Source organism: Ciconia boyciana, chromosome 1 (assembly GCF_034638445.1).
Source record: "Ciconia boyciana chromosome 1, ASM3463844v1, whole genome shotgun sequence".
NCBI classification, from domain to species: domain Eukaryota; kingdom Metazoa; phylum Chordata; class Aves; order Ciconiiformes; family Ciconiidae; genus Ciconia; species Ciconia boyciana.
The window spans coordinates 59446176-59500703 of record NC_132934.1 but is presented as its reverse complement, the minus strand read 5'-3'; the positions used below and the strand labels follow the sequence as shown (position 1 = coordinate 59500703).

The window sequence follows — 54528 nt, the reverse complement described above, 5'->3', positions numbered from 1 at the left end:
GGGACGATCACTTCCCTAGTCCTGCTGGCCACACTATTTTTGATACAAGCCAGGATGCCATTGGCTTTCTTGGCCACCTGGGCACACTGCTGGCTCATATTCAGCCAGCTATTGACCAGCACCCCCAGGTCCTTTTCCGCCAGGCAGCTTTCCAGCCACTCTGCCCCAAGCCTGTAGCGTTGTATGGGGTTGTTGTGACCGAAGTGCAGGACCTGGCACTTGGCCTTGTTGAACCTCATACAATTGGCCTCAGCCCATCGATCCAGCCTGTCCAGATCTCTCTGCAGAGCCTTCCTACCCTCAAGCAGATCAACACTCCCACACAACTTGGTGTCGTCTGCAAACTGACTGAAGGTGCACTCGATCCCCTCGTCCAGATCATTGATAAAGATATTAAACAGAACTGTCCCCAATACTGAGCCCTGGGGGACACCGCTTGTGACCGGCTGCCAACTGGATTTAACTCCATTCACCACCACTCTTTGGGCCCAGCCATCCAGCCAGTTTTTTACCCAGAGAAGTGTACGCCTGTCCAAGCCATGAGCCACCAGCTTCTCCATGAGAATGCTGTGGGAAACAGCGTCAAAGGCTTTACTAAAGTGTAGGTAGACAACATCCACAGCCTTTCCTTCATCCACTAGGCGGGTCACCTGGTCGTAGAAGGAGATCAGGTTGGTCAAGCAGGACCTGCCTTTCATGAACCCATGCTGGGTGGGCCTGATCCCCTGGTTGGCCTGCACATGCCTGTTGAGCGCACTCAAGATGAACTGCTCCATCATTTTCCCCAGTACTGAGCTCAGGCTGACAGGCCTGTAGTTCCCCGGATCTGGATCCTCCTTCCGGCCCTTCTTGTAGATGGGCATCACATTGGCAAGCCTCCAGTCGTCTGGGACCTCCTCTGTTAACCAGGACTGCTGATAAATGATGGAGAGTGGCTTGGCAAGCTCCTCCACCAGCTCCCTCAGTACTCTTGGGTGGATCCCATCCGGCCCCATAGACTTGTGAGTGTCCAGTGTCCAGATCAGACAACAATAAATGAGTTATGGGACATGGCTTGCTCGCCTGCACCTATGGAAAAGCTCACAGCAGAGGTGAGCTGCAGTAGGGACCTTATCACTTGTGACCAGCTCAGGAGAAGGTAAAGCCCCAAGATCCAGAAGGAGGTACCTTGGCTCCATGTCCTGCGGCAGTGTGGTTACAAGCCAGGACTTCTTCCCAGGAAGAAGTATCCTACCTGGAATGGCAGCAACATGACTAGACACCCTCTCTCTCTTCCCCCCAGTCTCATATCCACATCTGCCTCAACCCTGGATGAAAAGGAAGGAGGAGGACCTTTTGGATACATCCTGTATAGTGCCTCCAAGCATGCAGCCTCTTGGAAGAAGGCAGGCAGGCAGGGGACAAAAGCACTGGTCCGAAAGCAACCAGAAAGTCCTTGGGGAGGAACCAGGTGCATTACCAGAGCTGCAGAGCAGAGGTAAAAAGAGGGGCAGGGCTTGAGGGTTGGATTTTTTTCATATTATTTCATAAAATGAATAATATTATTCATTTTCTTATTCTCATCTATTTCCTACTTCCCTCCCCCAGAACTACAGGTTCAATCTGTGCTCCACCTTCCCATGTCAGAATAGGACTCACTGAAAAGGACAGAAAACGTGAGCTTTAAGGAGCGATGCCAGAGGGAAACGCTCATTTTGGGGCCATCCCTGTGGCAAAATGGCATCAATGTTTTCAGGAGGGACTGGCCACGCAGCCCTATGCTCCCATGGACTCCCCAGAGGAGCCCACTCTCAGGGGATGTCTGGGGCTTCGCTTCAAAGATTCACACATCCCAAGATACATTTATTTTACCTCACAGAAAAACAAGCAAGCCAGCAGCAAGCTGTCTGCAAGGGCATGGGGGTAAGAGGAGTGGAACGTGACAGCTTTTGCTAGCACGCACTGTTGCTTTAAAAGACAAAAGCAAGACAGGAAAAGTCTGGCTGAGTCAGGGTGGAAGCGCTGAGTAACCCTTCCTGAGCGCTGCACCACATGCCAGATGTCTGCCCGAATCAAAAAACAAGCGTGGAAGAGTATTTCCTCCAGGACAGCTTTCTAACCTACAACACCAAGCCCAGCTGTGGCCCGGTGTAGGTGCAGTGACAGGGAGACACATGAGGCACGTGGCTTGGATGGCAGCACCCGCCAGCAAAGCCACAGAGTGGACCTGCTGGAGGGGACAGACGGACAGAAGATGCCACAGTCCTTAGCTCTCCTCCCCAGGCTCTGTCTCCCTACCACCCCCCACACAACTGCAGCACGGGGCTTTCTCACCCCCACAGCAGCAGAGGAATGCTGGCTTTAAGTGCCCTGCTCTTTGGGTTGAAAGCAAAATTTGTGCTTTTCCAAAGTACAGCTGGCTAATGCACTGTCTGTCCTGGCTAGCTCTGCTTCCAGCACAGCTACAGTTGGAAAAGAAGGGCCCTGCTTCATCTGTTGGCTGCCTCACTGACCACTTCACCAGACGAAACAGCAGAGCAGCCAGCTACTGGCAGAAGCATCTTGTCCAACTCTCTTTTCCCAAAAAAGAGAAATTATTTGCCTTTGAAAGTCTCTGCAGACTTCCCCAGGTTCCCTCAAGTCTTGCATGACATCTTTTCAGTCCACCAGCTACCCCAGCCTTCTAGGTATCTAGGAGATGGAGTGCTGTTCTCCTAAATTGCCCTGCACACAGCTGTGGTAACAGCAGGGGCCAGTTGCCACACAAATCAGGCAGTAATTTTTCCATGCACAAGGGAGCATGAAAGGACTTCCCTGTGTGTAAGTACAGGCACACCTGTGCTGGCCCTGTGCAAAGTGACAGGGTTTATTCACCAGTGCCCAGCACTGTGCAAGGGCAGTTCTGGCATTTGCAGATCAGAGCTGGTGCATCCATGTGCCACAGCAGCTGGATTACCCCAGGTGCCCCCAGGGTCCCTGCTGCGCTCCCTGCTGTGAAGGGGGTATGCTCCCAACCTGTAGTGCTGAGTTCCCCATCCCATGGCCCACAAGTACCGTGTTACCTGAAAGACTCTCTGAAGATGTGCACAGTCATGGGAAATAAGATGTTTATACCTGAGTCGTGCTAGGGCAGATGAGGATGCGTGTTGCCTTAGCTCCCCAGGCAGGGTGCAGCCAGGACACAGGCTGGGGTGTAGGGAGAGGAGGCTGCCCACCCTGCCCCAGGCACCAGCCCTGTAAATCCACCCCTCCTTGTCCAACCCCGCTGCCCCCAGCACAATGGATACCTCTTGCAGCACCTGGGCTCTGCCTGCCATGGGCACTGCGCTGAAAGGGTTACGGAGCCAGGCACCCTTGAAGGAGAAGTTGCTGGACATCCTCTTGTTTGTGCTTAGTTATCAAGATGCATCAGCTGACTTCTTTCTGGCCCCTTGGGGCTGCAGGCAAGGAGAGGGCGACAGCCACGCCAGGAAGGGAAGTGCAGTTGTGTTGCAAGAAGTTTGCACTCACACTGAGGTCAGCGGTTTGGCTGCTCACGTGGCCTGGCAGTATAAAGCTGGATGTGAGAGCTGGGCTGCCCAGTTCAGAGCTTCACTGTGCTGGGAACAGAAGGGAAGGAGGAAAGCACGAGCAAGAAAAAACAACAGAGAAGCGGAGGAGTGAAACGAAGTGGAGAAACATGGAAACTTCCCAGACACACAGCTCCGAAAGGTGAGAGCGGGACGGGAACAAGAGGGAATTTTTTTGCCAGAAGAGTATTGTGTTTCTCCCCTTGCTTTTAGGCATGCTGTTCCTGTTTCTGCTCTGCAGGGAACGGCATGCTCCTGCTTTTATCTCCGGATGGAGTCTGTCAGTCTTCCTCGCTCAGGACAGCATTTGGGATGCTGGTAGTCCCTGGTTCCCATCTGTGGCTCTCAGGAATGCTCTGCTCCTTTTCCTGCTGTCCCAGTCTCCCCCTTTTTTCCTAGAGAGCTAAGATCCATTTTTCCAGAGGACAGCGACAGCACTGACATCTGTTTTGCTGCTCTTTCCCAGCATGTCCAAGGACTTGTCAGAACTGATGAAGGAAGCTACCAAGGAGGTGCACGAGCAAGCAGAGAACACACCGTTCATGAGCAATTTCCAGAAGGGGCAGGTGTCGCTCCACGAGTTTAAGGTACTCTGTAGCAGCACTGCCTGGGGATGGGATTTCCTTGCCAGGAAATACACTGTTAGATCAGGCAGGCTGCACGGGGACTAAACGGGGGAGGATGGAGACGGCACAAGGAAGGAGGTTCTTTGCATTACAGCTGTCTGGTATCAGCACCTCCCGTGCAAAACATGCTCTTCATCAAATCCCAGCACTCTTAAGATCTTACTGGCTTCTCTTGCCGAAGGCAGGGCAGGACTGTGCATATCAGGATGAGCAGCCAAGCTGAAACAGGATAAAAAGACAAAAGAGTTTGATGGGATTAATGCAATTGCTTTTTTCTTTCTTCATAAATGCCTGCATGTTAATTATTGGCAATTATAGTTAATGGAGTTACGACTATGTGCAGATACTTGAGTGGCTGAAATGCCAAAAAGAGGGAAAATACTAAATTTACAACACTCTAAGCAGCTACAGCTAGAAATAATGATGGAATAGTGAGAAAGTGAGGATGTGGGATCACCTCTGGCACTGAACTTTGCAATGTTTCAGTTGTCACTTGGGTTATACCAGAGCTGAGATCATGAACAATAATAACTCAAAGGCAGACTTGAGTTTGAGCAAGCCATGTCTGCCACTAAAAGGTAGAAGCCTGTTGCTTTTCTTAAGATGAAAGAGAAACATTTTCAGATATTAGTCTGCACCTAACCTGGCTAGATACGTGATTCCTGGGATCTGAGCGACATAACAAAGCCATGAGCAAAAACAAAGCACACACCTGGGCCAGAAATTTCTGGGAGGCTACAGGATGTGATGCATGGGCTTGCAAATAACAGCTAGCGATCCAACCTGTGGTTTAATTACTTTGTTGTTGAATTGTTCCTTGGCAAATAAATCCACAAGAGTAGGAAAAAGACTACTTATTTCTGACAGGTTGCATTCAGGATACTTAGTCAAGCATAAATTTAATCTCAGGTGCTGACTCCCTGCTGTTAGAAATGCAGCATTGGTTAGGCAGTGAACTTTGAGACAGGCTGGCAATAACATAAAAAGTCAGGCCTTCAGGAATACGGCTCAGTTTCTTAGAAGATATTTACATGCTGTCAGGGGGAGTGAGATGTGACGTGGGTTTTAAAAAATAATGACAGCTTTCAAAAGCCATGTTTCCCATTAAACCACTACCTGCCTCTGAAAACAACCAGTCAAGTTCTATTTTCTTAATGTTAAGCAATGTTCCTGTATTTTGTTTCTTTTCCAGTAAGCTGGATAATAGGTTATTGTTTAAAAAACTCTATTTTTGTTTACTCTCTTGGCAAACCTATATATCTGCCCTGATACGTGACTCCCCAGAATCTGAATATTTGTTTCCACAACGAAGCCACTGCCTGTGTGCTTATCAAAGTCCTATTTGCTGGCACAGTGGGGAAAAGTTGAAATGGCAACTCTTTTACTGCAGAACTGATTGCTTTCTGGGAGAGTAAACTGCTTTCTCTCCTGTCATCAGCGTAATCCCCCTGCCCCAAACCTGACTCACCTGTACTGTGATATCTTCATGTTTTACCCTTTGCTGCTGATAAGGCATTCCAGTATAAGGAAGGGGTGGTGTAGGTGTAAATATGTATACAGTCTCTGAAAACAGAATGCCCACGGGAGGAAAGAACACAGCTAGATTGTCTTACGTCACATGGAAAAGCTGGCAGATAGAAGAAAGTATCACGTAAGCTGGGAAAAACAACAATAACAATGGTTTCAAAATAGAGAGGAGAACACACAGCCTCACAGCGTTCCTTCACAAAGGCATCTTTCAGAGGCAGGCTGTGCTTCCCAGCCCCCTTTGATCTTGTCTCCTCCGGACAACTAAGGAGGCAACCCCACTTGCAAGTCTGAATGAGGAGAGCGGTGGTGCCTCAGTTCCCAGGACGGTAGGATGCCAACATGATGAATATGTTGAAAAATAAACAGGGTGTGTTGTTGTCTCACAAGGCCCCACAAAGGGAAGCCACATCTTGAAGCATTCAGATTTGAACAATGCACCAGAAAACAGACCTTTGGGAATACCCTCTCTATTGACCAAGGGAATGAGGAGAATAAACCAGGCATGATTTAACAGGGCTCCAATTTCCATTACATCAAGCTGCACGGCCTTTAACTTGAAGGTGAAGGCAGCGGCTTTTAAGGGCAGGTAAGACCAGTATCTGCTGGAAAGGGCTTAGGTCTTACCTGATGCTGCCTCAAGCAGAAGGAAAAGGGCTAAGCGGTGTCTCACTGCACCTTGCAACTCTGTTTTCCACATGGGAAACCTGCAATATCACAGATGTGCATGACTCATACTGGGTGTGCCCATGAGTAACTTTTTCCTTAGTAGGATTTGTCCCCAAAACCTGAAGACAGACAGATGCACCTGTAGCTCATCCTCTTCCTTCTCTTTCAGCTGGTTACGGCATCCTTGTACTTCATCTACTCTGCTCTGGAGGAAGAGATTGAACGTAACAAGGACAACCCAGTTTATGCCCCTGTGTATTTTCCGGCGGAGCTGCACCGGAAAGCTGCCCTGGAGGAAGACTTGGAGTACTTCTACGGCAGCAACTGGAGGGAAGAGATCCCATGTCCTGAGGCTACTCAGAAATATGTTGAGAGGCTCCACTACGTAGGCAAGAACCATCCAGAGCTCCTGGTGGCCCATGCCTACACTCGGTATTTGGGAGACCTGTCTGGGGGGCAGGTGCTGAAGAAAATTGCCCAAAAGGCCCTCCAGCTGCCCAGCACTGGAGAAGGGCTGGCTTTCTTCACCTTCGATGGAGTCTCCAACGCCACCAAGTTCAAGCAGCTCTATCGCTCCCGCATGAATGCCCTCGAGATGGATCTTGCCACTAAGAAAAGAGTCTTGGAGGAGGCCAAGAAAGCATTCCTGCTAAATATACGGGTGAGTAACTACCAGCCAGTCCTGCCTGCCCACACCCTCTCCAAAACAAGGTAATAGCTAAAGGCGAAAGGCAAAGCCAGTATTTCTGCTGTGGAGATTATGGGAAGTTGTGGATTAGGGCAAGCTAGTCAGAGTTGGATAGCTACACTTGTCCAACATGGGAGCCTAGTAAAAGGCTGGTCTCTGTAAAGCTCTTCTCCTTCCCCTAGGGTTTGAATTCAGTCTCTTCCATGTGCCATTATTCAGATATGAATGAGGGCTTATACTGGAATGGGGATCACCACCTATCTGTGCTACCTCTATAGTACAGCTCCACAGGCCCTCTGTGGATGCTGACTACATGTGCAGGTACCTTGCTTTCCTTCCCATCAGAAGATGGGCAATAGCCTTCTCCTGAGCTGGAAGCTTCAGGGAGAACCTGTAAAGTGACCAAGGAGTTTGAAAGACATGCTCTTGACCCCAGAGGCAGATTATGTTCCATGCAAAAAGTGCCAGGAGATTTGGACTGAAGGCTTGTGTCTTCCTCTAGTTCCTAAAGTGCCTGGGGCAGGGGGAAGGGGTCCAGTGAAAGAAGAGGAGGCCACATAATGAGACAGTGTTTCTTCTTCTCAGGTGTTTGAGGCACTGCAGGAGCTGGTGTCTAAGGGCCAGAATGGTCAGCCTGTGCAGTCAAAGGCAGAGCTTCGCACAAGGAGTGTTAACAAATCATATGAGCACGGTAAGACACTTCTAAGGGCAGGTGTTTAACATTGCCCCTTGCGGTTTTGTTCTCCTCCCTCCCTCTGTTCTTGCTTGTAAAAGCCACTGAGAAATGAGCATGAGGTGTTTGCCCTGTCTCTTCTCCAGCCATCAGTCAGTAGTGCAAGGAGAGGCACTGGTGTGTGCAAAGCTTCTTCTAGACATGACAGAGCAAGGATGACACATGGGCTCTCCAGAAATACCATCAATGAGGGAGCTTTACAAGAAGAGATTCCCCTTTCCTTCTCTTAGGTTTTAAGAAGTGTAAGGTTCATTAGGCCCATGAGTTTCCAACCACAAGGAAAACTGGCCTTGAGTTCACAGAAGCAAAGACTGCAATTTTGGGCACAGATCAGTTGTGATGCCAACAGAATTTTCTTCCAGACACACGGCCCCATCCAATGGACTGTCCTTTTGGACTAAATCTCCCACTGGTCATTTTCCTGCCTTCCAGAAGTATTTACTGAAAACACTTCTTGAAAGTGTACTGGGTTTATAATGAGCATTGTTCTGGATGGTGAAGTGTAACCAGCTGGGAAGTGGGGATGTACAGGCTGCCCATCAGTTTTGCAAAACTGAGAAATCTCCATCTACGGGCAAACACTGATCCTGAACTGGGCAAAGCCGGAGCAGCAGCTGCAAGCAAAGCAATCCCTTTTCAGGGAGTCAGGCTTGTGAGGAGTGGGCTCAGGAGAGTAGTTTCTCTGATAATGTGTGATTCAAATAAAAAACCCTTATGACCTACCCATTCTGAAACTAAATGGGAGATTTTTCAGTGCATACTGGATTGAACCACAGTTTTCCCATGGCAAAGAATGAAAAGCAAACCTCATCTTGCACATCTCTAGACAATGAAGCTTAAAGCAACTTCTTTGGGAAAGGCAGTAGAAGTTCTCTGTGAAACTTTGCCACTCCTTTCCCAATACACTCATAAGTAGGACTTTCAGAAAAGTTTGGTGTTGGATGAAGAATCCCATTCTGGAGTTGTACTGGGAAAATTATTTGTCTGGAGTGCTAAGGACTACCTGTTTAAGGTCATCAGATGCCTAACCAATTAAATCAATGAGAAGTAGGAGTCAAAATGCCTTTTAAAATTCTGGCTTAAGTATTTGGCTGTCTTCTGCACACATCAGGTGTTTGATGGAGCTGGGCAGTGCATTTATAAGCCTGTAAGGAGACAAGTACAGGCAGAGGGGTTGTAAGCCTTTGATTCCCAGGTCAAGTCTGCTGCTTTTCTTCACCTACCCCAGGAGAGCAGAAGCTGCTGCTGCAGTTTCCCCCAGCCCAGCTGGGCTCTGGGCTTCCTCCTTCTCTCCTTGAGAACTCCAGCAGGGTCTGTTCCTGCACTGGGAAGAGCGAGCATGGCATACCAGCAGCTTCTTGCCTCAACTTGTTCTCATCCACTTTTTTTTCTTTTCCTATTTGATCTAGGTCCAGCACCTGGGAAAGAAAGTGAGAGGACAAACAGGAGACACACAGACATGATGTCCACCACTCCCCTGGTGCGGTGGATCCTGGCGCTCAGCTTCCTAGCCACAACAGTCGCTGTGGGCTTATTTGCCATGTGAAGAAGCAGGACCTTCACCTTCTCTTTGTGCCTTCCCTCACCCTGAACTAATCCACCTTCCCCCGTCCTTGCGAGAAAAATTTCCCCTGACTGGGTACTGTGATCTTGGCTCTGCCACTAATATTAGGAGACTTTTCTCTGCAGAAATCAAAGAGAGGTCAGGCAAAGTCTCTCCCATGCTTGGTGTGAGCTCTTCTCAGAGACTAACTTTATCACAAAAAACTAAGGGTAGAAAAGGCTAAAAACAATGGCCAGGAATTGTCATTGCTTTACAGAGTGCCTGCAAAAATCCTACAGGATCAGAAACGCAGCTTTGACATCTGTCTCTCCTCAGAAATACGAAGCTCCCCAGAGCTCTGTTTGCTCAGTTTTTATACTGCTAGATAATACTGTGATCACATTTTCTGTGGAGCCACATGGCTCCTGTGGGTTATAGACTGTTTTATATGACACTAGTAGGTCTTTGTTAATTCTTTTTCCAATCATTTTTGGTTTTTTAAAAAGCAAAAGACGGTTGTTGAAGATACACTGTCATTCTCTTGTCTGGTTATATAATTTATACACATAATAAACTTCAATGTAAAGTCTTCAGGCCTGGTGTTTCCTATTATTAAAGCCTTACCTGGGGAGAAAGGAGGTGTCTTTCTTCCTCCAAGTTCTTTTGGAGCTGCTGCCTCCAGAGACACTACAACAGACGAAAGTGGGAGTTATCATCAGAGCTAGACTCTGCTCTCACTCAGTGCTAACAATAACCCGTTACAAGCTGGGGCAGGTTTCTTCAGCTCCTACATGCTGGTCTCTATTTCTAGAAATGGCACAAAATTCTGTGAGCATACAAAGTATATTTAATAGGTGGAAGCCATACTTAAGAGCTGGTTGCTATTCTATTAAAAGCAAAAGGTGACGGGACCCTCAGCTGGTCTAAACCAGGACAGCTCTCCATGACCACTACCAGCTAAGGGCTCTGTTACCAGACTGCCTTTGTGAGAACTTCAGCATGAATCAGAAAACCAAGTATGTTGTCACCATCCAGAAATTAAATGCACGCTATGTTTTCATCCTATGAGGCAGCTAAATGGGACACATCAAGCATGCAACTGCATGCCCTCACCTAGGTAACAAACCAACCCAACTTACTCCCAGGACTCAGCACTCACAAGGCATTGCTAAAGGCACTCAAAACACACGGCACTGCTGGAGCCGCCCATGCACACAGCTTGCTTTCCCCTCTTTTTGCTGAGGCAGATCTGGAGGTCTGGCTTTGCAGCCAGCCACTGTTATGGCCATAGGCCCTATCTGCTTCGGAGGGTCTTCTAACACAGGAGTCACTGCAGGAGAGGCTGCAGTTCAGGCATGCACAGCAGGTACCAACAAGGCCATTATCTCTCACCTCAGAGTCCTTTCCTCTCTTTCTACCAGAAAGCCTCTATGATCAACCTGTCTCCATGGTTCTGGCTGTGACCTTAGTCCCAAAGACATGCTTTCCTACTGATCTGTTTTAATGACCAGCACTGAATCTGCTCAAAGAGCAAGAATCAGAAGGCAGGTCCTGCTGAGAATAAGCAGTGGGAAAGAGGGACTGTCGTTATCCTCAGGCTCTTATCTACCCTATATGCCCTGAAATCCCCTTTAATACTTCTCTGTTTGGACCCATTTGCCAACCCCTGGTAGAAAAAATAGTTAATTCTTAAAAAAGATAGTCAGACTCTGAAAAGCAGGGATATGAGGCTTGATAGCTATTCAAATACAGTAACTTATTCATTCATTCAAATTTATGTAAGTTCTACCTATTCAGTCCCTCTAACCCACCCCAACTATATCATTATGTTCATTCAACCACACTGAATAACTAAACATCCCAAACATGCAAACAAATGCCCATGAGCTCAAAAATGCACTCTACCACACTCAGCCCCTCTCCGCTGCCCAAAGAGATCGTAACTGTGACCTCAAACTTAGGAAATCCAGATTCGGACTGACATCATCCCCTCCCTGCTCATGGCAGAAGAGGTATGGTGCTTTGAGTATCTCACAGCCGTTGTGCTGTCACACACTGAAGGACTCCAGACTGAGCCTAAAGAAGTCTTCAGGGGTGAAGACTAAAGCTTTGCTGGTACTCATCTATGATCATCATGATTATATCTGGTTTCTCTGCAACATGCAAGTTGGTTTCTCTGCAACAAGATGGTCTCTATTTTCCACCCATTGCAGTTAAAGCCTCCCTTGCAACACACTGTGCTTCCCAGCTTTGTTCTCATTTAGGACACATGCCACCACATTTTTGAAGGGCCAAAATGCTTACCCAACAACCTGCCAGCCTTCCCCCAAAATTCCCTACTGGTCAGGAGAAAAGCATCCCAGAGAACGCATCCCCTGAGGCAGCAGCAGCAGCCTGTTTGCAAGCCATCAGGCTTGCAGCACAGCCACTGCCATCCCTGTGAGGCCCCAGCCAAACCACCTGCCTACCACTTCTCCACAGTAGTCCCACCACATCCAGCGGGTTTCTCCTCTGCCTTGCCTGCTGTGGCCATGGGCCTGCTGCACCACAGCCAGCCGTCCTAGGACACCCCCACTCAGGCCCTGCCACCCCACCAAGCCCTGCAGTGACAGACTCCAGCCCTCCCCAAGGGGCCTACAGCAGTAATTTATGTTATTCTCGGTAATTAACTCTTCCACCGCCCATCCGGTCTGCAGCTGCCACGCTTCCGGCCGCCTGAGGGCAAGTAAGGCGCTCCCCCCCCGCCCGCAATGGTTTCACCCGCTCCCCCCTCGGCGCACCGCCACAACGGCCCCGCCCGACCGCCATTTCGCCTCCCTCCGCCCTTCTCTCCCAGATTTCGCGCCAAACTGCGCCCGGCCGGCAGGGGGCGGAACGCCCCGGCCAATCGGCGGCAGAGGCGATGCCGCGCGCTTCCTCGTGGGGCGGGGCGGGAGGGAGGCCGGGGCCCAATCCGCGGCGGCGCGCTGAGGAAGGGCCAATCGGAGTGCGCGGCGGCGGCGCGCCCCGTGCAGCACTTCGGTTTCCGCCGCGCGCCGCTTTTGCCGCGAAAAAGTTGGTGGCGGCTTCCCGCGGGCAGCGAGGTGTGGAGCGGGATGGGATGGGATGGGATGGGATGGGATGGGGGGTCCCGTGGGGCATTAGGGTGGGGGAGGAGGACGGGGCAGTGCGTGGGGCGCAGTGCAGCCGGGGTGGGGGGTCAGCGGGAGGGGGGAAGGGGTTCCCGTGGGGCATTTGGTGCGGGGGAGGAGGAGGTGGTTGGGGCTGACCGTGCGCTCTCGCCCCCGCAGGGGAGCAGCAGTCGCCATGTCCGGCTTCGACGACCCCGGCATTTACTACAGCGACAGTTTTGGGGGCGATGCGTCGGTGGACGAGGGGCAGGTTCGGAAGTCGCAGCTGCAGAAGCGGTTCAAGGAGTTTCTGCGGCAGTACCGGGTGGGCACGGACCGGACGGGCTTCACCTTCAAATACAGGTGCTGCTGTGACCCCTCTTCTCCTTTTGTGCCTTACCCACTCTTCTTTGCACATCTCATCTGCTGTTAACCTCCCTCCTGCTGTGCACACCCCAGGTATACAATAGCATATGTCAGCTTTTTTCTTCCCATAGACCTCATAGTATAAAAGAGCTCGTAGTAAAGAGCTCATAGTATAAGAAATGTTGTTGTTCCCGTTTAACCTTATAGGAAAACTGAGGTCTACTGTTCTCCCAAGCTTCTAGGCAGCCAGCCAGTGGCAGAGGTAGCAATAGAGGGATCTGCACTGCCAAACTTGCACCTAGTTCTGAAATTGTCTGCAAGTTCTAGTGCTTTCTGGTCTGGAGTTTTGTCTGTATCCATTAAAATTAGTGCAGTACTGTCCGTGTGTGTCTTCTGAGGCTGTGAAGATCCTTTGGCTGTCCCTTTGCCTACGCAGCTTGGAGACGCAACTGTGAAAGAACATGGACATATGTCATGCAAGGGCTGGGAAAATCTTTCACCTTTAATCTTGGAATTTCATGCACCCTGCCTTTTTTAAGGAGAACATTGCCGGCTATGCTATTACTTTCTTCTTTTTTTTTAAATCATAGTTTAGGTATAATAGGTATTATCCTGTCTAGAAGTTTTCTAATTGCTTATCTGGTTGTGTAACTCTAGTAAAGTATAGCACTACACTTTATATTGTCGCTGCAAGCACTGGTGTCCCTGGTCTGATGTCACATTTCAAAGTGGGTTTGGGTGAAAGATTTGCCCAGGTCCCCCTAGGCTTCTCTTGGCACTCTCCTGATTTTCCCCATTTGCTTTCCAAACCACGGACTCCCTCCAGAACCTGCCTTTTCTGCTGCCTGCTTGTCATAAGGTCAGTGTGAGTGACTGGTGCTTTCTGCCCTGAAAAACTTTACTACTTACTGCCTCACAGGGATGAGCTTAAACGGCACTATAACCTGAGTCAGTACTGGGTGGAGGTGGAGATGGAAGACTTGGCCAGCTTTGATGAAGATCTCGCTGACTATCTGTACAAGCAACCAGCGGAGCACCTGCAGCTGGTAAGGACGGAGGAGGTTGGCAACCCGGCATGCTGACATTGTCATGTCATGAGAGCAGCCCTGATGATTCACTGTAATATACCCATAATAGCCTAGTTCTTCCCTTTGTAGTTGGAAGAAGCAGCAAAAGAAGTTGCAGATGAGGTCACCCGTCCTCGTCCTTCGGGGGAGGAAACTCTCCAAGACATCCAGGTCATGTTAAGATCAGATGCCAATGCAGCCAACATCCGCAGCCTGAAGGTGAGGTGAATCTGCTGCTATGTTGAGCAGTGAGTGGCAGGGCTCGCTTGTGTAGGGGAGTGATGGCAGGGAAACTTTCGGTACTTGATCACGTAGTTCAGGACATGGGTGGTACACTAATTTACCAGCAGGGATACTCTGCAACTTAAATCTGACTGCAAAGGACTGTTAGTACTGATTGCTGCTGTGGGTACATTATTGCTGTTAGTGATGTTCTGCATGGAGTGTTTTGTCCTTTCCTCTTTTGCTTTGAAATCAGTATGGCTTAAGTCATGCAACCTTCCCCCACTACTCTAGAGCAAGAGTGACATTGTCAAGAAGCACAGGCTTTTTTGTTCTGGTACCTTAATCCCATGAATGTGGGAAGTGTAGCTGAGAAAGAACTGTGTTTCTTTAATGTCTTTAGTTTCCCGTCCATCGTCCAGTGACAGCTTTCTCACCTTCCCTTCACCTTTTCCCTTTCAGTCCGACCAGATGTCCCACCTTGTGAAGATCCCTGGGATTGTAATTGCAGCAACCCCTGTGAGAGCCAAAGCCACCAGAATAGCCATCCAGTGCCGCAGCTGCCGCAACACCATCAGCAACATTGTGGTGCGCCCAGGTCTGGAGGGTTACGCTCTCCCCAGGAAATGCAACACGTAAGGACTGACACGGGGATGCATGCAGCAGGCTGCTGGGGAAAAAAAGGCTGCGTCCCCTCCTCCTGCTCCCCCTCCATCCCACACGTGCTGCGTAGAGTCAGCTCCCTGTCACACGAGGCAGAATCATCCGTGCTGCTCTCTGCCTCTTCCTTTCGTGTCGCCCTTGTGCCTGTGTGCACCCGTGGCCAGGTTTTAGCTCCATCCATCTGCGGTCACACTGGTTGTGATGCTGCAAGCAGTGTTGAGCGGCCGTGTCCAGGGAGTTCTTTTTATCTGTAGGGCATTTTGCCTGTGGTACCTAAAGGTTCATTCCTGCCTCCAGCTGCCCCATAATGCTGCGTTAAGCTGCTGTCTTAACTTCCTATTAAGTTCTTACCTTTTTCAAACAAACTTCTTGCTTACACATTCCCCCTCCCCAGGGGGCTGTTTTTCATTACCTTCTGTAGGGATGCTTTGCTACTAACCTTCAAATCCTGCTTTACAGTTCTTGATGCCCATGTGAACTGTGAGCATTAGGCTGCTGCTGTGGCAGCCCTCGTGCCGACTGATCGTGGTGGGTTACTTCTTCAAGCTCATGCCTGCCAGTATTTATTTTCTGCGCCTTATCTCTAATGCAGCTTGAGAGGCCTTTGGGATAGGGATCGTTCTTGCATGTGGTCTGTACAGCGCCTCGCTCCTGATCCTTGACTGCACGAGTGCATCTGCACTCTTCTGTTACCCTACCCGAAAGCCGTGTCCGTGCCTGGATGGAGTCAGGCATCGGTAGTGATGTACTGAGATGGCAGCAGGACGTGGAGGTGCTCATTGTCTCGGAGAGCTTGTAGTCTAGAGAGGCAGATACGTCTCGAGAGACTTGGAGAGGTTGAAGGCAGCCTTGTCACATTGCTAATTGCTTTCTCACCAGAAACCACTTAACATTTGCTTCATTTGCGAGGTTATAAAGAAAAATGCCCTGCCATGTCGCTGAGTCTATACTATTACATTCTGTGTGATTAATGAATTACCTTCCTCCCCACTTTTAGCTAGTGGGGGAGAGGGGGGAGGCAGGGAGAGTATTCAGGCAAATATTGCCCTGTCTCTGCTTGTTCTCATGCCTGCTTTTGGCAGCTGTTGAAGACAAGACTGAGGGCTTGGTGAGCCTTTGGTTTGACCCTGTGTGACTGCCCTTGCCTGCTGGGCACTGCTCGGAGGGGCGGCTGCTCTGAGCTTTGTCACCACTGTCAGCTCTACAGGGGGATTCTCGGGGGTCTGCAGCCTTCCCTGATTGATCTTTCTGCACAGAGAACAAGCTGGCCGCCCAAAGTGCCCGCTGGACCCTTATTTCATCATGCCAGATAAGTGCAAGTGTGTGGACTTCCAGGTCCTGAAGCTGCAGGAGTCCCCGGACGCTGTGCCGCACGGGGAGATGCCCCGGCACTTGCAGCTGTACTGCGACAGGTACCAGCGCGGTCTCCTCCTATCACCCTGCTGGGCTAGCGCACGTTACTGGTGCTATCCGCTGCTTTGCCCTTCCTCCTCTTAGGTACTTGTGTGACAAAGTTGTCCCAGGGAACAGAGTCACTATCATGGGCATCTACTCCATCAAGAAGTCTGCCCAGAGCAAGAACAGAAGCCGTGACAATGTGGGTGTAGGCATCCGAAGCGCTTACATCCGTGTGGTGGGCATCCAGGTGGACGTGGAGGGCTCAGGTGAGGGCTGCTTTTGGTGCCCATCTGGTCTGTGTTGGTAGCCTGGTGTTGGGACACCCCCCTTCCTGAGCAAGGCGGTCCCTCAGCAAGGACTGTATGAAATCACAGCCTGGGTCCTTCTCTGCTGCTTATATATCAGAAGATTCAGGCCAGTCCAGGGGTCTAACTTGCCCTGGATGCTCTATATTTGGGTGTCCTGTATGACTTTTTTTCTCAGTGATATTAAATGAGGAGGCTTCAGCCTGAGTCCTCCAGGGTATTTAAGTTCTTTTATCTTACTGGTCTTAGTGGGAATCTGCTAAGCCATCCCTGAGGATGTGGGCTGAAGCTGATAGTTAAAATGGAGCTATATTTTTACAACATGGTCCTGACTGTAGTTCTCCTTCTGATTCCTCCAGAGCTGCTTTGCCCAAGGTCCTTGCTTTTTCCTACCAGCCTCTAAGGACACAGCATGCCTTGCTGGGATAGCAAACACCTGCCCTCTCCACCCTTCCCACCTGGTGGCACTTGGTGTGATTTTCAAGAAGGCATTTTGGTCGTAGCGGGTGTGGGAGGAGTAGTGTCATTTACTTTAAAACATCCATTTGTTCACTGTTGCTTCATTCTCCTCATCCCTGTACAGGACACAGCTTTGCTGGCTCAGTGACCCCTCAAGAAGAGGAGGAACTTCGTCGCCTTGCTGCCACGCCCAACATCTATGAGACGATTGCCAAGAGCATTGCGCCCTCCATCTATGGCAGCACCGACATCAAGAAGGCCATTGCCTGCCTCTTATTTGGAGGCTCTCGCAAGAGGTGGGGAAAGTCAGCCTGGTGGAGAGAGAGTGGTGGCAGGGGTGTCATTCATGGCACAAAGCCCTCATACAGACTTCTGGCGGTGCTACCAACCACCTGCCACTTGTCAGCAATGCTTGGTTATCAAAATGAAAGCTCACCATCTCTCTTCCTTCTCTTCTTCCCACCCTGTCCCTCCAGGCTCCCAGATGGGCTGACCCGCAGAGGAGACATCAACTTACTGATGTTGGGTGACCCTGGCACGGCCAAATCCCAGCTGCTGAAGTTTGTCGAGAAGTGTTCGCCCATTGGGGTGAGTGGTTTGAAGTGCCCACTTGTAGTGTGGCTCATTTCTTCCTTCTGCTCCCTGCATAGCACTGAAGACCAGACTGTGGTCACAGCAGATACCTGCCTGTGCATCCACAGCTGGACTGGCTGGCAGAGGTGCAAACTGCCATTTTTGGTGCTAGCCTGGAAGAGATGGGGTGCGGGATAGGGGATGAGGGAGGGAAGGGGAAGCAAGTAATGCCTTTCATTATGATATGAGCCGGGCTATTTGCAGATGTCCAAAGACGTGACTGGTGCTGTTGTTTATTGTTGAGACTTGATTAGCAGTGAGGCTGGCTGGTCAGGATGAATGAAGTTGACTGCATCTCAGGCACGGACCTCCAGGCTGAGCCCAGGCATGAAATTACATTTTCAGTTGTGTTTTCTTGTAGTCTCCATTTAAATCAGCCTCTGACTGCGTTGTTCCCTTGGGGGGGAAAACAAAGCTAATGCAGAAGCCCACCAAACAATGAATCACTCCCTGTTCTGTACTTAATACCTGTATTTCTGTGCAAGCCCTCTGGTGCGTCACAGCTGCTTAGTCCGAGGCCTGGGACTAGGCAATAATCTTGCTCTGTACCCAGCAGGTCTGCTTTTAGTATGTGCTGAGGGATTTTCCTGGAGGCCTTTGCATTTCCTCCAGCAGCTCTGGATTTTGCAGTGCCGGGGGTGCTTTGTCCTCCAGCTGGAGCGGCGGGCTCCTGCGTCCCACAGCGGCTGACGTGCTGTCCCTTCCTTGTCTTGCACGCCGCTAGGTATACACCTCGGGGAAAGGCAGCAGCGCGGCCGGCTTGACAGCCTCGGTGATCCGCGACCCTTCCTCCAGGAGTTTCTTCATGGAGGGAGGAGCCATGGTGCTGGCGGACGGGGGAGTGGTGTGCATCGATGAGTTCGACAAGGTACCCGCAGGGCTGCCTGCACAGGAGTGGGGAAGAGAGCCCGTGGGCTGCCAGCTGCTCCTGGGAGAGCCCAGAGCTGCAAGAAAAAGAGCAACTCTCCTGAGGTTGCCTCACTTTCTTTCAGGGAAGGTCAGGGGATGGGGCTGTAGGGAAATTCTGGTTACATCCTGCACTCTTGGGCAGAGGTCCTTGCAGAGCTTTACCTCGGGGGTCAGCATCGGTGAATGTGTAGCTGAGGTCTGGCAGAGGCGACTGATGGTGACTTTTTTTTTTTTTCACTCCACCTCATTTTTCCCACCTCGGATGAGAAGATGCGGGAAGATGACCGCGTGGCCATCCACGAGGCCATGGAGCAGCAGACCATCTCCATTGCTAAGGTGAGCTGTGGGTGCATGTCGCCCGGGGGCAGGAGCCTGACGCCGCTGGGTTTCCCCGAGGGCCCAGCAACCAGCAGTCACGCATCCTTTGCCTGAATTGCCCATTTTAGAGTGACTTGTCCAGGCAATGGTTTTGGTGGTTACTGGTTTCTCTGATCTGAGACCAGTCAGCCCTGCCTGTAGGCTTTGGTTTGTCTTCTCTCAGGCAGCCTGAACTTCAGCAGGACTGCAACAAGCTCCCTCTGCTCTGCCTGTCCTCTGCTCTTCTAGATTTAGTAGTTCTGCTGATATCCCTGTGTCACAGCCTGATGTCGCTTCTTTGTCTTCCTTCCCACTGCTCTCCACACCCTCAGAAGATCTACAGAAACTGCCTGACATCCTGGTGCCAGGTCTTCTCTCAAATCAGTTTCTCTTCATTTCCACTGCTCAACCTTTTTTTGTAGCATGTCTGCTCCCTCCTGGTTGCTCTGGCTCACCCCTCAGCTGTTCAGTCCCTGGTAACAGAATGCCTACCACGACTTTTCCTTGCTGGTCGCTCTTGCCCTACTACCTGCAAACCTGCACTTCGCCCCCTGGGATTGCCCGGGGGACTCAGCCCCAGCCACCCAGTTTCTGTCTCAGGTTGCAAACTTGCTGATAGGGTCTTGTGTGTCCTTGCCCTTGAAATGAGGTTTTAAATGAAGTTCCTCAGTGCTCAACTCTCAGCTGAAGCCAGTCCTCCTCCAGAAGGACATGTGGGTCCAGCCCCATGTAGCTCCTGTACTGACTCCTCTCCAATGTGGAACCATTACAGAGCAATTGGGTGCTACTTAAGGGGGTTTATTTAAATGCAAGTGATTGAGGATGAGTCCTTGCAAACTGCTTTGGACCTTTCACTACAAGTTAACAGCCTGCTAGCTCTGCTGTGACATGGATGGAGTCAAGACCACGTCCATTTCTCCTTCCCCCCCCCCCACAGGCAGGAATCACAACCACACTCAACTCCCGCTGCTCAGTGCTGGCAGCTGCAAACTCCGTCTTCGGGCGCTGGGATGAGACCAAGGGCGAGGAGAACATTGATTTTATGCCCACCATCCTGTCCCGATTTGACATGATCTTCATTGTCAAGGATGAGCACAATGAGGAGCGAGACATGGTAGGTCGGGGCACATGGATGCAGCTGGGACTCGTGGTGCCCCATTTTTTGGGAGGGGGAGGCAGAGGGGGTTCCTGCTGCCTGACTGCCTTCTGCTCTCCTAGACACTGGCCAAGCACGTGATGTCCTTACACGTGAGCGCCTTGACGCAGACCCAGGCCGTGGAGGGTGAGATCGAGCTGAACAAGCTGAAGAAGCTCATCTCCTTCTGTCGGACGTGAGTGAGAGGCATGACTTTTTGGCAGCACCTGGGCTGCACGGTGGGAGGTGGCAGTGGTGAGAAGTGAACCACGCAGCCAATATTTGCAAGCTCTCTATCGGCATGACCTGTCTTTAACTCCTGCCTTGAAAAAAGGGAAACGAGAGCAGCTCACAACGGTGCCACAGTGTGCCCCAAGGAAGCGAGGGGTGCCTGGGGACCCCCTGCCCAGGGGACCCTCCCTGGTGGTGCCGCCTCCAGCTCCTGTGCCCCCCTTGCAGGAAATGTGGTCCTCGGCTCTCGGCGGCGGCAGCAGAGAAGCTGAAAAACCGCTACATCCTGATGCGGAGCGGCACTCGCCAGCACGAGCAGGAGAGTGACCGCCGCTCCAGCATCCCCATCACCATCCGGTGAGCAACCCTGCCCTCCTCGCCCCACCGAAACCCTTGGGGTTGGGGTTGCATCACTGGGAGTCACCTAGGGTAGCCTAGGGAGGGGGTTAGTGGGGTGCTGGGATTTGGGGGAGCCCTCTGTGAACAGGGCAACACTGGAGGTGCCGCGGGGGGGGCAGAAGGTGCCTGGGAGCGGGGTAGGTGGGGGTGTCAGGCGTTGGGGGGAAGAAGACAACCCCTCGGAGCTGCAGGAGAAAGCAGGGAACATCTCCTTTGGCCACAGGCAGCTGGAGGCCATCGTGCGCATTGCTGAGTCCCTGGGGAAGATGAAGCTTCAGCCCTTTGCCACCGAGGCGGACGTTGAGGAGGCCTTGCGGCTCTTCCAGGTGTCGACGCTTGATGCGGCCATGTCGGGCAGCCTGTCAGGTGAGGGGGAGTTGCTCTGTGCTGGGGGCAGGAGGGACATACTGGGCCTGGCTGCTCAGGGCAAGGAGAGACGAGCTCCCCTCCCAGGAGCAGGCTGGCAGGGGCAGAAGGTGCTACCAGGCACCCCCCGGGCAGGTGCTGGACCTGCTTCCTGCGTAAAGGCAAAGCAATGCCTGCAGCAACAAGGGGCCATCATGGCTGTGGCTCACGGAGGGCAACAGCAAATGACACTGAGGGTCTCCACCCATGCTGGGCAAGGGAGGGGTGGTCTGTCCCCTTGTGGTCCCAAGGGCAGAGTCCAGTGCTGGAGGTCGTTCCCCAACCTGTTTGTCCTCTAACCTCTTCCCTGTGAGGGTGGAGACAGTGTTTCCTTGGGAGGCAGCATGGCACAAAGGGTTTGAAGGAAGCTCCAGCAGTCAGGTCCACGTTCAGCTGTGTCTTTGGAGCTCCACAACCGTTGATGGTGGATTTGCTCATGGGTTCCCTAAAGTCTCTTGAGATGTGCGGGTGTGGTGGGAGACACAGGAGACGGGCACGCTGGCTTTGGGTGTCTGGGTGGCACAGAGGGCTCACGCAGCCTCTCCCTCCAGGGGCAGAAGGCTTCACCACACAGGAGGACCAAGAGATGCTGTCTCGCATTGAGAAGCAGCTCAAGCGCCGCTTTGCCATCGGCTCTCAGGTGTCGGAGCACAGCATCGTCCAGGACTTCATGCGGCAGGTGGGCCAGGGAGCCTGTGGAGGGTTGGGCTGTGAAACCAGGAACCCCAGGCTGCTGCTCAGGGGATGAAACCCTTTCCCCAAGAGGTGGCTGGAGAGCCTTTTGGTCATACTTGCTTTTGAAGTTGTTTGTAGGGAGTGGTGTGCAATGTGATCGCAGAGTTTAAGGGGAGTGAGGCGAGAACTCATTTTTCTGCAAAAGCACTGAGGTTTGGGGCTGTTTGGGTAGTTTGGGGTCCTACTCTTGAAACCAGAACTGTTTGGTTTGTGATACTGTCTGCAGTCAGACCTGAAATAGTGAAAGGGGAAGGGAGTATCAGCACCTGGTGCCACCAGGCTCCCTCCCTCTGGAGAGGCACAGCCAGGCTTTAGTGGTGGCAGGTTCCCAATGGGCTCCGGTGAGCTTTTTCCCTGCCGGCTCATCTTCCCCTGCTCTTCCCTTTTCCAGAAATACCCAGAGCACGCCATCTACAAGGTGCTGCAGCTGATGATGCGGCGCGGGGAGATCCAGCACCGCATGCAGCGCAAAGTCCTCTACCGCATCAAGTGACCTCCCTGTCCCACGCATGGGGAGGGAGCTGCTGCTGCCAGACGCTTGCCCACGTGCAGGCAGAGTGCCCCGTGGGCTCAGAGCCTGCTTCTGGAAGAAACTTTTCCTTGGGGAGTCAAACAGCCCAGGACCTCCCTCTTGAACCAGGGTTTGGGGTGGCCGGGGTTCCCCTTGGGTGCTCTGTCACTGTGTCATGTTGATGTTTCTTTGAACTCCAAAAGCTTTTAGTTTGTATTAAAATAAAAACTGATATTGGTAGCCCTGGGTTTTTGGCTGCCCAGAGGGACAGAGGGGAAGTGCCCTCTTCCCCCTTCAGAGGCAGTACAGGACTTTGGTTAGAAAGGCACCCCTCCTGCTTGTCTTGTGGTACCCACTGCCCAGCGCCCACCCTGGGGACTCGCCTTGAGGCAGGACGCAGTCCTGTGGGCAGCACCAGCAGCCCTGAAGGCAGAAACTCATTTCTCACTCAGGGTTTGATCTATTAAGGCATAAATCCTGTTGGCGCAGGCTGCCCTGTTGGGCTCAGTGGTGTGGGAGGCACCTTACCCGGTCGGTCACTGCGTGCAGGCTGCCACCGTCTTCCCTGTCTGCCAGCAGCAGCGAAGGAAACTACCTGCTGTTCCCTGCTTCAAAGCTCCTCTTTGCTTATCCCTCCTTCCCCTCTCCAAGGGCTGCAGCAGGCAAACGCTTTACCCTGCAGTGTAAAGGGCTGTGTGAAAGCCTTGCTGGAGGCATAGGCAGAGCCTCCCGCTTGCTCTAGTGAGGATGGGGATGCGGGGTGATGCCCAAGAGCTGTGTGCCCTCCTCCAAGTAGCCTCTGCCACCTCCTTCCTGTGCCGATGGCTGTAGGGAGGGTTGTCCCACTCGCCAGGAGCCTCTCCTGGGCTCTCTGCCCCGGGGTGGGCTTCTGCAGCCACTCACCCTTCTGCGTTTGCTGCACGACCTTGTACTTGTCAAACTCTGCAGGTTTTTCTGGTTTCTAGTGAAGTAGTATTGGTTCTCTTAAGTGTCCTCCCCAAGATGTAAGGTGCGGGTACGTCCCTGCCCTTGGCAGCTCGAGGCTAGCTTGGATGTGTGAGAGCATGGGTGGGGGACTGAAGGCAGTGCAGCGTCGGGCATTGCAGGCAAGCAAAGCCGCTGTGGGTGCCCGAGAGGCTGCTGCTGTGTCTGTGAGTGACCTTCAGGCTGAAAAACGCACCCCAGGAGAGGCTTCATTAGCAAAAGTAACGTTCAGGGCCAGCAGAGGGTACTAGAGCCTTGAGGATGCTGGTCTGTGGCACTGCACACAGTGCTGTCTCCTCTTCCGAGAGGGGAAACCAAGGAGTCCCTTTGGGATGGGGATGGTGGTGGGGTGTAGGGTGCACCCAGCCTAGCAGCTGTCGCAGAAGGGCTGGGCTCCCCTGCGACCTGTGGGAGCTGAGCAATATCCCTGTTGGCTTCTGTTTGAGCGTTTTGAGAGGTGTATGGTGTGCTCTGGACATGGCTGGAGCTGGTTATGGGGTTGGGGGCCCATCTGCAGGGGATGGGGCAGTTGTGGCCCTGACGAGATGGGCTGTGCTTTAGAGAAACAGCCCCCTGCTCTTCGTCCTGTGTTTTTCAGATGGGCCTGACCTTTGTGGAGGGCTGGAGGGGAGAGGAGGCTGGCCCAAAGGCTCCCTGCGGGGATGGGTCTCTGGAAAGCTTGCGCCGGTGATTTTATTGTCCCATATTTTTGCGGGTGCTAGGCAGCTTGCGGGGCTTCTTGGAGCAAGCAGCGCTGGGGCAAAAGCAGGCACCCTCCTTTTCCCTTTAAAAAAAAGAGAGATGTTTTCTCTCCCCACACTGCTCCCTGGCTGGGGAGGCAGCTTCCCTGAGCTGCTGCTCCATGGAGAGCATCAGCTCTGTGGAGGAGGAATAAGTGGAAGTGAGAATAACAGGACGAGATCTTCACCTGGAGACTGAAGTTGCCAAAACTGCCAGTGTCTGTCTGAAAGCATCTCACCCCCGTCACAAGCTCCCATGCCCCGGTCAAGCACTCGATGCTTTGGCATCAGGAGGTGGCCCATTAGAGCAGGGTCAACATGGCCCTGAAGCAGCAGCGTGGTGTGGTGGCTGTTTCCCTGCCGCATGCCATAGCCCATGCAGCGCTGTAGTAACGGGTCCTACAGGTCTCTCAGCCCTGTAGGGGCTGCCTGCCCCAGCACCTCTGTCCTTGCTTTGGAGATGCTGGCAGTACCTGTCTTATCTATGGTCCTTCTTCCAGAGGTGCAGCAAGAGCAAAGCAAACAGGTGAGTATGTGACCGGTACCCACAGCCTGCTGTTAATGCTGCCTCTGGAGGAGGCTGGGAGCCTCTGTTCCCAGTCTTGGAAAGAGCACTCACTGATGGAGAAGGGCTGGGTGGGGAGTGTCCTGGGAAGGGGACTGGGGAGGGGAACACAGTGCAAAGGTCTCGGTTTCCATCACTCCTCTTGTTTTCTTCCTTCCTTCCTTCCCTCCACCTGCAGACCTCCCCCCAGCCTTTCCCCATGATCTTTGCTCTGTGCTGGAGCAGACTGGATTTCGGCTGCTGACTGCCAGTGGTGGTCATGTAGTGCTCACGGGTTTTAAAAGAGCCGGCATCTCAAGGTACATCAAGCTGTGCTGGGTGTTGACAGGTGTGGAGGTTGGAAATTCTTTTTGTTGGGTTTTTTTTTGTTGTATTTTTCTGTGATGGGGATCAGAATGATTGATCTCTTCGTGCTATGAAATGTGTTGATTATATGGTATGAGGTTATGTAAGTGTATGTACGGCTTGAAACAACATTCTTTAACAAGTAATGTATGCAGCTCTATCTCAAGAAGTGGAGCTGGGATGTGCGCAACTCTGGCATTATCTTGGAACTTGAGATCATTGATTTGTAATGGCTTGTTTTGATCATCACGCTGCAGATAGAAATTTTGTGAGGAAAAGCAGTTCTCATTTGAGTAGAGTCGTAGTGCTTGGTGGTATCTGCTTGATAAGGGATTGGTGGTCCTCCTAGTGAAGACCAGATTTTTCCTCAAATGATAGCTACTTGATAAAGGAGTGGTCGTCCTCCTGGTGAAGGTGTCTCTTCTTGGTCATCCCTGAGGTTTTGGCATGCTGAGACTTGGGATAGAGTCCCTGTCTAGGTGTCCTTAGATAACCAAAAATACTGTTCTCAAATCGAAGGCCCACAGGGAGAGTAAAACCAGACAGACATAGCCACTTCACATCTGAGCAGCACAGCATTCCCTTACCTAGCCTACAGAGCTGACCGTGGCCCTTCCTGAACTCAGCGCTATGTCCCTGGCACAGGAGGCCTCTTCCCCACCCATGGCTTGTCTCCTTGGGAACTACAGTTGGGTGAGTGTAACCACCTCAAACCAGGTAGCCACCAGGGATGCTCAGGTGCCTTTGGTTCAAAGCTTGGGCTTGTGTAGGAGCCACCCACCTCTTGCCACAATGAATTAGCCCCCAAAGAACTTCCAGATTACATGCAATTCTGCATGAGATGTGTTAATTTGTGTGAGCGGAGGGGAGTTTCTCACTTCAAAGAGATCCAGGGCACTGGGTTCTTGCCAGCCTTTTTGGTCCTCCATGGGAGGGCTGGATTGGGATTCATCATCTGACCAGGCATCAAGAGCTGTGTCTGAGCAAGGTGCTCTCTGTGTCAGTGCAGGGGAGTGAGCACTTCCAGTCAGCAAGTTGTTTTATCCAAAGTAAATGTTTAAAAGAAACCAGAGAAGCTGTGCCCTAATTGCATTTGTTTTCTCTCTGTTGACTACAAAAGGAGGTCAGGACAACTAGATCAGGTAGGTATTTTTGCATCATAGGCATCTCAAACTGGGGAGATGTGCATGTCCTTCCTCCCTGTGTGCTGCACTGCTGTATTGGAGAAGGGCTTCGGTGAAGGCTTGCTTTGGGTGGCTAACTTTGGGGCAGCTTCACTAGGTTTGATTCTTTTTCCTCTTACACGAAGCTCATTGGAATATCTCTGTGGAAATGTCAGTGGAGCTCCACTACTGTAAAATCCAGCAAAGCTGAGTCATCACATCTTCACCGCTCAGATCTCTTCCATCTCCGTGTAGGATGGGAGCTGTTGCAGTGCAGCAACATAACCTCTGAGCATGTTGTGAGTGTCGCTTCCTCCATAAAATAAAACAAAACCGAAGTGCAGAGTCCTGAGAGCTATTGCTCAAGGATGTGAGATAAATATTGGCAAGCAGAATATGCTGATATGGGCAATGTGAGAAACGATCTGAGCTGGTCCACCAGGCACCGACCTCGGATGAAGGAAGCCGGGGCTCCTTCCCCCTTTCTGTTACTGACTTATGGGGCCAGTTGAGCAAGCAACTCCATCTCCTTGTCTGTCTTGGATAATAACGTCTTGGCAGCACAGACCACTTCTTACCATGATTTTGTGTAGCACCTGGCACAACAGTCTCAGTGGCAGAGTCCACCTGCTGACATAAATAACATTAACATGAGCTGGGGGCTCTCCAGCCCTTGCCAGGCTAAGAACTGACCTCCTGGAGGCAGGGAAATCCAGAAAAGACCAAGAGGCAAAGGGAGAAGTCTCTGGGAGGGAGGCTGAGGTGCAGCCACGCCATGCTGCCATGGCATCACCCTGTGGAACGGCACACACGTGTCATGGCTCTGGGAGCCTGTGATGTGGTCTGCTGGGGGCGTCTCTCACATTGAGTTTCAAGTCCTTTAGGAGGTTTGACTAACAACTTGTATCCCCTAATTCTGGGCTAGGTTCCTTCAAAATCCCAAACCACTCATTCTCCCACAGCTGTGATGTACAAATGCCTGCTACTTCTCTTCGTCCCATTTTGCCCATCCCTTTGCAACATCCTTTGCTCCTTCTTGTGCACCTCTGTTCCAGGTCTCTCCCAGCAATGCCAGTCAGTCCATTTTCTCCTCCTCCATCCCATTGCATGCCTCATGCCTGCTCTCTCTTCTCTGCATGGTCATCCCCTTCCTGGCCATTGTGGTCAGTCCCTGGCCACCTTGCAGAGCACTCAGCACAAGCCTTCCATTCCTGTTTTCAGGCCTGCCAGCTTCGCAGGCAGAGCACTGGGGTATAACATGCTGGATCAGCTCTCGGGGCTGCCTGGTAGGGACACCAAGGGTCACACGTCAGAGAATGTCCCCTGGACCATCTGCCGCTGCTGGGCCGTTCTTCCTGCCCTTCAGCTTTCATCCGGCCAGCTGCTCCACCTCTCCCTGTGCTTGATCTTTACCTCATCTCACCGCTCCTTTTTGTTTCCAATACCTTTTTTTCCTTTTCTCAGACTCCTGTGTGAGCAATTTGGCCAGAAAGCACACAGGCCTCTGGCCAGAAAAGCCAGGCAATACTGGTTTATATGCCCTTTGCACCACACACTTTTGGGCCCTCAGAATGAAAGCAGGAGCATTATCCTTGATCAAAGTACCTGTGAAATGCTTGCTGAGTGGAAAGCAGATCTATCCACAGCTGGCCACATGCTGTGTGCTCATCAGCATCCAGCACCTCTGTGGTAAAAATAGGCATCTATAAATAGATATATAGGCATCTTTCCTTTCTGGAAATCCTTCACTTGATGGAATCTGTCAGGTCTCAAACTGCACCTGGTACTTTGTGGACTCTGTCACAACTGATCATAAAGATGAACTTCAGTATATCACTAGGACTATGGAGTTAAATGCACGCTGCTCAAAATATTTATAAGGTTTTTAGAGCAACAGTTGACAGGTCATCTAGCATGCAGGTAATATCACCATCCTAGATGCTCACACCAGAATAAGGTGTGCATTCAACATTACCAGTTATCTTCTATTTGTGCTTTGTAATGAGGAGGTGTTTGGTGGTCTGACCAGGAGTGCAGAGACTGTCACCAACCTGGGAAGTTCACCATCCATATGGGTCCAGCAGGTGCAGGGTGACGGCCTGGGTTGGGGAGAACCGAAGGACATGAAGAGGGGAACAGCTTTCCCGGTGCCACATGGCGCTCATAAATTGGTCCAGGGCAGAGCCCTATGTACCTGATGCTCAGTCTAGATCTTTCAGCAGCAGAGTTGCTGCAATGGGGGAACTACAGTGTCTGATGTACCTGGATTCTCCTGAGTCAGGCAATTAAAATATCATGGTTTCCACAGCAACATCACTACTGCCACACTGCACCAACGTCACTTTACTGTACCCTATTCAGGTGCAGATGCAACTTACAGTAGTAGATACATCACGTGGAAAGAGGGTGAAGCTTCCCCAGTCTTGACTTGAAGTGAAACTTGAGGTATTAAGGTCAAAAGGCTCCTTTTGGCCCAGCTCACCTGACCTCCTACATGATGCAGGCCCCAGAGGTCCAGCCAAGAAGCCCAGCAATCAAAGCGCTCCATGGGCAAAAGCAAATTCTTGCTGACTGCCTTAATTTGATGTAAAATTGGTTTGCTTTCCAAGAGGGTGAAAAAGTAAGGACTCTAAAATGTCCAATAAAAGTTGATGCCAAAGGGGCTCAAAGTTTTTCCTGATGAACATCACCAACTGGTAGGAAGGCAAAGTGCAGAAGCACATGTACTCAGGGCTGGGACTGTACAAAACAACCACGTGTGGTCATGCAGAATCAGACAAGACAGATCCACGCCTGTATTTCACATGACCTGGCAGGCGTACTGCTTCAGTGCCTCCCCATGCCATGCTATTTGACTGCTTTCCAAAACCTCAGTGGAGAAACCAGGACTTCTGCTCTTTTGTTTCTTGCACTGGAGAAAAGGGTAACATTAGGTCAGAGAACCAGCTCAGAAGGAAAAGCCCAGCATTTGAATCCCTGCTCTATGAGAAAAAACAGAAGACCTAGTTGTTTGTGGCTCATGCTGCATGCCCCAAACCCAGACACACAATTTACAGTCTTGACCCCTTCACCTTTCTTGCTCCTCAGAGGATAAAATGGTTTCCTGTTTATTCCAATGGGCAGCTGTTGTATCCACAGGGGAGAGCAGCACTGATGGTTAATATGGCTGATGTCCAGATACGTTTTGCAGAAGTTGCGTGTTTGCTGGGCCATCCAGCAGCTGCTGAACATCCTGCCTTTGGGAGTAGGAGACTCCCAGGCAATTCTCAGATGCTCAAGCATGAGAGAGGACTCGCTCCCCCCAGACTGGGATCGGCAGGCAGGAAAGAGGTCCTGAGGGCTTCTTCAACCTCTGCCATGTGCTGGAGTATATCAGGAGCTATAGGGCCTCCTTCACGTTCTCCTCCTGGTTCATCTGTGCCCCCGGGACGTTCTGCATTACCCATGGGAGAGGGGAGGCAGTGCACTACCTTGGGGTCTCATAACCTCAGCAAATACTGCTAGACATGAGGTGGGGTTGCCAAAGCTGTGAGACATCCAGGACCAGTGAGGAAAACTCCCTGTAGTCAGTGCCTAGGCAAGAGAATTCTGGAGATGTGGGCAATCCCTGGAAATCACCAGAGAAATATTCTCACCATGGGAGCCACTCCTCAGGCTGCTTTTGCGGTCACTTGGACAGAAGAAAGTGTCCCAGGATGCGGAGGATGCAGCCCTCAGGGAGTTCCCTGCCAGGCATACAATCAGCATAGGCCATTTTTGGTCTCCTCCATCAACATGGAAGAAGCAGTTAAAATTCAACGTCCTTGGGAAGGAAGCATCAAAGACTATTCAGTGCAGGAGAAAGACAAAGCCTGCTGCCTCCTGTGTCTGTATGTTTCTCTTTTGACATCAAGAGCACTTCTCATGTTTGCTTTCCTTCTTTGCTTCTGCCTGGCAGGGCTGTATTGGCTGTTTGTGTTTTTAAATGCCACAGTGACCCAGATTTGGAACTGGCACGTGGTGATCCAGGCAGTGGGTTTGTATCTGACTCTGCTTATGCAGTCAGCTATGAATTACTGAAATGGAAAGAAATCAAAGCCTAATCTCCAGTGACCCACACATGGGCATCAGAGTCACCATCAGTCTGGAACTGGGGCACTGAGGCATGGGCTGCAAAGTGGAGACATTGCGAGCTAGCCTAATGAATCAGTTGTGCCCCCTGGTCAAGCAATAGCTGGTACCAACCCTGTATCTACTTATTGGCTTTGCTTTTCGGCAGCACCTCCTGTGTGCATCTCCAGGCTGGGAAAGATGCTGGCTCACAGGCAGTGCAATCACCGAGGGCTTTGGAGAACGCCCATTGAAGTGATAATTTGTTTTAAGCATGTAAACCACCTGCTTATTAAATAAGAAAGAATGTAAATGGTTCCGTTCTGCGTCCCACAGTGAGCAACAAGAGGTAGGTGAAATCCGTACAGCCCAAATTGCTCTAAATGAGCCAGTTTCTCTGATTTTTCTGGCCACTTTTGTGGGCTCCCTCAAGTGAGGTGACAGCAGAGCAAAGGGCTGTTGGTGCAGTTGAAGGCTGCCTGGACAGTGCATGTGAGAAGACAGATGGGTGCTGATGGAGGCAGGGGAAATACAGGGCTAACGAGGGCTGCTGAGAGGCAGGAGGGGAGGTCTGGTATAAAGCATGCCTGTACAATCTCACTTCTCAGTCCTAAACTGGTTCCTAGTCCCAGCAGTGATTTGGCACCTTGCAATCAGTAACATATCTATCCTTTCAAACCCTTTGGTGGTAGAGGAGTCCGGTCATCCCTCCTGCAGAGGAGGGAGTTAGGGCACAGGAAAACAGCATGTCTTAGCCCTAGGTGCACAAGAATTAACCACAAAGAAGGACGGATGAAATCCAGCTTCTTCAATCCCAGGCTCTGCTCGTGGGGATTTCCTTCATCCTACAGATGCCACATCCACAGTATTTTTTAATCCTCCTGAAATCTCCCCTGCTCTTTAAGAGGCAGAGAAACGTGTGCCATGACTTTTCACTTCCATAATGTCCCCCTCCTTCTGTTTTACCTCTTTTTTGTTTTCCTACCTTTCTTCCATCTCAAGCCTTCCTCTCCATGTGGGCTGAATCACAGCCCTCTGTGGGGAACACCTCTGCTCCACAAAAGGCCAGTGACATGGTGAATAAATCCCCTTTGAAGAGTTTTGCCTGACTGATCTATATTTGCTGCTGCTTCAATTATGTCTCCTCAGCAACTTTAATGAAATGAAAGCTAATTTTCCTGCTTATGGCATCCATACTGATTTGTGGCAGGACAGTCTTCCCAGTACTGATTTCCCAGGTTTCATCCTCAGTCCCTGTGTTAGCAGAGTGGTGCACCATGCTCACCTCCATGCTATCGTCCTCTCGCTGTCCATTGCCTGTTTCATGCTGTCTTGTGCTCCTCGCCCTGTTCCCGTTCCCGTGGTGCGTGCATGGCCTCATCCTGTGCATTTCCTCAGAGCCACCAGCTTCTGCTCAGCGCTCACCTGGCCACCCCTCCGGGGCCTCCTCCACAACCCGTTTGCTCTTTCTGCTGGATGCAGCATGCTGCTGCCTCCCGAAGCCACTCGCTGTGTTTGTGAGTCAGCTAGAGCCCGTAGGCAGCCAAGCGATGGTGGTGCTGTGCCCCTTCCGTGCTTCCAGTCAAGAGGAAGGTGGGAATGACCCCAGTTAAAGAGCTGTTATGATTGTTGGTGGTGATCATGTTGATTGCAGCGGGATTTCAGGAAGAGTGCAGATCTAGGCTCCGCTGTCTGGAAAGAAAGGAGTCCCTGCTTCAGTGCATTCCAGCCAAATACATTGACAAATAGCAGAGGTGAGGACTGTAATATGTTAGCAAGGGAAAAAGTGATTGCAGTGCTTCTCTGCAGAAGGTAAATGGGTTTCTGTTTAAGCGTAAGTTAAATATCAGAGGAATGATGATCTTATGAATGAAACACAACACCTCCAGGGGCTTATTCCTATATCAGCCACTAATTTACTGTATGATCTTCAGTAGTTCATTCAAGCCCTCTGTGCCTCGGTCACTTCTTGTGTCAAACAAGCCCAATGACAAATTCCTTTCTTGTAGAGGTCTTGTGAGGACTATGCATCTCCACGAGATCCTCAAGGGATGCATCAAAGGCAAAGTGTTTTTCCATCGAGACCGCATTTAATATCCCCAGTGATGTAATGTGGCACATAAGCTCGCCTGTGCTAAGCCTGGAGCCTCCCACTCGGAGCCCGTCCCACCTGCCTCGCGCGAAGGCGTGTGTTGCCCCTCCGCAGCCACTTCTTAGCACGGTTCCTTCCTCTCCCCCTGCTTCCCTGGGTATCTTTTTAGCCTCCCTAACACCTCCTCCCTTGCCGTAGCACGCTGGTCTTCAAAGAAGAGCCCTTGCCTCGGCACAGATGGGCACAGCCAATTGCTTCCCTTCAAAGGGAGATGTTGCCTCAGCAACCAAAGTTTTGAAGTCAGGCAAAGTTCTGAAAAAAACCACCCAATTGTGATGGGAAATGACACTCGGGAACAAATGTACAATGTTGCCATGGCAGCCTGAATACTTGCACGGAACTTGGTGTTTGGAAAATATAAAAAGACTGTGCTTCAAGTGAGTCCAACTAACTTAATGCCTTTGTCAGGTAGCTGCACAACGCCAAGTGTCTGTTGTTTATATTTTACACCTGGCATGAGTGACTCCATCCCTTCTGAAAAGGAAGTAGCTTCTGCTCTCGATCCGACAGAGGACTATTTGAGACTGCAGGTTTTTCTGGGTTGCCTGGTCTGGTATTGATCTGTTGGGGTTATTTCTGTCACTTGAAGTCCATCAGTTCTTGGTTGTCTTGGTTTCCATGTCTGTGTTTTATCTGTTATTTCATCTGGTGCACTTTTATGCCACAGTGTCTGGGCTAAAAACAGCAGATGATTTGTTCAAAAACATGGATCTTCTTCCTAGTCCCACAATGATCCATGCCTTGCTTTTGAGCCATGAGGTGCGTGAGTGGCTTTCAGGGCCCACAGTCTGCTTCACTCAGCTCTGTGAGCTGAACCAGACATGATTTTTCTCCATCAGGCAGGTGCCTTCTCCTAATTATAGTGAGGAAGAGGAATAACCAGCCTGACGGTATTCCTGTGCCTGTTGGATGGACTCTCTTTGCAAATCCAAAGGTGAACTGAACTCCTGTGAGAGTCTGTAAGACCATCCAGATCTGGAGTTCATCACCATTTCCCCTAGAAAGGCCTGAATCTCATTTGGCATCTACTTGGTAGGGCTCCCTGTGGCCTGGGAAACTGGGAAGAACAGAAGGAGAGAGAGAAACTGGATTTCAGTGATCTGTTGCTGTTATTCTTCACTGTCGCAGGCAGCCAGCCCTCTGGTAAAAGTAGTGTGGGTAGGAAAAGGGCTGTGAGATGCAGAAGGAAAACAGCCACTGGCCCAGTCCTGAGGAGATTAAATCCCAAATGGCTCACGGGAGAAGGGGGATTCTCAGTATTTAACTGAGAAATAATCTGGGGCCCCGACACCATGTTTCATTCCTTGCTGGTGAACCCTTACTGAGAGCTAAGCACGGGGACAGCTTTCTCAGCTGGGCAGAGCCAACCAATGCCTTTGGCAGAGTCAGCCCTCCTCTGTTGGCAGGAAAACACCCCAGCTGAGGACCCACCGTGCTGCGGGTGCAGCGAGGCCAGCGATGGACCCCCATGTGCCAGCCTGGGCACAGAGCACCGTGCCGTGAGGACTTCCCGCCCTAGGCTGGGCCACAGCTCAGAGATCATGTTCCACCATCATCCATGAAGACCTTTTGCTTTCCCTTGTCCACTGGAGTGTATGTTTCTATTGCCCAATCCACCATTGCGTCATATCATCTGTGGTTCTGCTTCATCTTCGTTAGCCTCCTCCCCGTTGCCCTGGGTGGTCCAGTGTTGGCTGCTGTTACTTGTAGGCTGTGTGGGAGTGACCTAATTTGGAGAGACTATGGAAGGAACATCGGGAAGCCCGCAGGGGAGCGGGGATTTCTGTGCTCCTTGGCAGGAGCTCAAGCCACGTACCCAACCCCTGCAGCTCCTGGGCTCTCTTCCCTGGGTCACCTACTCCCCTGGTCCGCATGTACATCTAACCCCAAACTGCTCCTCTCCAATTAGAGTATTAAGGAGACGGTTTATCTCAAGTGCTTTGGAGAGGGCGTCACTGTTCTTAACTTAATTACTTGGCGTTGCAAAGGTTTCCAGTCTCTCATTTCCCCTTGACAGTTTTATTATGGAAATATTTTTTACTCTGGGCACTCTCCTTTGTGTTTTTGTGTGGCGTTTACAATAGGGGCTCCTCAGTGCTTGTTCTCAAGCAGCTCAAATGAGAGATTGGCTTTAGACAAAACATGCAGCTCACCCCGAGAAGGCAAGCAGAGAAATGCCGACTGTTTCATAAGGATGCACTCTGCTCAGCCCCAGCTCCCCAGCCTCCGGTCCACACACCTGCCTTTTCTTCTCTTGGCCTCGACGTCTGCAGCAGACTCGAGGGAGAGGACCGGTCCCGTGCCCGGTTCCAGGTTCCTCTTTGCAGCAGTGCCCTCCCCACGCTATTTGGGACCACAGGGCTATAAGCTTCGTCCCTCATGGGAGTGCCCTCTGCCACCCTACCTAATTTCTGCTTCTTATCTACTGTTTGTACAGAGGCATGCCAGTGGATGGAAGGGTGTAGTACTTACCTGGCAGATGAAGATGGGATCTGGGAAAGGGTGTGAGAAGAAATTGAAAGGATATGAGGTCACTTGAAATATTTACTTGAAATGGAACAGAACCTTGACCTGAGCTTGTTTGATGTCTGTGGCAGTTTTCCTGGAGACTAATTCCACAATTACACAATAAAAAAACTGTATAAAATCCATAATCATCAGCACATTTGGGATTGTTCCAGTTTACCCAAAGAGCACTCGCTTGTGCTCAAGCCTACAGCAACCCCATTCAGGAGATTTATTTTGTGCCATGAGGGCTAAATATGTTTCTGAGACCCATACTTTATTGACATAGAGGGACAGAAACCCCTTCTCAATCTATAGAAGAAAAAAGGAAAAGCGTGTTTCTGGAAAGCATCATTTACCAAAATTAAAGTATTGCCCTGCCTGTGATCCTGCCCACTGTGTTTTGTTTTTTATGTGGAACGGGTCTGTCTTCTGACTGTGTACGTGGTATAAGGGTATCACAGTCACCATATGAGAGACAAGGCATTGAAAGTAGGTGACATGTACCCCAGCCTGAGCCGGTCACCCTGCCCCAGCAGTGGAGGCTTTCGGGGAGTGGGATCTGTGTAGCGTGTTCAGATAAAGAGTGAAGGCTGGTTTCATGTTATGTTAGTATTTTTCCTGGGGTTGTAGTTTGTATCAGAAGGGATGAGTAAAGCTGGATCGGTGGGAATGAAGCAGAAATGGTTTTCTAGAGAAGTCCCAATAGATCCGTGGTGGTTGCTTTGCTAATACTTTATTGCTCAGAGTTGACTCACTCTGTCCAGAGGGGGACCTGATCAGCAGCGGCAGAGTCTGCCTTGCAGGACAGAGCCTGGTGACGTGGATTTTTCCAGGATGGTGAAGGTGGCCACATGCCGTTACCTCTGACAGTTCTTCATGGGACCTGTAAGTAAGGTTTCTGCAGGTAGGAAGTGCTGTGTGACTATGCAGTTGCCTGCAGTTTTGGTACATTGCTTGGGTTTTGCCGCTTTTGATATGTGCAAGAGTTTGTGTGTGTGCGTGCATGCACTCATCTGTAAGTTGTAAATCACCATGCCCCTCAGCCAAAGGAAACTGTAGCTCCTTTTTCCCAAAGACCCCTGAGAACTGCCAGCCAAAAACACTACCAGCATAAATAACCAGGGAGACTTGCAATTTCCCACATCCCAAAATGGGAAAATGGCTGCAATTTCTCACCATACTTAATTTTTTTGTTAAAAGGGGCTCGTGGCTGAATGAATCCCTGCGTTCTGGTCTCAGCAACTGGCACAAGCCTCTGTTTATAGTGTGTGTACAGATGTGCAGAACCAGCCCCAGTCCCGGGGCTGGATCAGTCCACAGGCTCCTGCCACCCCTGGACTGCTGAACTGAAACTGCAGGAATTCATTATAAAGTCAGGGAAGTAGGAGAGGGAAGAGGGAGCTGAAGGTCACACCGGATTTTGGCACCTGTGGGACAGAAGGGAGGGTGGCATCACTGACAGTGCCAGAAAGAAGGAGGAAGGGCAGATGAGGGAGGAGAGATGTGTTTGGTGCTAGTGGTTGCCACAGGTTATGCAGAAGGAAATACGAGAAAGATCATGGGGAACCTACATCAAGGAGGAAGATCAGGGAAGGGACATTGCAGAGATGCCAGAGGAAAAGAGAGTAGCTAAGGGGACAAGAGTGGGGTTGTTGTGGGGGGAAGCAGAAGAGATGCCAGGGAGGCTGGAGAAAGGGGGTCAGAAAGGACGTGCTTAGAGAGGGACCGGGGACTCTGCAGCTGGTGCAGGTTCTCGATGGGGGCTGAGGCAGGTCCAGCAGACCAAGGCAGGGGTCGTTAGCATGGGCCACTGGGCTACCTACACCTATGCTGGTGCAGGGTTGTCCCAGCAGTGGACAGTCCAGCAGTCCTAGGAGTGACAGCAGGACACAGGGCCAGTGCAGGCAGCCAGCTTTGGAGCTGTGGGTCACAGACTGCCTTGGTGCACCAGGAGGTAGCTGATGGGACTTGGTGCCCTGGCTGGGGAAGAAAACCCAGGCGACACGAGCAGTGACAGAGCAGCAGTGAGCAGGGTTGACTTGGGGCCAAATACAGCTTGCAACCACTACAAAAAATGTTGCTGCACACTCACAGTAAACAGATGCCAGCTGTTGGCCAGCCACACACTTGGCCAAGTTGGAAAAAGTGCCAGCATGCCCCAGGATAAGCACACCCTGCCACTGAACAGCAAGCTTTTTTCCTGGCCTCCTCTACATCAAAGGGACCTCTAGTCCTTAAACACAAGGATAGTGGTTACCAGGAGATATGGGCTCCTCCTGGACATTTGCTCTCCACCTAAAAGCTATCTGTCCACCAAGCAAGACATGCTGTGATATCCCTGAGGTAGTAGGACTAGATACAGCCCAGCTCCCTGCAACCAGGACAGAGCCTTTCTTGGGCCCCAGGAGAGCGAGGGCTGCCCTCCTCCTTCTTGTGTGCATCCCTGAGGGCCTCTTAGTTTGGTCCTGCACTGATCTGAGCTTCACATGTGACCATTTGCTAACAGCCAGTGAGAGATGCAATGGTAAAATGGGTTTTCCAGCAACTGTTTCCTCAACAGAGCTCTCATCCCTAAAGAGAGGAGGGCCAGCATCTCCTCTTGGGACCGGTTTGCACCCTGCCCTGAGCCCGAAAGCACTATTGCTGTGCAGAGGTGGTGGCAGCATACGTCCTGTGTCCAGGGGAATGTGCAGAACACAGCAGAAAGAGACGCAAGCGTGTTGATTAAGTTAACACCCAGGAACACCTGAAATCAGAAAGGAGGAGGGAAACGTTATCTCTAAGTACTGAGGCCATCAGGATGGACCTGGAGTACAGCAGAGTGGAACAAGCAATGACAGGTATACTAAAATAAATGACTCAGAAAAAGGTCGGTCATACTTGATTTGCCAGGGCCAATTTGTGGTGAGCATGTAGGCTGTGACACGCAGCAGTGGCCGCGTTCAGATGATTCATTTTGAGGCAACTGTGAATCTATCATCTTGGGAACCATTGCCCCGAGAGCCTTCAGCCAGTGATGTCTAACCCTGAGGAGGGTGGACTTCAGCAGAAATGGGACGGAGGGGGGCACAGGCAAGAGTCTTTGCATTGTTGGTAGGCAAACCTGGTCAGCAAATGAAAAATTTCAGTGAAATAAATTTATTTTTTTTTTAACCTTTATGTTCCTAATGTTTGCTTTGTCATAGAGAAAAGAAAAAAGGTTGGGATTTCAGAAGAAAAAAAAATACCTTTTTCATTTTCAATGCTACATTTTTCACCAAAGCCAGGAATGAAAATTGGTAAAGATGGCTATCCGTTTTGGAAGGAAGAAAACAGATCATCTCTAAACACATTAAAGGAAAAGTCAGATGGCTTTCCACAACAGTGTTTTGCCATGCTGTGTCCCAGGTCTCTCTCAGTTTGCACAGAGGGTCATTCCACGAGTACCCACTTAGGACACCCTTTGGTAACAACATCCTCTCAGCAGAGTCTCCCTGGGACAGCCCAGATAACAGAACAAAACATTTCTTCTTATAAAAACAGCTCCCAGACAGTCTCTGGGCACTCTCAGTCTGGTTATATGAGTGGCTTTTGAGTGCAAGATATGGTTTGGTCATTACAAACTCCCATCCTTAAATAAATTTACATCGGTGCTTCACAGGGAGTGTTTACTCCTGCTTCCTTGAGTTCCAGACATCAAACAAATGGGCTTTGCTTAATGAAAAGCACTCTGCAGGAGTGCTCCCTTAGCTGGGAGATGGGGGGGTCAGGAAAGGAAATAAATAGGGAAATAAGAGATGTACTTCTTCTCTATGAACTGCAGATTTGTGACAGGATCCCCCATTCCGCAAATTTGTTATACATGGCATTGTTTGACTTCAGAGTTAAAAATCCATAAAGCAAACTAATTCATTTTAAGTTTCCCACATAGATCTCAAAAAGAACAAGATATTCCTTTGCACTGCAGCACAATTGGGAGTCTTTCATTATTATTATTTTTTTTTTCTTTCCCTACCCTAGCAGGGTGGGATGTGTTTCTGAAGGACACTATACCTCTTTCTTGCCTGAGCATCACTCCCTGTTTCATGGCAGAGAAAAAGTCCAGTTGAGAGGAGTCAGGACCTTTAGGGAAAAGGGTGGTGTTACCACACTGCAGAAAACCCAGATTTAGCAGAGGGATGGTTACCATCATAACTGACCTTGTAAATGAATGTTCTCAAATATAAATCTCAAAGATTTAAAAAGATGCTGGTATTGACTATTAAATGGAGTCAAACTGTTTAAAAACTATTCTGAAGATTAGTGCTGGTGTTATAGCAGCCTCCAGACAGCAGTTCTCAGCCCTTTTCGCTGCTGTGTTGTGTTTGCTCTGGCTCTAGGAACAGCATTGCTCCTAGTCTCAGCACGGCCGTATTCATAGAAGAGTGCTCTCTGGGCTCCTGGATCCTGAAGGCATGGCAGCAATTACAACTACATAAGCTGTTAAAGAGCGGTTGCATTCACAGCAGTTAGCTGCAAGATGAAAAGGACACCTGTTAGCAGATCCATACTTCTCCCTCTGCGCATCCAATGTGGTGACAGAAACGAGAGTCACGATTTCCAAAGTAGGTTCATGTGATTCATGTCAGTGGAGCTAAGGCGAACGTAAGGTAAAAACAGCCGTGGTGGTGCAAAACCAAGATCCAGCTTTCCTTTGCCTCTTCCAGCAGACAGTTTTGCATGCATAAAGAAGAGTACAGCACGCAGGGTAAATCTTGAGTGGTCTTGCCTCAGGAGAACCCTTCTAAAAATCAGTGGTTGCAGGAATTCCTGAGCTGGGAGATGCTTCTGGGTGACTAACTATGTTTAATAACCACTGGAGAACCCACTTACAGTTACCACAACACCTCGTCAAGAAATTCCACTGTGCAATAATGAGCATTTTTTGCCAAGATTCAGAGAGTTCTTACTGCTGTCATTTTAACTACATTTTTATACTTGACAGTTTTCAAAATATTGTAAAATTATAGGAAAGTGAACTAGATGCAGTTCTGCATGTGTCGAATTGTGAGCTGAATTTGGTGTTTCAGCTTAGACTTTTTATTGCTAGAGAGAGAAATACTCCCAGCAGCCTGGTGATGAGCAAAAAAGCCTCCCAACCATAAAGGAAACTGAGAAAACAAATAACTCTGAACTCTATTATTATTATTTATAAGATGAGAATATTTCCTATTCCTAAGAAATAACGTGCAAAGTTATTTTCATAGAGCATTTTTGCAGAGCATCTCAGTGCTGAATTCTATGACCAAAAAAGGGTTTCTTGGTGTTTCTGTACTGCTTTTCCCAAAGCCAGGTAGCATATAGGATTTTCCAGTGATTTTAAACACTTAATTGGCCAGTGAATATATGGGATGTCACAGTATTCTGGAGCCAAACGATGTTCCTACAGCCTTGCCTGGTACTGAGCTTACCCCTTCACGCAAGCAAAGGCTACTGTGGAGCTTTCACCTTATGAAAATGTTCCTAGAGCGATGGAAGAGGAAGAAGTTTAAACAGCTGTTGAGAAAAGAGGGTTATGCAGGAGTGAAATGTTTAACATAACAAGCAAAATTAAAAAAGTAAACCAAACATTAGAAATTAACAAAACAACAGAAAGAAAAGCACAAATATTTTTAAATGCATCAGTGCATCCTCATGGAGATGGCCTTTATACAGCCTAGGGCCATTGGGTTTGCTCTCTACTCACCATTTAAGGAGCTCCTTGCATTATCTGCACATCATTGCAACATTGATCCTAGTTTGCAATGACTAATTGTGTTTGCGTTCAGTGAAAAGCTCCAGCCCCCTGGCTTGGTTTCTATAGCCATGTTCTTGTAACCATTCTTGAGATGGTGCCTGATATTGTTCCACTTATTCATTAATAACACGTGTTGTGGCTTCTTCTGATGTAAACATTAGCCAAGCTTTCACAAAGTTTTTAATAAACTTCTCCACCACCACATACATTAAAATGAAAAATTATCGATGACCCCTTTTGCAAGCCATTAATGATGACACGCAATTTGGCTGATGAATCACAAGTTTGCTGTAGATTTAGGCTATGTTTGTGTCCGTCTCAGTGGAGTCTGTCCCCTTCTTCTCCATGGTAACTGCTCTGCCTCTGACATCACTAGTCGAAATAGAGCATGGAGGTTATAAAATCCTGAGGGGGTGTGGGATGGGGAATGGTAGAGACAGAATGAAAATGTAATTCAATAAAGGAAACTTCCTTAACACTTGAGTCACCGGACAGTGTCCAGTGCATCAATCAGGCAAAGGACATCTGAAATCTGAGAAATGGGGATATCAGCATTTCGGAGCTGGAAATTTGGGTAAGGTTATTGAGACAACTTGGAAAGCAAAGCAATCTGTGACTCCTTTTTGGACAGTCATGATGCACTTGATCCATATGGTTTTCTTTCTTGGCCTCAGAAATCATCTTCATCACAATGAGGGTAAAGAGCCCCATGTTGGGAGTCAAGAAAGCTCTTTAGCAACTAGGGAAGACAACAAGACAAGAGCGGAAATCTCAGAGTTAGTGTACTAAAGCAGATGCCAGTACTACTCAATCTTTATCTCAATCTTTATCTGTGATCTGGGATGCTGCTTTTCTGAAGCCCAGACCCCAGAAACCATGAGCTAGATGACCATCTTAACTGCAATTAAAAAAGAAAAAGAAAAAAAAAAAGGCACTTTTTGTGTCAGGAGAGACAAATCTGACAAAACAGACCAACATACCTTGGACGTTCAAAATCAGAAGGGAAAGACAATGAACACAAAGTTTCTCAGCCATTAACATTTCACAGTTCAAAGTACAATTGGGAATTTCCTAGAGCCCAGTTTAATGCTCTGGAGCCATCAGTACTGCAGTTTGGATCCCACCGGAGGACAGGAGAGCTTAGAAGTTGTAATGCGGGGTAGGGGGAGACAGCAGGCACGGGGAAAGGTCCAGAGGATGGGAGGATGTCTAGGCTCATCTCTGTTCATTTGAACAAGGCTGTCAGTCTTGGGAGGGTTAAGTGTTTCCAGGGGAATGGAAACTCAGCTCCAGCCTTGTCAGAGCTCTGACGTGACAACACGTATAAAATAAACAGAAGTGGAGCGTTAAGATAATGCACATGCACCAGGTCTGTGCAATGTCGGGATCATTTTGGTTCACTTCACAAAGCTATTATCCCTTTTTGACTTGCATGGTTAGCCAATTTTAAACGTCCTGTGGACTGTTTCATTTAGGAGAAAAAAGCTAATAAATGGAGCCCTGTATTTCCTTACTGCAGCCCGGCTTTATTTACAAAGAAGGTACACGAAACCCTCTTTCCTTGGACAAAACAGGAATGAAACAGCAGGAAACAGTTTCTTTGTTCACATTTCTGAGCCAGCATTTAGTCCCAAAATCTGTTTCTCTATGTTCTTTCATTCCTGTGTTTTCCCTTTCTCAGCACTAGCTTTTTTTTTTTTTTCCATAAACCAGATGTATGTAGGGGTTTTGTTTATTTTTACTTTAATAAAATGTCTTCTAGGAAATTCAGAAAGCAAGTTGTCCAATGAACAGCAGAAAGAATGCAATGTGAGTTCCTATAAATTTGTACCCACTGTCCCTATCTCTATTTCCACTCAGAGCCCAAACAACACAGACAGTGATCATCTGGCTGATATCCATTTGCAGTTTGGCTTGACAGCATACCAAACTGGAAAAATAACTGTTAAATGTACACTGTGGCCTTTCCCTCAGCAAGTTCCTAGCTTGGATATCTTCACTTGGTCATTGATTTTCATGCAGCTTGTAAGAATCTGTTATCTTTGTGACTTTCACTGTAGAAACTAGGGAGACTGATGGCCAGACAGCGTTGTTTCATGTCTTATTTCCTTAGGACAGCCAGATGAAAAAAAAGATCCACCTTTCTTTTTTTTTTTATTTCAATGAACTAAAGAAGGAAAGAAACAAAAAAAGAGGGAGGAAGAGAGGAAGAGAGGGAGGAACGGAGAAATATGGGGAACAAAGGAAAAATACATTTTAAGCCAACATGAGAGGAGAAAGAAAGAAGGGAACGAGCAATTGAGGAGAAATAGAGATGAAGAATCAAAAGTAATCTACACATATAATTTAGGTAAAGGAATTTTACTCTGCTTATTTTATAAAATGAACTAAAGCTGCCTTGCAAATACTTGTGCAATTAAATCACATTTCTCTATTGAATTCAAACATGAAAGAATAATAAAATTTAGTTACGCCATCTGCAGAAACAGCTGTCAAATGTCTGCTGTTTCTGTTTATTTTGGTGAATCTGAGTGAGTTTGGGCCATTGCCTGTATGCACAGCATATATATAATTATATTAAGAGGACAGGTGACATGATGTGGTCCTTTCTCGAGCTGGCTTTAGCCAGGCACTTAAACATACATGTTCCAAAATGCTTTTGGCTGAAAGGATGGATATTACACTGTGGTCAAAGACCCAGCATTGAAGTTTGGACTGGTGTCCAGCAGGACCGAGGGTGGGGAGCTGTTGAAGAGAGGCAGCAGGTCCCAGCCTGGGTCCCCGGCTCAGCCCTGGCTCCGTGGGCTGCAGGGCCAAGGGACCTCCAACCACCTCCTTGGCCCCTCTTGCCTCTTCAAGACCAGGGTCTCCCAGGTTCTGCAGAGTATCTGCTGCCACATGGCTTCAAACTCAAGAGAGAGGTGTACAGTGTGGTCCACCACCCTCCGAGCCTCCTGCCCTACTCCATGCAGCGAGGAGCTTCCCTTCCTGCCTCTGCCCCTCACCATTGCCTCTCCTCCCTCTGACAGGGTGGCTGGCCCTGGTCAGCAGAGAGACCCTGCCACCCCCTGATGGAAACCGTCTGCCTCCAGCCCTCACGGTCGTGTGCCTGTAAGACAAAGGCTCTACTGGCGTTAGCAAGGATGCTGCAGCGGTAGAGGTGTTGTACAGGGCCACTGGTGTGCAACCACTCAGGACGACACCTTCACTTGCTCTGCGACCAGGTGAGAAAGGCACGGAGCAGGAAGGGGAATGCAAGCAAATCGTCACGGGGTGATTCAGACATGAGCAATGCGAACCCAGAGGCGCAGATGTTAGCTCAGGGGTGATGAAGAAATCTCACCATCCCTTTCTAGGTCACTGTGTTTCACGGGTGGGCACCTGCAAACCCCAAGCGTTAGACTCCCACCTCACCTTGTCCCCCATCTCACGCTTTCGCCACACCATGACGTGTGGCCTGAGCTGTGCAATTCATCACCATGCCCCAACCGCTCCGTGGGATCACAGAAAGCTGCACCTAGCAAAGAGTAACAGGGCATATAGATATTTTAAAATCAGTGAGCAGACAAGGCACAGATTACAAGAATCCACCTGAGAGCCTAAACCCCAGCTAACACTGCAGCTGGGATGCAGCTAAAGGAGCAGGGAGGGCTTAGGAGTACGCTTCCAGGGGTGAGCAGGCAGGCTGGCTACTCTTTTAATGTAAAGATGGAGCTCCTTTTTCTAGACTGGTTGGAGAGCATTGCTGCCCATCTCAAAGGTGGAAAAAAAGCATTTTGCTCTTTGGGGGTCAGCTGTCCTGCTCCTCTTCTGTGTGGGCTTGAGATAAAGCTTTTTTGAGCACACTTGGTTTTGTTCTGACGTGGCTGATGCACTCACTGGTACAGAATTGCTTGGAGGCCTGATCAGCTTCTTCAGGTCCCCATGTCCCATGGGAGCCTCAGGAGAAGGAGCTTCCAGCTGCTGCCTAACGTGGCGGTCTCTCCCTTGTCCTGGCTTAAGCTGTAGATATGTCAAGTGACAAACGTGGGTTTGCTCCAGCCCTGTGACAATGAATAAACCCTGACTGTATGATTCAGATCATGCAGATGCTATGTGATCTGAGTGAGGATGCAGGGGCTGACGCATAGGTTGGAAGAAAGTGGAAGAACCTGCAAACTGGTGTCCTCCTTATCAGGCAGGGAGGCAGGTGCTGATTAAAACAAAATGTTTGGTTTCTGCAGCAGTGGCTTCTCTGCTTCATACTGCCTATGCCCTCAGGTTTGTGATCTGCTTCAGGAGACATACAGTGATCCAGGTTTCACAGCATTCGCATTTAATTTCAGCAGTGTGTGCCAGGTGTGTGCTGGTGAGAAAGATGGGGCGAGTCTTGACTAAGTCCTACAAGAACAGCAGATTTAGATATAAAAAGGAAATTACAAGGAAGGCAATGATTTTAACTGTGGAGTTTATGGATTCCCTGGTGATTTTGGCAGCTGTACTCAATAGTCCCCCGGAGCAAAAGACATGCTTCTGAGCGTGGGGTGGCAATGCCATTGCTGCCTGCCTGGGATGAGCACTCTTTTGCTGCAGAGGGCCAGGTGCTACAGCTTGGTTGCAGAGAAGGCGCTTTGGGAGGCAGAGGATGTCTGCCTGCTGATAGGCAGAGGATGTGATATGATAGCATGGCTCACTGCCATTGGACCCAAGTTGTAGCTATTACTGCAGATAATTACAGGTGTTGCAATTTTATCAGTGTGCTTTTTCCAGAACTGTGTATCTTAGCACATTTCAAAAGAAGCAAGCAACCCACAATAAGCATGCTAATTAGCAAGCGGCGCTGATGAAAGACCAAAGAGATGCTGGAGGAAAAAATGCCACAAATTGTTCACAGGATCGGACATTGCGGCTCTCAGCCAAACTCTCACCCCGCAGTCAGTCTCCTGGCTTTGCGGGGTGACATTTCTAGCCTTTGAAGTCAAATTTTCTTTTGACACCTTTGTGTGCTGAAGACGAGCCCACGCTGCAATCCCTGATGTAGCAGAAGCGGATGCAGATGGGCTAGTACAAATCATACCTGCGGCAGAGCAGAGCAGAGCAGAGCAGAGCTGAGCACAGCCTGCAAACCCTGCGGCAGCAGGCACCGGCTGGGGATGCGGGCAGCCTGGCTGTGCTGCTCTGGCTACACTGCTGGCCAGGCTTGGGCAGGCTTGTTTTGAGCAAGGATGTCCTTGGGCAAGCCAGGCCAGGCACATGCTTTGCGCAGCAGGTCCCGGTTGGAAACCTGACTCCTGGGAATGCCAGGAGGCTGCTAGGACTGCTCCTGGCTGAAGGAAATGCCACCTCGCTTCAGAAACAAATCACAAAGTCTTCTCTTTCACATTCCCATAAACAACACAGAATTTGTCCTTTTTTCCCTTCTTCTTTTTCTGGGCTCTCTCCCAAGTGCTTTCTCAGAATTTCCATGAAAACTAACTCACAGCATAATGGAAATAGAATTTAAAAATACATTAGATCTTTTTTCTTGCTGGCCTCAGCTTTTTTAAGGTGAGAATGTCACAATGGATGAATGGGGAAGTTCATTTCCATTTTAATTTTGAACTGCAATGGAGTGGGTCACCCGCTTCATTCTCTGAATGAGGCACCATGTGCTGAAAGCTGTTCTCTCTAGACTTGGCTGTATTAAGAAGAGCATTTCGTTAACTTCAAATCTCTTCACGTTATAATTAAACTCTAAGTGTGCCTACTGGGTGGATTTGCAAAGGCTACTGTTAGCCTAGCAAAGCCAATCTCTCTCGAGGAGCTGTCCCTGTAGCCAAAGGTGAAAGAGGCTGGCCCAAAATTCTGTTTAAAATGGTAGAAATCAAGGCCCTGACTGGGACTAGCTGCAAGAGGGTCCTTCTTAGTGTGCCTTTTCAGTAGGGTAAATACGGACTTTTCACAGCATTAGGGAGGAGAGGTAGAGGGGATTGTTTGGGTCAAACTGAAGGAGAAAGTTTTACATATATTCTTCTCAACAAAAAAAATGGAAAAACATGAAAAACAATGTTTCAGATCATCCTGAAGCCTTTTTGCTCAGGCCAGGAGAAAACACTTCACTGTTGTCTTGTGAATCCTCTGCAAATCTTACTTTTTCTTTTTTTTTTTTTTAAACAAAAATGCTAGTCAGCTATTCAATCAAAACCCACTGTTTTGAAATTCAGTGGTTGGAATGCTGTTTGAAAGTCTGAAGTCACTCTGAAAAACTTTGATGCAATTTAGGGTTTTCCAAAAAGGAACATTTCATTTTTCACATGTCTAAGTGACATTGCATGACATTTTCAAAATTCCTCCTTCTCTTCACACTTTTTCTTTTCCAGCCAAAATTATTTGCTGATTTTGACCCAATTTTGCAAGTAGTTCCATTGAGTGTTTGTCAAAAAATTTTCCAGACAATCTAGTTGTGCTGGGGTGAGAGGCCAGAAGAAGACATGGGCTGCAGCAACAAGGGCTGTGTGAGGAAGGAACAGAGGGGCAGGGATGTGGGTGGTTGAGCAGGGGCACGGCTGCCAAGGGTCCTGGCCACCGACCTCACTGGGGATGCTTAAATTCAGCAAACGGGGTGTCACAACAAGGGCACCACTCAGGGAACAAGAAGTGGGAGGAAAACCTGGAGTGCAGAAGGTGCCAGGAGAAGAACTGAGGGGAAACAGAGAGAGAGTTAACTGGAACAACCAAAATAAACCACGAGTATATTCTCTGGTGATAGTAAAGCCGCACTAATTCATCCCAGCTCAGTAAGGAACTGAATGCAACAAAATTGATTTAAAGCAGACTCAGAGTCTAAGATGGTTGTGCTATTAAGAGGGTTAAGCTCAGCCAGCTGAGTAATATATCTTTGTCTGAGTTGGCCAAAATGGGAATGGGGAGAGGGCAAAGTCCTAGTTGCAGGCTCAGGGATGCTTCGCAGGTAGGGGGCAAAGCTGGCAGACAAATTTGTTGCCCATTAGCCTGCCGTTCTTAAGACTGTGAGCTCTCATCCCTGCTTGCAATAAGCCGGGCTCTGTTTGCATCCCTGTCCCTATGTTGGCTGCAGAAGCCAAGCCCCACCATGGCTCAGACGCATCCTGGGGCGGGCGATGAGAAGCGCTGTGCTCTCTGTACAGTGCCAGTCAAACAACACTCTGAAAGCACAGATGATACCCTCCAAATCCACACTGCCTTGGATAGCAACGTGCTTCTTCAAGGTACAGCCTCTGTGTTCAGACACTGGCTGGGTTTCTTCAGAACCCAGGGCCCAGGCCAGCCTCCTGCGGCTTGGTGGCAGTGCCAGACAGACCGCACGCAGCAGAGCAGACCCGTGGAGGACAGCAGAGGATGCCCCTGCAAGCGGTAAAGGAAAGCCAGGGCAGGAGCATGCTAAAACACAAATATCAGAAAATCTCGGAAAGAGTTCCAGGAAATAGCATCTTGAAAAACTGGCAATCAGTTTTCTCCTCTTCCCTTTTTCTGGCCGCCCATCCCTCTATGCTGGCCGGGGATGGGAGCGTCTGATGGGGCTACGCAGCACTGGGATGTCGCAGCGGTTAGAGCCAAGCGGGTCCTCCGGGCCCGTGGGGACCTGTCCTCCCTCCTGTTATTTACGCATTGGGCTGGCTTCCATGGTAAACGACTGTAGATCTGTTTCTCTTCATGTCTGTGTTGTTCTGTGATATTTAAGCAGAATAGATTTATCCATGGGAAAGAGGACTCACCCACAGGGCTGAGGGAAGCCCACATATTTTAAGTATTCCTCAAGGATACAGAAGATATCCAGGGATAAAGGAAGCCTGGCAGCTTTGGACTTGTGCAAGCAGAGGTGGAGGGAGGCAGAAAAACAGAGCCTGGTGATTAAAATGTGAAACTCGTAATTGCCTCACTTTGCTGCAGCCAGGTATCCCATGTCTTGTGTGTAGGACATAATACTCTGTCTCTCTCCTTCACCATAGCCCCCTTGTGCCAGATGCAGCTGGACATCCTGGGTGTCTTCTGGTCCATGGTGCCTGGGTGGGAGAGGCACTGCAGTACCGCACTGCCGCAGGGAGTACACCAGCCTCCACGGCTGCTGCTTCCCATTGCAGCCCCTTCACCATCCTCCCTGATATGCTGGATATGTCTCATTACATAATGTGATCCCTCAAGCATTACACAGGAGGATGCTTGAGAGCTCTGGGCAAGCAAGATAGGGCCTTTTATGGAAAGGAGGGGGAAAAAATTATACTTATCTCTCATGGGTTAATTGGAGAGAGTTATTGCAAGCTCTCGTTTCTTCTCTGCATAGAGGAATAATGGGGTAGATCCTCAGCTAGAGTAAATCAGCATTGCTGCACAGCCAAATGAGCATCCCTCACCACGTATGGCAAGTTGTTCTCATGCAGTCTCCTCTGCCAGTAAATCCACAGCATCCTTCTCAGTTCAACACAAGATCAAAATCTTTAAATCCATGATGGTGCCATTGCTCCAGTAGCTCTCTCCAGCTTTGGTTATGTCCTATATACTCTGCCCTTAGTTCCCTGTTTCTCACAGGTCATTTTTATTATATGAATGCTTTTCCAGTGAAAACAACAAAACAGGTAAACAGAGAGCTCTCAGTTATGTTCAGAAAGGAAGAATGACCCCACAGTAAGGGACAAAACACGGCCACACCATGGTCAAGTCTGTTCTAGGCTCCCCAGGCAAATCTCCTAGCTTTTAATCCATGAAAATAACCTCCTGTCAAAATAGCAGCTGGAAGCACAAAAACCCAATGCTATGGTACTCTGGAGAGTCTCAACACCTTCACTTAGTTGCCACCTCATCCTACAAGTATTGAAGTGCAGTTCTGCCCTGCTTGCGTGGTGCCTCACATGCAGGTAGGGAAAGTACTATTAGGAGCCTCTCACAAGCACCAGCTGGAACAAGGAGCCAGAGTCTGTGCAGAGGCTGGTGTTGTACAAGGGTGATCTCTTAAGGAGGAGGAAGCGACACTTGGCCAGATTTCTTGGCTTAGGATGATCACAGAACACCGTCTCCTCAGTAGGAGAAGGGGACAGTGTAGACCTCAACCTTAGCTGCAATTGCTTGGAAATGTAGAATTGAAGAAGGCTTAAATAGCACTGCAGTCTGTATTTACAAGCAGGGGATGCCACAAAAGAAAAAGAAAAAAAGCTGATAGAAACATGTCAAGGTTAAAGTGAAATATCTGAGCAATGTGTTTGTAAACAAAGTACAAAGATCTGGTAAAAAAGGTAGAAAAGTTTTAATTAAAAAAGAAAACCCAAAAACCAATGCTGCAGTCTACATTGGCTGATTCCCTGGGCTAATCCCTTATCTCAAATTCACAAAAGCACTTTCTGTCATGACAGCAGTTGCAGGCACACAAGCCCAGTACTGCGATGCAGTGGATCCAGGGAATCACTTTCGCTGAAGGGGGAAAGTCATGCTCCCCTGTAGCCTGTCATGCATACTTCTGGCATGCATTAGACTCCTTGTTTTGCTGATTTGACTTACTAAATTGGCAGAAAATTAGCTTAACCACAAAATAAAAATGGTTAGTTTGCTGCTAATCTACTGAGCTGAACTGAGCTCTAGCATGGAAGGCCAAGGGCTTGTGGATGGGCTGGGGTTTGGTTCAGAAGAGGATGGGACAAGGGCTGTAAGGAGCACAGGGTCTCTAGGACATATGGCTTTGGGGGAGGATGAGTGATCAGGGCCTAATGTACAAAAGCACATTGTACAAGGGGTTTGATTCCACCCAAACACCTCTATCCTTCATATGTATGAAGGACATACATTCAAGGCCCCCTTCCCATTCTCACACAAGACTTCTGCTGTCCTTCACACATGCCTTCCCCCTTCAGGCTACAGTACGTGGCTTCAAGCTATTCTACCTGGCTTAGTCATGTCCCCTCCCTGCCACCCTGGGATATTTCTGCCACTGCTGTTATCACTATTAAGCCCTTTTTTCAATGGCAGACTGGACGATTTTTCTGTCAGCCCCAGACTGACTGTCTGTTGTTGACTCAAGATCTTGATGTGGTGCTTTCCATTCCTCCTGCCCATGCATCTCCTTGACAGTCTCACTTCCCTCAGAGTAACAAAGAGATGCCTCTCCCCCACTTATTGTGTGAAGCCTCTAGAGCTAAGATTCTCAAACAGAAATGCCCTTAGAGCAGTTTCACAAGCTTTTAAAATTGAAGGACCACCTTTCCTTTCTGAAAGCGCTCCAGGGACATCTTATGGTGTGTCACCACGGAGGTTTTCATTCACAATCCAGTAACAATTAATCCATTAGAAATGCATCTATTAGTTCTGTTTATTCCATCTGTGTTTGTATTTTCCAGCTCCTACAGTAGGAGAATGGTGAGTGGGAGGAGGTTAGGAAAGAAGGGGGTTTGCAGTCATTTCCCTGGTCACAATCCGATGTTTCTCAAGTATCATCTGAGGATACCCTGCTGTAAGGGATGTTTCTACCTTTCTCTCCACTGACAGCTACCGTCTCCCCTCCCCTCCTTCCCGACCGGACTGGGGCTCATTTAATCCTTCAGTACACTGCTTTAGAGACCAAAAGCAGTGGAGAACTAATAGGTTTTTTTTTTTTCTGTCATCTATCCCTGTGCTCTGGGTCACTCCAGGGACAGAGGATCACCAGTGCCAGGGCAAGGGAAGGAGTGAGAGCACCTGGCTGGGGACAGGGTGCAGGACAACCTTTCCAGAGACAGGTGGCCACTGGATTTGAAACCACACACGTCAGATCATACTGGTCCAATGGATGGGGAACACTGCCCAAGGACCTTGATGCTGGCCCAGATGCCAAACTGCTAGTATCTTCCCTTTGCCTAAAACTGCTGAGCCTCCATGACATATTTCTTCCCTCACTATAGATATTAACTGAAAATAGTCATACTAAAACTGAAGTTTTGCCTTTAGAAAAGAGTGATAATCAAACCCTCAACAATGCAAGAGATTACAGGTTTAAGAGAGTCCTTACAAAAAGGACTGAAATTAGGGAGTGCTAATACTTTCCTCTGCCAGGCACTCATTCAAACCCAGCCTTGGTCATTAGTAACTGGAAGTGGTTCCTGCCTGCTGGATTTTTCATTGAGCTACATAAAAAGAGGTGAAATGGAGAGGATCCTTAACGCAATGGCCAGATGCCAACATCACAGCCCCCCGATACCGTTTTCAATGGAATTGAATGGATCAAATGGATTATGAACAGCACCTTTTTCACTTGGTGTAAGTATTTTCCTCCAGGGTCCTCTCCTGGTGGTGAGTAGCTTGCCTTACTGCTATCGCAGCTGTAGCTTTTTTGTGGATAAGTGGAAGATTTCACTCTTCTGGACTGCCAATTACGTGGCTTTCACTACCAGCTAGAGCCAGAGGGACGATTAAAATAAAGTGCAGCCTTTTGTCCTGCCCTTTGCAAAATGAACTATCAGCCGTTCTGGATGAAAATAGACACTTCTCCCACATCTTGCAGTCCAAAAGCTGGAACAGAATAACTTTCAAAATGTTAGAAATATATATTGATTTATAACAATTCTTGTTTCCCATTTAAAGAAACAACTTGTCTTTTTTTGGTATGACCCCTGACATTTTATTTTAGTGCTTTGCCTTTTTCCCGGACCTCCACTCACAGTACTAGCACAGGCTAGTGACCAGTTTTAGCCTAGCTCTTACTTACAAAATAGGCATTTCTTTTCCTGCTACTTGGCATAACTGTACAATTTTCTGTTCTCAGAAATGTAATACTGTATTTAATAGGAGACTGACATTCAGGTATCAAAAGACCTTCTAAGTTCTGATCAGACAAAACCCCAGGCTACTCACCATTTATGGTCATTTGCAAACAAAAAGCACCTTCTCAAAGAGCAGTGGTCAGACTGCTCATGTCCTGGCCAGATCCCAGTCTGGTAAACTTTAATTGCAGTTTAGGCTGGAATATTCTTTTTCACTCCCAACCCTAAAGCCTTCTGCAGGCTGTTAAACAGAGCCACATTTCATACCAGATGTGAATTTCCTAAAGTAATTCCTGCTGTATATAGAGAGGAATAATCTAAAGCCTTTGAAGTAAGTAGTAAGACCTGCTGTTGACTTTGGATCACATATGTATGGGCTGTAAAGACATTTGCAAGTTCTCTGGGATAAGAAGACCACATAGATGTAGAACATAACTACAGGCCAGTAGAAGAGTCTGTGATTCATTTAAGATGGGAATCTGCCTGCCCTCTTCAATAGGAGATACATTTCAGACTAAATCTGGGTAGTATTTTTCCATCCTAAAAAGTTTTTGTAATTGCAAGAGTTCTTCTATTCCCGCACGAATACAAATCTACTGGGGAGTCTCTCTCTTCGGTTTCAACAATGGCAAAAAATACTCAGTGAGGTAGTGAACAACGACTAACCTCCCCCAAGGACAGTTTCATCCCAAATGGTATATTCCTGAAAAAAATCCTCAGTTTCAGTATATCAGATTCAGTTTCACTAAAAAAAAAAAGCTTCTTTGGAAAATTCCTGGCCAGGAATTTTGTTACAGACAGTTCTAAGAAGAAGCTGCTACTGAGGAGACTCGGAGGTATTTGGCTCCTGCCAGGCATTGTTTCTCAGTTTGATTAAGCTCTTAATCTTGTGTTTCCTCTGTGGGTATCAAGCTCCAGGAAACTGCCTTATTCAGATGCCTAAAGGGAAATAAGATTCAACTTCAAACAAACAACCATCATCGCTCCATTTTTGATCATAATCTGGGGGGAAATGTATCATGAAGCACTGTGGCTTGATACCTCCGAAAATCAACTTTGGGAGTCAGAATTTAAGAATCTGTCAGAGCTAATCACTTCAAATAATGCTGCAATAGAAGATTGGACTCGCCACAAGAAGCAATTGCAGCAGGAGATAAAAAGATTACATGCTGAATGATCTGATGTGAATAGGAAAGATGCTATTCTTAAACCCCGAGCTCCCATGATGCAGTATTTCAGCTTTGGGCGGAAATGGTAAAGCTAAACTAGAATTGTGCACTGATAACATCAGAGCAATCAGCTGCTGAGATGGGAGGAGAATTCCTACTTCAAAACCATTTTTTTGTTGAATTGCGATTATTATTATTTAAAACAGCAGCAACTGGAGTCACTGAATCCGAGCCACACTGTGCTAGGCTTTATTCCATACATTATAATACACAGCCATTGCCCCAAGGACAATAAATGTGCAAACAGACAAAACAGACATATGGTTGGAGGGGACACAGGGAAGAAATGATCTGCCTAATGCTTAATGTCAAATCAGCGTCAGAGCCAAAAATACAATACAGGGTCCTAGCGTTCTACCTGCTACAGCCAAGCATCCCCAAAGCTGTCTCTCCCTGAGGATTCACATTTTGCATTAAAGGAATCTCATCTCGGTGGGACTTCACCCTGGCGGAAATGGGGAAGGAAATGACAGCAGCTGTGGAAAGGTAAATCCCACAGGTTAATTACCTGTTCTGCTTTCACCTCTGAAATGAAAAGGCTTTTGGAATGAAGCATGGAAAAAAGACATTCCTAAGGGAGAAGGGGCTGAGTCCAGGTCTTCCTAGGACACATGTGGGCACCTTTTCAGGGAATTAAAAACTGCTCCACAGATGCTCAAACATCTGAAGAACAGTGGGTATCAGCTTCAGTGAAACCTGGGCTGGCAGGCTGCATTCAACCCTAGTCAAGCCGTGTTCAGGAAAGGTGAATTCAACAGACAGAGAAAGGAGTTTCTTGGGAAGATTAAGGAAATGCTGTCATAGGAGGAGAGACTACAAGAGCCTATCTGTTGAGTCTGGCTCCAGCTAAACACAGCAGGGGGAAAATATCAGGTTGGGAGAGCAGCTGTTAAAGCTACGGGATGATGTTAAAAAAGCAGCAAATGAGCAAAAGTTTTCCACAAATGCATTTAACCTTAGAGCAACCCCCACTGATAGGACTAGTGAGGCAAAACTAGCGATGCTTTTAAAATGGAGCTAGGAGAGCTTGTGAACTGGATAT

General features: G+C 49.1%; 2 protein-coding genes across 3 annotated transcripts; both read left to right on the top strand.

Moving 5' to 3' along the window:
• Window positions 1-3530: 3530 nt before the first annotated feature.
• HMOX1 (heme oxygenase 1) lies at window positions 3531-9917 on the top strand. Its single transcript, XM_072870219.1, has 5 exons — window positions 3531-3690; window positions 4015-4135; window positions 6540-7031; window positions 7644-7749; window positions 9201-9917. The coding sequence occupies exons 1-5, from the start codon at window positions 3659-3661 to the stop codon at window positions 9335-9337; spliced, it is 888 nt and encodes a 295-aa protein (XP_072726320.1). The 5' UTR covers window positions 3531-3658; the 3' UTR covers window positions 9338-9917.
• A 2405-nt stretch (window positions 9918-12322) lies between these two features.
• On the top strand, window positions 12323-33971 carry MCM5 (minichromosome maintenance complex component 5). 2 transcript variants are annotated; one of them, XM_072870197.1, is made up of 17 exons: window positions 12323-12417; window positions 12625-12807; window positions 13730-13856; window positions 13968-14096; window positions 14562-14734; window positions 16019-16174; window positions 16260-16426; window positions 17049-17220; window positions 17401-17512; window positions 18282-18425; window positions 18737-18802; window positions 19761-19937; window positions 20042-20154; window positions 20418-20546; window positions 20812-20954; window positions 21545-21672; window positions 33684-33971. In XM_072870197.1, exons 2-17 carry the CDS (start codon window positions 12641-12643, stop codon window positions 33837-33839), a joined length of 2259 nt encoding a protein of 752 aa, XP_072726298.1. In that variant the 5' UTR covers window positions 12323-12417; window positions 12625-12640; the 3' UTR covers window positions 33840-33971. The 2 variants fall into 2 exon arrangements, with proteins under 2 accessions (XP_072726298.1, XP_072726307.1); XM_072870206.1 differs by lacking the exon at window positions 33684-33971 and adding an exon at window positions 22120-22479.
• Window positions 33972-54528: the final 20557 nt, after the last annotated feature.

Excerpts from the sequence above, each read along its gene's own strand:
- HMOX1 (XM_072870219.1), top strand. The coding sequence starts at position 3,659 with ATGGAAACTTCCCAGACACACAGCTCCGAAAG. Across the intron at positions 3,691-4,014 it reads CAGACACACAGCTCCGAAAG|CATGTCCAAGGACTTGTCAG; the intron begins GTGAGAGCGGGA and ends GCTCTTTCCCAG. Across the intron at positions 4,136-6,539 it reads TGTCGCTCCACGAGTTTAAG|CTGGTTACGGCATCCTTGTA; the intron begins GTACTCTGTAGC and ends CTTCTCTTTCAG.
- MCM5 (XM_072870197.1), top strand. The coding sequence starts at position 12,641 with ATGTCCGGCTTCGACGACCCCGGCATTTACTACAGCGACAGTTTTGGG. Across the intron at positions 18,426-18,736 it reads GCATCGATGAGTTCGACAAG|ATGCGGGAAGATGACCGCGT; the intron begins GTACCCGCAGGG and ends TCGGATGAGAAG. Across the intron at positions 20,547-20,811 it reads AGCATCCCCATCACCATCCG|GCAGCTGGAGGCCATCGTGC; the intron begins GTGAGCAACCCT and ends CTTTGGCCACAG.